Genomic DNA, 72,089 nt, shown 5'->3' with positions numbered 1-72,089 from the left:
CAGTGGAAAAGGAGAAGTCAGCCGAGGAGGAGACGGAGGATGGAGGAGGAGGAGAAGAAGAGGCAGGCCTGCATGCAATCCGTGGCGGTAACACGGATATGTACCTTCCCTGCCCGTGTTTGATAGACTACGTGTCTGTGGTCAGATGTATCTTGGCACCGACACTGTGTGCCAGAGATATATTCACTTGCCGCTGAACGTGGCCATATAGCTCTGGGATGCCCTTCTGGGAGAAATATTTCCTTCCAGGGACTTTCCATTGCGGTGTGCCAATGACCACAAATTTTCTAAAGTCCTCTGAATCCACCAGTTTATATGGCAGTAGTTGGCGGGCTAGCAGTTCCGCCAAGCCAGCGGTCAACCGTTGGGCAAGAGGGTTATCCGGCGTCATCAACTTTTTACGCTCAAACATTTGGGCCACGGAAGTCTGCCTTCTGCCAGATGAGCGCGATGACGGCGCGGTGGAAGGTGGAGTGAAGGACAAATGGGAGGAGAGAGGAGAAGGAGAAAAGGCAGGACGTGAAGAGCAGGGATTGTGGCTTAGTGGGTTCTGACAGCGTTGCTACTGCTAGGCTCGGTGATGGGAGGCCAGGTGCCTTCCTAAGGCGGTTGTCCCTAAGTGAGTGTTGGGCTTACCGCGACTTATGCGTTGACAGCACAGGCTGCAGATGGCAACACTATTGTCAGCAGCTGACACATTAAAAAAAGTCCACACTGCGGAGCCATGTGCCAGCGTCCTGGGAGCACAAGACCGTGCATGGTGGATGGCTCGCTCCAGATAATTTGCAGTATGCTTTTTGCCTCCGGTGCACTGCAAGTTCTGCCTGCTTCTCCTCCTTCTCCTCCCTATCTGCTGTTCAGTCTCTCCCTCTGAACTCCCCTCCTCTTGCTCTCTTGTGAGCACCCACGTGACGTCCATCAACACGTCATCATCGTCACCTTCACCACCACTGACATTAGAGATCTCGGAGTAGGCAGCAACAGCAGAGACCACCCTCCTTGGACTGATCTGGGTACTGTCTTCAGACCGCTGGGTGGCGGCCGTTGCGATCTCCTCTTCCTCATCCGATGACAAGAATTGCTGCACATCGGTAAGGTCTGGGAATAGATGTGAAAATAATTCCTCTGACTCGAGTGGAGGGGCTATGGTGGTGGTGGTGGTGTCTTTGGGGGTGCACACAGCAGAGAGTGAGGAGAGTGCAGACACAGAGAATGAGGAGGGTGCAGAAGCGGAAGGCTGAGTGAGCCACTCAACCAACTCTGGTACGTCCTTTGTAATCGCACGCACCTTCTCCAACTTCCCACTTAGGCTTCGGCCTGGTGCACCTGCCCAACCCCTACCACCCCTGCGGAACGGGCTGCCTCTTCCTCTGCCTGTCATTTTCAAAATGACCCTGTGCCAAAGTCCCTAGAGAAGAGCAGTATTTGTGGAAGCAGGTATATCGCAGGCCTCAATCAGTATTTGGTGGAAGCTGGTATATCAAACCCCTTAATCAGTATTTTGTGAAAGGAGGTGTATCGCTGGCCTCAATCAATATTTGGTAGAAACAGGGATATCAATCCCCTTAATCAGTATTTTGTGGAAGCAGGTGTATCGCAGGCCTCAATCAATATTTGGTGGAATCAGTTATATCAATCCCCTTAATCAGTATTTTATGGAAGCAGATGTATCACAGGCCTCAATCAATATTTGGTGGAAGCAGGTATATCAATCCCCTTAATCAGTATTTTGTGGAAGCAGGTATATTACACCCCTAAATCAGTATTTTGTGGAAGCAGGTATATAGAACCCCTTAAAGGGAGTCTGTCACCTCCATATGGCCATATACAGTGCTTACCTGGCTCTGTAGCACACCTATACAGGATGTAACGGTACCTTTGTTCTTTTCTTTAGACTTGCACCAGCAGGAAAAATGAAGTTTAATTCATATGCAAATGAGCACTCGCAAGTGCCCAGGGGCGGCGTTCAGTGTGTAAGTGCCCAGGCTGCTCTGCCTTCTTTTCACTTTACTCCTCCCCAGCCTCTTCCTTTGCCCGCCCTCCAAGTCCGGACCTATCGATGAGGCAAAAGACTTGGAGGGCGGGCAAAGGCAGAGACTGGGGAGGAGTAAAGTGAACGAAAGGCAGAGCAGCCTGGGCACCTACACACTGAACGCCGCTCCTGGGCACTTGCGAGTGCTCATTTGCATATGAATTAAACATAGTTTTTCCTGCTGGTGCAAGTCTAAAGAAAAGAACAAAGGTACCGTTACAATCCTGTATAGGTGTGCTACAGAGCCAGGTAAGCACTGTATATGGCCATATGGAGGTGACAGACTCCCTTTAATCAATATTTGGTGGAAGCAGATATATCCCACCCCTTATTCAGTATTTTGTGGAAGCAGGTATATAGAACCCCATAATCAATATATGGTGGAAGCAGGTATATCGCACCCCTCAATCTTTATTTTGTGGAAGCAGGTATGTCAAACCCCTTAATCAGTATTTTGCAGAAGCAGGTATCTCGCACTCCTCAATCAATATTTTGTGGAAGCAGGTGTATCGCAGGCCTCAATCAGTATTTGGTGGAAGTAGGTATATCACAACCCTCAGTCAGTATTTTGTGGAAACAGGTATATAGAACCCCTTAATCAATATTTGGTGGAAGCAGGTGTATCGCACCTCTCAATCTGTATTTTGTGGAAGCAGGTATATAGAACCCCTTAATCAATATTTGGTGGAAGCAGGTATATCGCACCCCTCAATCAGTATTTTGTGGAAGCAGGTATATAGAACCCCTTAATCAATATTTGGTGGAAGCAGGTATATCGCACCCCTCAATCAGTATTTTGTGGAAACAGGTGTATCGCAGGCCTCAATCAGTATTTTGTGGAAGCAGGTGTATTGCAGGCCTCAATCAGTATTTTGTGGAAACAGGTGTATTGAAGGCCTCAATCAATATTTGGTGGAAGCAGGTATATCGCAACCCTCAATCAGTATTTTGTGGAAACAGGTTTATCAAACCCCTTAATCAGTATTTTGTGGAAGCAGGTGTATCACAGGCCTCAATCAATATTTGGTGGAAGCAGGTATATCAATCCCCTTAATCAGTATTATGTGGAAGCAGGTATATAGCACCCCTCAATCTGTATTTTGTGGAAGCAGGTATATCGCAGGCCTCAATCAATATTTGGTGGAAGCAGGTATATCGCACCCCTCAATCAGTATTTTGTGGAAGCAGGTATATCAAACCCCTTAATCAGTATTTTGTGGAAGCAGCTATATTGCACACCTCAATCATTTTTTTGGGGGGCAACAGGTATATCACACCTGTTGCAAATAGTTGTTTCAATAGCGCTTGTCTCTCTATATACCTGCGGTATTGCAGCAGAACCGCACACGACTGCTGCACAATACAAATGCACTATATACTTTCTATGTTAGAAAGTATATAATAGGTATATCACACCCCTCAATCAGTTTTTTTGGGGCAACAGGTATATCACACCGGTTGCAATTAGTTATTTCAATAGCGTTTGTCTCTCTATATAGCTGCGGCATCGCAGCAGAACCGCACATGACTGCTGCACAATACAAATGCACTATAATATACTTTCTATGTTAGAAAGTATATTATAAGTATATCACACCACTCAGTATGTCACACCTATCAATAGCACACCTATACCAGTCCTTAAAAGGACTTTTGTGGCCCTATTAGCTAGCATTTAGTGTCCCTAACAGTCTGTCTCTCCTCCACAAAGCAACCTCTCCCTACACTGGCAAGACACAGAATGTAAAATGGCTGCCAGATCGGGTTCTGGTATAGGGTGGGAGTATGTCCATGTGCTGACACGTCTCAATTGGTTATCCTGTCGCACCTGATTGATGTGTTATGGGTCAAAGTTTGGCGCAATGCAAAAGAATATAGCGCATGCGAACATCGCCATATGTTCTCATATTCTGCAAATCACGAACAAGCAAACTTCGCCGCGAAACAACCGCCGGGCGAAACCACAAGGGCATCTCTAGACCTGTACTGTGAATTTACCTTACAATATTAATATCTCCATTATATGCTGACCAGAAATGCAACTACATAATGTTATACACTGCTATTAAACTGTGAATTTACCTTACGATATTAATATTTTCTAGCAATATTTCCATAATATGGAAATGTTCATAGGAATAGTCTGTTTTAGTAACTACTTGCACATGAAATAACAATCCCGGACAGTCATTTCTTATAACTTTGTTGTGTCATTCTTCTGTTATTCCTCTTAAAACATTTTTATATATATATATATATATATATATATATATATATATATATATATATAAATTGTCAACTAGGTGTTACTATTCATATTACAATGTGGTATAATTGAAATGTTAACTTTATTTTGTAGGTCAGTATTATTATGGTGATGCCAATTTTATTTCCTTTTTAAAAATCTTTCACTACTTTTGTGCAATAAAAACACTTTAAAAAATATTTGTTTTTGTGTTGCCATATTCTGAGCATTGGCACCACTTTTGGGTACATATGTATCGCAGTTTATTCCATTATTTTTATTTTTTTATACTTTTTTTTTCAGTTTACTAGTTTACTTCAATAATACTCTGCAGTACTTCTGTATAGTGGTATATTAACAGGCAGCCTATTGGACCCTGCCAATGGCAGATCTGTGGGCCACTGTTAGTTGCTATGGCAGCTGGGAGGCCTATCATTACCCTGCGATTGTAATGGCATAACAGAGACAGTCGCCTCCCTGTGTCATGACACTTAGATGCTGTGATCGCTATTGACAGCATCTAAGATGTTAATCTGTCAGGATCTGAGTTATCTCATGTCCCGGTAGTTGCAGCAGGTGAAGTGGCAGTCAATTAAAGAAAGAGACATTTTCCCTAATAAAATATACAAAGTTGAGCCAATCACCGACCAGGCACCCACCGGTAGTAAAATCCATTTCTGTGGAGATGAACAGGGACTGCAGCAGTAGCTGAACAGCAGTTAGGTGATGGTTTGTTATTTAAACCCATTCCAAACACGTTTTTAATTAACATTATTCCCCAGACAAGTACATCATGCCTAGCTGTGAGGATCTATGGAGCATTTTGCTGAACAGAGATATTAAAGGGGTTGTCACATCTCAGACAATAGGGGCATATCGCTAGGATATGCCCCCACTGTCTTGTAGGTTCGGGTCCCACCGCAAAGACCTGAAAATTGGTGGCTGGAGGACCAATCGCTCCACAGAAGTGTAACGCACCCCGATGGGAGCGCACCACGCATGACCGACCGCTGCTCCCATTCACTTCTAAAGGCCGACAGAAATAGCCGAGCCAGCATTCGGCTATCTTCAGCGGCCCCATGGAAAATGAATGGAGGGCAGTTGCACATGCGCAGTGCATCCACCACTTTCGGGGCTCTGTTCTCGATATAGCCTAGCAATATGCCCCCATTGTCTCAGATAGGAATACCCTCTAAAGGTAGGAATCAGTCCATCTAGTTTTCATGTTGCTGTCTGAATAAAATTGTCCACAGAAGTACATTCTAAGATGAAGAAAACAGACACAAAAGAGAATATTTTGGCTTATGATATGTTATTTTTATTTGGTACATACAGTAGATCTGGTTACGTTAATGTTTAATATTTGGAAAATCGATTAGCAATCTATTTGCATATTTCCTATTTATTTTAGACAGTGTGATTTTTTTAAGCGATGGTTTATACACTTGGTACATGTAATTATCTTGTTGACTTGGTTGGTATATTGACTTTCGTCTGTAGTACTAACGCCAAAGAAAAGATGAAAACGCAGAACTGTATTTTAACATCTATCTTAAGACCCTGTTTTCCAGCCATATCCAGGGTCCATTTACAAGGGAAAATATGCAATCCTAGAATGCCAGCAAGTTAGTGCACCATACAAAACACATCTGGGAAATCTTCCCTCTTCTTTTATTGAAAAGACAAATTAAGATAGATCTCGAACATTAAAATAAGCTACACTCAAAGAATTGCCTGTGTTTCACTGACAAGTAAGACATTATAAAGCAGAAAATGACCATAAAACAACATTCAGATATACTGCCTGCCTTGTACACCTCTTATGTTTTTCAAATGGTTCTACATAGAATACCAAGGAATGACATCCCAAAGAGAGACAAATGAGGCGTTCTGACAGCACTTGACAGCACGTCTTTGTTCAGGATTCTTAGGGTCATATGACAAAGACACATTGTGAAATAAACAAAGTTAGGTGCACACTTTAAAGGAAATCGGCCCCCCTTTTATGTAAAAGAATCCTCTGGAACTGTTGGACCGAGGTTTCTGTATACACGCCCCACAAGTTCTGAAGCTTTATGTGTGTCTGTGGAAATCAGTACGAGAAGCTGGCCATTGATAAGAGATCCCCCTTCTATACAAAGTCAAAATAAGTACACAAACTACAAAAACAACACCTTTTACACAACATTGATCACTGGCATGTGTTACAGCTACCACAAAAAAAAACGCAAAATGGGATTTACGGCAAAGCCTGGATTTGTCTTTAGGGGGGTTAGAAAAAACAATGCAAAAACATTTTTACAATTGTAAAATAATTCTCTATACTCAAGTCTTTATTAAAGGGTCACTAACATTTTAAAAACGTATGATATGTCACAAAGGTGTATCAAAAGTTTAGATCGGTGGGGTTCTGAGCGCTGAGACCCGCAATGATCTCTTGAATGAGAAGAGAGAAGCATGGACATATCGCGCTCCCTCTCCTCACTGCACAAGGTGGGCTCCATAGAAGTCTAGGGATCCCATCTCAATTTCATCCTCTGCACAGATAGTGTGATATTCCTCCTCTTATGTCCCCTCATTCTACATATAAGTGGGGGTCTCAGTGCTCAGTCTTCCACCGATCTAAACTTTTGATGTCTCCATGACATATCAAAAGATTTTTCTCACGTGAATGTACCCCAAATATCACTCATATCAGCTCATCTTCAGCTAAGGCTTCATGTGCACGGCCGTGTCCATATTTCATTCCGCAAACAACAGACCCGCAAAATACTAATCCGTGTGCATTCTGCATTTTTCTCACTCCCATCAACAGAAAGGGCTATTCTTTTGGGTAATACGGATCAGAATAGGACATGTTCTATAATTTGTGGAATGGTCACATGAATCTGCAAAAAAAATAAAATTATGTGAGCATGGCCCCATAGGGCATTGAGCACGAGGCTGGGTTACATCTATTGTTATATACACATTAATTACAGAGTTAATATTCAGATCATCAAAATAATATCAATGAACCAACAAAAATTCTACACATTTCATTACTGTTGTTTAAAGACCTTCACTCCATGTTTACGACTGCTTGGCTTCTTATTTTTGACCCATTTTATCCTGCAAATAGCCAATGATATAAATAATAGTGTTTTGTGTAAATGGTAAAATAGCATGCGATTCATTTTAGGAATATAATTTATAGGACATGATCCGTAGAATTAATAAAGAGGAATGGTCATAGGGATTATTAACCCACTAACCATGTTTGAAACACAAGATTGCACAGAAGTGACATTCTTTATCTACTATAGTGCTTTGGGTGGAGTTTGGCAAAAAAAATTCACTACCTTGGAGAGGTAAGAAACAGAATCAGGCCTCTTTCACACATACATGGATTTTCACGGACTACAGAAAAAATTATTTGTCAACAAAAAATTACCACAAAGTCTTAAAAATGTTTTTCTGTTTCCATGACAAATTTTACTGCATTTACAGACTGTTCGAATAAAGGGCCCCAAAGTTCTCCCCCACTCTGGCCAATTTATATGTGGGAGGAGACCTTCATATACTCATTAGATGTGGTTTGCACACAAATTGGGAAACTCCTCGGCCACATGAACTGTGGTGTGATCTCCCATTGACAACAATGGGAGATGGTTTCAGTGCAGATTTGGCACAGTTTTCAGCACCAAATCTGTGTTAAAACCCGCGCCAAAAAAACATTATGTGAACCTACACTAATACATGCTTGATACTACTATAACATCTATATCTATATATGTATTGTAGAAAGGCACAAGGGACCATCATAGATGGAAGATATGTGTCACCGAGGTTCCTGGCCTCGGTGAAGTAGGAGCCAGTAGTGCATATGTCCGCAGCAGTTGCTGATGGACACTTTGACAGTTAGCATAGCTGTGAAAAGCTAATCCGGGCCGGCTCTTACTGGGAGCAGCAAAAGTGCAGGGTGGGTGGCTGTTCCCCATAGTCCAGGCCGGGTTTTGACGGGCTTACAAAAATTCAGCCAGCAGGGTCAGGGGTGTGATTACCTGGCTGATGGTGGAGCTTTGTGTAGCTGTGTGTTTTTGAAGCCGAGTGAAAACCGGAGGGTCTCTGCCGAGAGACAAAGGACAAAGCAAGGTCCCGTGGGGAGTACAGTACTGTGCCCTAAAACTTCCTATGTGATTGTTCAGATTCAAGACTGAATTGTTTTTCTTTAAGTGTCGGCTGAAGTAAGCTGATCACTACCGCCTGTTGAATTGTGGTGTGCCAACAATAAAAGACATTTATTACTTTGATTTCCACCACTAAAAGGCTACTATGTATTTATCTGAAGGCTACCATTTGGGAAATCCCTACAGTATATATAATAGAAATATTGTTATGGGGGAATGTGGGGTTGTCTCTCACTCCAGATATAAGCATTTTGAATGCAGGCAATATGAAAGTATGTAAAAGCTATACCACGTTCCATTCTAATTTTGTAATCGCAGAGTAAATGTATAAAAAAAAATGCATAAGTGAACTGACCAGTAATGCAGGATATAGGCCTGAATGGTACATGGTTATAGTTGGTTTGTTCATTGCACAATCGATATTGTTCTTCTGATGCCTGTGACTGAGAGAACAGGGTTTACTTGCTGAAAAGTGATGACACCAAGCAGACGGGATGGGCATATCATTAGGACAGCAATTAGTGTGCCTGCATTCTTTAAACACTTTCAAAGCCTCAGAGCATTTAAGTGTCTATTGAATTTTGCATTGTGTCCAAACTTGGATTTCTGCACCTCATTTCTATACCCTTCCGAGACTTGAAGTTCATAAAGCTTTAAATGAAAGGATTAGAGTTTTGGTAACACTAGGAAAGACAATACTATGTGATATTTAAACATTTTTTTATATGGTAACTGTCTTTATTCATTTTTACACACTGATTTTGGGGTAGGTTTATCAATATATTTATGATAGTATTTTGGAGCAAAGACATTAAAAATAGGGTGTTATGATGGCCTGAACAGCATACATTAACAGGGCATATGGTTTGCAGACGATTCTGGCATTTACTGCACTGGGGAGAGATGCTAAACTGATGCTGATTGCCGCTTCTAAGTGGGGAGGGGACTCTCTTTCTTACTTTATCGTGCCCCATTCGATGCGGTTGTGGGGTGCCGAGGGGTTGCCATTGCAGTCAGGGACCTAACAATGGTCACCAGACCTACCATGTACAGATGTCTGAAGGTAGGGTCTATTTGGCACTATGTCAGGTTTACTGTAACTGATATACTACTCTACAATACAGAAGTATTGAAGTGTATTATATAGGTGATAAGAGAATTGCATGTTTACGTCCCCCTATCAGAATTGAGAAAAATGTTTAAAAAAAAAATTTAATAAAGATCTTTTTTCGATAAAAATATATGTTTCAAGTAAAAAGACAAAGATCACCTTTTTCACTTAGGGCCTGTTCACATTTTGTTTTTGCTGGTCATCAAGCGAATACATTTAGACATACAGTATAAAAAGTTATTCAAACATACGCAATTTTATGGGTATCTATCCTTTTTTTAATATATATGTTTGACGGATATGCATACGTTTCAATACGTTTGCGTCAGTTTTTTTTGTGAAATCCTTCTTTTTTTAACTAAAGGGTATCAAAGGAAGTAGGAAGTATGGTAAAAATAGACACTAGTGTTGAGGGAAGCGAGCTTCAGATGATTCATCTAAGGCCGCTTCGTTTAAAACTTTGGAATAATATTGTACGGAGATCCGTCTCCGTACAGTATTAGAATGTATGGGCTCTGATGAGCCAAAGTAAGTTATTCGCGAAGTCGTGTGTGACTTTGTTGAATAACTTCGGTAGTTGACTTTTAAAGTGGAAAACCATTTTAAAACTTGAAACCAAATTCGGCTTTGGTTTTGACTGGTACCTCCACTTTAAAAATCAACTACCAAAGTTAATCAATGAAGTCACGCGTGACTTTGCGAATAACTAACTTCGGTTCATCAGAGCCCATACATTCTAATACTGCACGGAGACGGATCTACGTACAGTATTATTCCGAAGTTTTGAACGAAGTGACTTTGGATAAAGCATCCGAAGCTCGCTTTGCTCAACACTAATGGATACGTTTGATGGATGGAAACATATTGTCTTACGTTTCTATTTGTCTCCTATTCACTGCAATGTTAAAAAAAGTATATGTTTTGTATAAGTTTTTTTCTGCAGGACAGAAAAGCGCGGTATGCTACGTTATTCTATCCTGCAAAAAAAAAAAAAGTCAAGCCATATGTTTGTATATGATTTTTTTTTATTATTTTTTTACAAACGAATCTGCTTGATGTACAGCAAAAACGAGGTGCAAACAGACCCTTAGAAATGGCTTTATTTAAAAAAAAAAAAAAAAAAAAACACTATACATGTCTGTAACGACAGACCAATACAGCAAAAAGATAACATTAATTATCCTGTATGGTGAACATGTACAAACAAAATGACAAATGTATGCTTTTTGTTCATCTCTCCTGTTAAAAAAATACAATAAAAAGCGATCAAAAAGTTGTATATACTCCAGTGAGGCCCAATGAAAACCACAATTTATTCCACAAAATACATGCCCTCACACAGCCTTGTCAATACAAAAATAAATTATTAAAAAAATAAAGGGGTCATTATCAAACTGGTGTAAAGTAGAACTGGCTTAATTGCCTATAGCAACCAATCAAATTCCACCTTTCATTTTTCACAGCTCCTTTGGAAAATGAAGGGTAGAATCTGATTGGTTGCTATGGGCAACAAAGCCAGTTCTACTTTACACTAGTTTGATAAATCTCCCCCTAAGTGTTTTTATTGTACAAAAGTAGAAAACATAAAAAAATATATATATACATTTGGTGGTATTGCCATAATCATACTGACCCACATAATAGTAATGAAGTTACTCCTACGTCTTTCCCCCACAATAAGTAAGCCCTCAGAAGGCTATGTTGATGGAAAAAAAATAAAAAATGATGGCTTTTGAAATGCGGAGATGAAAAAAAAAAAATCATCGCTAAGTACTGAAGTAAATAGGCAGTGTCAACTTCAATGTGTTTTTTTTTTCATACCCTCCACCCAGCGGGACCTGTAATGAGGAGCATACTTACATGCTTCCCAACACTGGTTTCTGGCTTCAAGAGCCCACTACTGTCTTCACTGCTCTTCAGTAACCAGCATAGACAGCTAATTATTGGGGACAAGTGTTTGGGGGAATGTTCATCTCCGATAATTGTCTTGATTCTCGACCAGTGTTAAAGGGTTATTTGACAAACCATGATAATCTGAAACTACCACTCTCATCCCAGGGCTTTATGTACTTTTAATCATACTTCAATAAAGACTGGTTTTATTAGATCAAGGGTGAGTTCCAGTAATCTTTTTGGTTTGTTCTACTATTCATTACACATCTGAAAGACCTCATGCACACGAACATATTTTTATTCTGTGTCCGTTCTATTTTTTTTTGGGACCGTATACGGAACCATTCATTTCAGTGGGTGCGCAAAAAAACAGAAGGTACTCCGTGTGCATTCCATTTTCGTATGTCTGTATTTCCGTTCTGCAGAAAAATAGAACATGTCCTATTATTGTGGGCATTATGGACAAGGATAGGACTGTTCTATTAAGGGCCAGTTGTTCCGTTCCGCAAAATACAGAATGCACACGGATGTCATCCGTATTTTTTGCGGACCGCAAAATACTTATGGTCGTGTTCATGAGGCCTTACTCGTCTGGGAGCTGGACCCAGTGGTGTGAAATGTGTGGACCCTGCTGCTGATCCCAATTCCCCCATTAAGACAAGAAGACAACATTTACGCCAATTAAACACTTCCACTCATTTCCTGGGAACATTTGGAGTCTACTCCCATTTATTTTAGTAATCTTGAAAACATTTTCATCTCATAATCTTTATTGTTTTAGTAAAACTTTTTAGGGGCTCTATATTTCTCTTAATATAGCAAACTGTTTTTGTTTAAGATATTTTTAACTGTTCAATGAAGATATTACCTAGGGCAAGACAAAGGCTGACAAAAGATTTTAAGTGACACTAACGTAAGGATAATAAGCAGTAAGCATGACATTGACATATTAGGCTACAGTATTTTAGTCACAACAGCAACAGCATTGTTTGACAATTTGTTTGGACAAAATATTAATATGTAGCAGTAACATTAAGCCCTTCTACTCCGGGCCTTTTTTTTTGCAAATCTAACGTGTCACTTTATGTGGTAATAACTTTAGAACACTTTTACTTATCCAAGCCATTCTTAACATTCCCCATATGTCTACTTTATGTTGGCATCATTTTGAAAATGTCATTTTATTTTTAGGACTTTAGAAAGCTTAAAAAAGAAAGCAATTCTTCAAATTTTTAAGAAAATTTCCAAAACACACTTTTTAAGGACCAGTTCAGTTATGAAGTCACTTTGTGGGGCTTACATAGTAGAAACCACTCATAAATGAACTCATTTTAGAAACTACACCAGTGATTCAAAATTGATTTTGCTAACTTTGTTAACCCTTTTAGGTATTCCACAAGAATTAAAGGAAAAAGTGAATCAAATTTTTAAGTGTCACTTTTTTGGGCAGATTTTCCATTTTTCTCTGTAACAGATCAAGGGTTAACAGCCAAACAAAACTCAATATCTACTACCCTGATTCTGCAGTTTACAAAAACAATCCCAGATGTGGTGGTAAACTGCTGTAAGGGCACAGGACAAGGCGCAGAAGGAAAGAAACGCTGTATGGTTTTTGGAAGGCAGATTTTGCTGGACTGGTTTTTAAACATCATGTCCCATTTCCCATTTTAAGCCCCCTGATGCACCCTACAGTAGAAACTCCCAAAAAGTGACCACATTTTGGAAACTATGGGATAAGGTGACAGTTTTATTGATACTATTTTGGGGTACATATGAAAATGGCTGTTCTGGCACAGTTGTTATGTTTTGTTTATTACAATGTTTACCTGACAGGTTAGATCATGTGCTATTTTTATAGGGCAAGTTTTTATAGATGTGAAAATATCAAATATGCCTACTTTTTTGTTTCAGTTTTACATAATAAAGCGTTTTTGTGTCTCCATTTTCTGTAAGCCATATTTTTTTTAGGTACATATGTTTTTTTAATAATGTAATATTACACAAAATTGGTTGTTTTGGCACGATTTTTATTTTAATTTTTTTACGGCGTTCCCCTCAGGGGTAGTTCATATGATATTTTTATAGAGCAGGTCGTTATGGATTTGGCAATAACTGATATGTATGCTCTCCATTTTCTGAAAGCCATATTTTTTTAATTTTTTGTCCGATTGTCTTATGTAGGGGCTCATTTTTTTGCAGGATTAGTTAATGGTGTGATTGGTACTATTTTAGGGTACGTATGACTTTTTGATCGCTTGGTATTACACTTTTTGTGATGTAAGGTGACAAAAAATTGCTTTTTTTGCAGAGTTTTTATTTTTTTACGGTGATCACCTGATTAGGTCATGTGATATTTTTATAGAACAGGCCGTTAAGGACGTGACAATACCTAATATCACAGCAAAATTACTTTTTTCGCACAGTTTTTATTTTTAATGTTTTACAGTGTTCAGCGGATTATGTGATGTCTTTATAGAACCGGTCATTACGGATGCGGCTGTCACGACCTTTGCTGTGTGTGCCGTGACACTTGTGCCATGCTTGCGGTTGCCGGTGGCAACATGTTGCTGTTAAGGCATGTGGTGGCAATGTCTCGGCTTTGGCTGTGTGCGCCGTGACATGGTTGCCACGCATGCTGTTGCCAGTGGCAACGTGTTCCGTGTTGGCTGGTGTATGCACTTCCCCTTTAAGTTGTAGCCTTCCCCTTTGTGGTGCTGTAAGGGTTAACTCCCTGACTGGGTGTGGTCACTTGGGTTTTATCTCCTGTGGCTTCTTGTCTGGAGTCAGTTGTGCTTCAGCTGTTCTTGGTGCTGGAGCTCTGCTCCAGTCCAGGGTGATCTATCTGCCCAGTCCTTGAGGGCCACCTTGTAGGACATCGATGTCATCTGCGATGTCATTCCTTTGTCTCCCTTATCCTCTATGTACCCAACCTCACTTGTTGTATGTTTGGTGTGGGTTTATGTTCAGGGTTTGTTGTACGTCTTGTTTGTTGTTACATGTCTGGGCTGTTGTTGGTGTTGGTCCCTGCATGTGTGCAAGACGTTTTCCCTGTGTGTTTTGTACCTCCGAAAGGGGGCTGGTTTCCTGGAGGGGTGAACCATAAGCCTGTATGCAGCGCTGCTTGGGGCTGCCATGCACTGTGTGAGCATGGGGGATTCTGGCAGAGTTGGTATGCTGGATTCCTGTGTCGGTTGTTTGTGCTGTGACCTGCTGTGTGTTCTGGCTCCTGTACTTATGCACGGGTTCTAGTTGTGGAGGCTTTGGCAGGTAAGTGAGGTGTCTAGTTGTTCTTACCTGCCAATCCTCTTGCTGCATATGGTCTTTCCCTTTCCCTGCTGCTAGGCCATTTGAGACTCCTGTTCATCCGTGTCTGGGAAGAACAGGTCGTCTCTCCCCTGCTCATATGTGAGGGATTATCAGGGCGACTCAGGGCCATAGGTATCCTGGTATGAGCCGTCCTACCATCCAGGTCCACTCATACGGTGAGGAGTTAGGGTGAGGATTAGGGACGCTTTAAGAGGTGACCTGCTCCCTGATTCCGGCGTCCTGGCCTAGCTGCTTCCCCTTTATCCCTTTACATTGTATGGTGGGGGTTTTTCCCCACTCCCCACCGTGACAGTATGTCCTACAAGGGCTCCTCTGTCGGAGCCTTCGGAAGAGGGCCCAGCATGTGTCACCTGCCATTTTCTGGCGCGCATGCTTATCCTCGGAGGGTATATGGTGTGAGATGCTGTTAACAGTGCGGTTCTCTGTGACAGGTGTTGCAGTTGGTGTGAACCAGCATTTGTGTTTGTGTCTCCCCTTGTCCATGTCTCAGTGGTTCGTTGCTTGTGTTGTGTTGCTGGCTGCATTCCTTTGGTGTTCTGGCTGTATGCTGGTTGGGGAATGCTTGCTGGCAGCGACCTTGTGTGAACTGGGTCTGAGGTGGATGCAGCGTTCAGTGCGGTCTCTCCAAGCTGTTTGGTGGCTGCGCCCTGGTTACTGTGTGTTGCTCCAGGGGCTGGCAGCAGATCTGTGGAGACTCCCTTGCACTGACGCTGAATCTGCAACTTAATTTTTTTCCCCTCCCCCTGTTGTTGATTGGGGGTTCCGTTTAGTTTCCCCTTTTTCAGTTGGGGGGCTTTGAGGGGTGGGAGTGTCACGACCTTTGCTGTGTGCGCCGTGACACTTTTGCCATGCTTGCGGTTGCCGGTGGCAACGTGTTGCTGTTAAGGCATGTGGTGGCAGTGTCTCAGCTTTGGCTGTGTGCGCCGTGACATGGTTGCCACGCATACTGTTGTTGGCTGGTTTGTGCAATTCCCCTTTAAGTTGTAGCCTTCCCCTTTCTGGTGCTGTAAGGGTTAACTCCCTGACTGGGTGTGATCACTTGGGTTTTATCTCCTGTGGCTTCCTGGCTGGAGTCAGTTGTACTTCAGCTGTTGTTGGTGCTCTGCCCCAGTCCAGGGTGATCTATCTGCCCAGTCCTTGAGGGCCACCTTGTAGGACATCGATGTCATCTGCAATGCCATTCCTTTGTCTCCCTTATCCTCTATGTACCAAACCCCACTTATTGTATGTTTGGTGTGGGTTTATGTTCAGGGTTTGTTGTACGTCTTGTTTGTTGTTCCATGTCTTCGCTGTTGTTGGTGTTGGTCCCTGCATGTGTGCAAGACGTTTTCCCTGTGTTTGTTGTACCTCCGAAAGGGGGCTGGTTTCCAGGAGGGGTGAACCATAAGCCTGTATGTAGCGCTGCTTGGGGCTGACATGCACTGTGTGAGCATGGGGACTCTGGCAGAGTTGGTATGCTGGATTCCTGTGTCGGTTGTTTGTGCTGCTTCCCCTTTATACCTTTACATTGTATGGTGGGGGGTTTTCCCCACTCCCCACTGTGACAGCGGCAATACCTAATATGTCTACCTTTTTTTTTATTTATTTCACTTTAACACGATAAAAGCATTTTTGAAACAAAAAAAATCATGTTTTAGTTTCTCAATTTCTGAAAGCCATATTTTTGGGGTACATATGACTGGTATTGCACTTTTTGTGTTGTAAGGTGACAAAAAATTGCTTTTTTTGCCATAGGTTCTATTTATTTTGTTTTTTCTTTTGTTTTCTATTTTTTTTTATAACTTTAGGGGAAAGGGGAGTTTTCTTTTACTTGAAACAATTTTTTTTATTATAAAAAACACATTTTTTTTACTTTATTTCTATTCCACTTTGGGACTTCAATTTTGGGAGTCTGATCCCCTCTGCAATGCATTACAATACATCTGTATTGTAATGTATTGCCTGTGTAATACACTAACAGTTGCCTAGGAGACCCAGCTATGGGCTGGATCTCCTAGGCTTCTGTAGAAGGCAGGTCCCAATGCCTCTGCAAGGCATCCGGCTGCCTTCTCACCCATCGAGTCCCCATCAACACAGAGCGGGGACCTGTTGGGAACCCTCACTGACCGCAAACACCTTTTATGCCGCCCTCAGAGCTGGGTTAAGAAAGGGTTAATCCACCGGCATCGACTTTTAAATCGATGCCGGCGGATACAGCAGGGGACCGGCTATCAGTGACTGCCGGGCCCCTGCACTGATTGGGCGCACACTGCTCTGATGCCCGCCCGATCAGCATAAAGAAGTCGTACGTCAAATTGCGGTAAGTCACTGCCCGCTATGACGTACTATTACGTCATATGTCGGGAAGGGTTAAAAATTACAAATCATCATGGAAAATGTTAAAAGATGGGGAAAGTGAAGTAAAGTACACAAATGCAAATTAAAAAAAGACTTGAATCACACATGCAGTTTTCAGTACAGTTTTTAATGCAGTTTTTTTTTAACCAATCAAAAGAGTGGATAAAAAGAGATAAGAAATATCAGACTTAGTATACTTTCACACTTGCGGCAGAGGATTCCGGCAATCCGGATGCAAACTGATGGCATTTGTCAGACGGATCTGGATGCGGATCCGTCTGACAAATGCATTGCAATACCGGATCCATCTCTCTGGTGTCATCCGGAAAAACTGATCCGGTATTAATTTTTATTTGCATTTTTAAAGGTCTGAGCATGCCGTATCCGAACACTTAATTCCAGCATTCCGGCAAGTGTTCAGTATTTTTAGCCAGAGATAAAAATGCAGCATGCTGCAGTATTTTCTCTGTCCAAAAAAACGTAAAAGGGACTGAACTGATGCATCCTGAACAGAATGCATCAGGATGCGGATCAAGTGAATGGGTCCGCGATCTGCATGCGGCTACCCCATGGTCGATGCCCGTGCATTGCGAACTGCAATTTGCGGTCCACAGCATGGGCACGGACCCCTTACGTTCGTGGGCATGAGGCCTTACCTTTATATGTTTCTTTTCTATTGGATCCGCATCTGCATTATATAAAAAAAAACTACATTAAAAACTACACACTTAGGGCTCTTTCAGACAAGCGTGTCCTCTGTGTGTGAGCCTTATTTCAGTATGATTCTGTAGCAGTAAGGTCATGCAGAGACACACAGCTTTATAAATCAGTATAAGGGCTCATGCACATGGCCGTTGCCCGCCGTGGCCGTATTGCGGCGGATCCGCAATAAGCGGGGCACCGAATGGGTCCGCAAACCCGGAGATGCGGTGCGGAAGCACGGATTTGAACCCGACGGAATCACTACGGAGTGTTTCTGTGGTGTTTTTGGCCGTGCCTCTGCACCGCAAAAAAGTAGTGCATGCACTACTTTTTTTGCGGTGCGGACCATCGGATGAGGATTGCAGACCCCATTCAAGTGAATGAGTCCGTGTTCTGCAGGCGGCTGCCCCATGGTCGGTACCCGTGCATTGCGGTCGTGTGCTGTGGGCTCCTGGAAAAACGACCAGTGTCCATAATGGGGAATCACACACTCACATGGAGCGTGATTTCTGTACAGGACACGCTTGTCTGAAAGAGCCCTTATTTGCACAGCATTTTAAAATGACTGTAAAAAACACCATGCAGTGCAAGCAAAAATGGTGCCTGCTCATGGGCACAGACAGAGCAGAAACCTGGAGCTAATGTTTTTGACTGACAATAATAATGCAGAGCACAGAGAATTAAACCCCAATACTATGGTCAATTGTGACCACAGCATGTGAGACAGCTTTTACCCGTTTTTGTCGCTTCACCTCTAAAAAAAAACTGATCAAATACTCACACAGCTTTTTAGACATAATTACAAAAAGTTATGTGGGTCAGAATATGGTGCTGAAGTTTTTATTTTTTTATTTTTTATTTTTTACATTTTTATTTAAGTATTAAAGCACAAGAAAAACTATACACTATATATTGCTGCAATCGTACTGACCCAGAGAATGAAGGGCACAGGTCAGTTTTACCATATTGGGAACAAAATAAAAGCAAAAATGAAGGAATTGAGTTTTATTCCCATTTACACTCCATTTGGAATCTTTTTCACAGCTACTGCAACATATGTAATGTAAATGATGCAATTAGAAAGTACAACTTCTCCCACAAAAAAAGTCCTCATGGCATATGTGAATGAAAAAATAAAATAAAATATGGCTCCATTTAGGCAGGAACACAACACTTTTTCATGTCAACTTGAACAATTTCATTGTAGATTGTAAGCCCTCGTCGGCAGGACCCTCTCTCCTTCTGTACCAGTCTTTAACTCGTCTTGTTACTGCTTAGGCTACTTTCACATTAGCGTTTTCAATACCGCTATTGAGATCCGTCATAGGATCTCAATAGCGGAAGAAAATGCTTCCGTTATGTTCCCATTCATTGTCAATTGGGACAAAACTGAACTGAACAAAACGGAATGGTCCAAAATGCATTCTGTTCCGTTTGGTTGCATCCCTATTGCGGACAGAATAACGCAAGACGGATCTGTCCTGGCACACAATGTAATTCAATGGGGACGGATCAGTTTTCTCTGACACAATAGAAAACAGATCCGTCCCCCATCGACTTTCAATGGTGTTCATGACAGTCATGGCCATAGAAGACATAATACAACCGGATCCGTTCATGACGGATGCATGCGGTTGTATTATGGTAATGGAAAAGTTTTTGCAGATCCATGGCGGATCCGCAAAAAACGCTAATGTGAAAGTAGCCTTATAGTCTGTATTATGTATGTTTACCCCTTTTCATATGTACAGTGCCATGGAATGAATGGCGCTTTAATAATAAACAATAATAAATAAAAATTAGAACGGAGCTTAGATGATTATTCAGGAGAACACAGCTGGAGAACATGCTATCAAAGAGTCTACAAAGTGCTTTGAGCCCATACCACATTCTTATAATAGTGTCCCCTGATGTATAGTAATGTACACATCCACCTACTGAGGTAGACGCATGTGCTTAGTTCCATCCTTCAACTGCCACCGCCCATATCTACTGATAGAAGCTGTGGGAGGAATCTGCAGCAGAATGGACGTGCTGCCTGAGCTGTGATAGGGAGAACTGCAGCAGAAAGGACACAGCAATTGGCCCAACGAATGGGGAATTTCAAATACATGTATATTAAAAAAAAAAAAAAAAAAGCAAATAAATCGAATCAGATTAGTTACGAATTTCACAATAATTTGTCTGCCAAACATATCCAAAGTTCACATTTTACTGTGAAATTTAGCAGAGAAAACAGGAGAGATGAAGAAGATGAAGGATCACATGACACTGGGAGGAAGTGGAGGGAAGGAGCTTGCCCTGATTGGCTCAGAGGCTGACAAACAGCCTGATCAACCAATCAGGGGGCAAAATGCAGGCAGGTCCTTCTGCTCAGAAGGCTGAAATACCATTATGTTCCCAACTTTTTCTATGTGCACAACCAACATTTTTTTTTGTAAACAAGTTTCTACATTTAAAGAGAAATGTGGTGGCTTACCTATCTGACAGTATGGAGCAAGTGCACAATGTCTAAACTGACTCACCCAGTCAAAAGGGAAGTAGTGGAAGAGAAATGGTATAGACAGGCACTCTATATTTACAATCACGCAGATCTGTTTTGATAAGATAGACTTTAGAATTAGAATTTAATGATAATTTAATACATATAATAAAAGTAGACAATTTAATAGTATGTCAATATCAATATAAAAAATTGGAAAAAGTAAAAAAAGATAAAAAGGAGGGGGGGTTCCTAGTCTGTAACAGTAAGTTCATCCAAGTATTCAAATGGTTAAAAAGGAGGATAGCAAGAGTATTACTATTACACATCAAAGTCTAGCCGAGTCTGGTATGTTGTATTCCTAGTAGATGTCACGGAACCATGAACCAGACGTACAACAAGAGATAAGTGAAAATAAGAAGGCTTTATTGAAAATAAAGCTGTAAAGCAAAAGTCCAAACGGATGGTGAAACCGAGCAGAGTCTTTGCGAAGCCAGAGGTCAGGAACCAGAAGGGTAGTCAGACGAAGCCAGGATCAGGAACCAGCAGGGTAGTCAGACGAAGCCAGGATCAGGAACCAGCAGGGTAGTCAGACGAAGCCAGGATCAGGAACCAGCAGGGTAGTCAGACGAAGCCAGGATCAGGAACCAGAAGCAGCAGCAGTCTAGAAGCATGTGAACACAGGAGGACCAAGCAAGGAACTGAAGCCACAGACCTCCTATATATATGAGCTAGGCATCCAGCTCCTCCCAGGGGAAGGAGGAGCCGCAGGGTGGAAGGCTACAAGAAACCCAGAACCCAAGATGGCCGCCAGCACATGTCAAACGAAGGAGAGCAGCAAGCAGGTAAGACCATGACAGTACCTCCCCCTCAAGGGCCCCTCCTCCGCGGAGCACAAAACGGTTTCTGAGGGAAGCGTGCGTGGAAGGCTCGGAGCAAGGCAGGAGCATGGACATCTGCGGAGGGAACCCAGGAACGCTCCTCTGGACCATAACCACGCCAATGGACCAAAAACTGCAACCGACCGCGGACCAGGCGTGAGTCCAGGATATTGCTCACCTCATATTCCTCACGATTGCCCACTTGGACCGGACGAGGCCGAGGAACCGAGGAAGTGAAACGATTACACACCAGTGGCTTCAACAGGGAGACATGAAACACGTTGGAGATCCGCATGCCAGGAGGAAGCGCAAGGGCATAGGCTACCGGGTTTACCCTGCGAAGCACTCGGAAGGGACCAACAAAGCGAGGCGCCAGCTTGGGAGTGGGCACTCGAAGGTTGAGGTTGCGGGTGGACAACCATACACGGTCTCCGACCTGGTAGGAAGGAGCAGGCGCTCGTCTGCGATCAGCCTGGAGTCTCTGGCGCTGCGCAGAGACCTCAAGGGACTTCTGGATCTGTACCCAAGAAGCACGTAGGACGGAAAGGTGATCCTCCACAGCCGGAATATCCTGGGGAGAGAATACCTCCGGTAACACGGCAGGTTGGAACCCATAATTGGCCATGAAGGGAGACGTCCCAGAGGAAGAGTTCACCGCCGTGTTCCTGGCAAACTCAGCCCAAGGCAGGAGGTCAACCCAATTGTCTTGGTGATCGGAGACATAGCAACGAAGGAATTGCTCCAAGGCCTGATTGGATCGTTCTGCGGCCCCATTGGACTGAGGGTGGTAGGCCGAGGAGAAGGAGAGATGAATCCCCAACTGGGAGCAAAAGGCGCGCCAGAACCTGGACACAAACTGACTCCCCCGATCCGACACAATCTCCTTAGGCAAACCGTGCAACCGGAAGACCTCCCTGGCAAAAATCGTGGCCAACTCTTGTGCAGAGGGTAACTTCTTGAGAGGAACACAGTGGCACATTTTGGAAAACCGATCCACAATCATGAGAATGACCGTATGGCCTCGGGATGCAGGGAGGTCCACAATGAAATCCATCCCCAGGTGTGACCATGGGCGCTCCCCGGTGGCTATGGGTTGCAGAAGGCCCAACGGAAGGTGCCGAGGGGACTTACTCTGGGCACAAACGGAGCATGCCGCTACATATGCGGCGATGTCGGAACGTAGGGAAGGCCACCAGAACAGACGTGAAACAGCCCAGGACAGCTGATTCTTTCCAGGATGCCCCGCGGTCTTGGAGTTATGGTAGGTTCGCAACAACCGAGTGCGCAACTCCTCAGGCACAAAACATCTGCCGTTGGGTCTCCCAGAGGGAGCACCAGATTGAGCCGCCAAAATCTGCTCACCCAGGGGAGAGGTCAGGCTGGTGCGAATGGCGGCCAGGATCTGATTCGGAGGTATGACCGAAGTCGGAATCGACTCCTCCCTGGACAGCTCGGAGTACTGCCGTGATAAGGCATCCGCCCTGATGTTCTTGGAACCGGGTAGGTAGGAGACCACGTAATTAAAACGTGACAAGAACAGAGCCCATCTGGCCTGACGTGGTGTCAATCTCTTGGCCTCAGAAAGGTAGGTCAGATTCTTGTGGTCCGTCAGGATGAGAACCGGAACCACCGAACCCTCGAGCAAGTGCCTCCATTCTTTAAGGGCCTGCACGATGGCCAATAACTCCCTGTCACCAATCTGATAGTTGCACTCCGCGGAAGACAGTTTCCGAGAGTAAAACCCACAAGGAAGCAGAGGACCCTCTGGTGTTCTACGCTGAGACAGAAGGGCGCCTACTCCCGTCTCAGACGCGTCCACCTCGAGGACAAAGGGCAACCCAGGGTTGGGATGCGACAGAATCGGAGCCGACACAAAGGCGGACTTTAGGGCCTCAAAAGCTCGGATGGCCTCGAGCGGCCAGACCTGGGAATTACTGCCCTTCCTGGTCAGATCCGTGAGAGGCTTGGCCAGCATGGAAAAGTCCCTGATGAACTTCCGATAATAATTGGCGAAGCCCAAAAAGCGCTGCAGGGAACGAAGACCACTGGGCTGGGGCCACTGTAAGACAGCCGAAACCTTCTCAGGATCCATGGAGAACCCCTCAGCGGAAATGATGTAACCTAAGAAGGTTACCTGGGATCGGTGAAATTCGCATTTCTCAAGCTTACCGAACAGCTTGTTCTCTCGTAACCGTTGCAACACTCGTCTGACATCCAGAATGTGGGCCTCCATGGATTCAGAATATACCAAGATGTCATCCAAATAGACTACCACACACTGCTGCAACAGGTCACGGAAAACATCGTTGATGAATTCCTGAAAGACTGCGGGCGCATTGCACAACCCAAAGGGCATAACCAAGGATTCGTAATGACCGGTCCTGGTGTTAAACGCGGTCTTCCACTCATCGCCCGCCTTGATCCTTACCAGGTTATATGCCGCCCTCAGGTCGAGTTTGGTAAAGACCGTGGCCCCTTTAAGGCGATCGAACAGCTCGGAAATCAAGGGTATCGGGTAAGCGTTCTTGATCGTGATGCGATTGAGACCCCTGTAATCGATGCAAGGCCTCAACTCACCGCCCTTCTTTTTCACAAAGAAAAATCCAGCCCCTGCCGGGGACGAAGACTTGCGAATGTGTCCGCGTGAAAGCGCCTCCCTCACGTACTCCTCCATGGCCTCATTCTCCGCTACCGACAGTGGATAGACTTTGCCACGAGGAGGAACGGCACCAGATTGTAACTCTATGGCACAATCGTATGGGCGGTGCGGAGGTAGGGCAACCGCGCGCACCTTATCGAATACATCCCGGTACTCCTCGTATTCAGGAGGCAACAGAGAGTCCGAGGAAGTACACAGCAACTTGACAGACCCATGGATGCAACTAGCCCCACACTGCGGTGACCACGAGAGGATCTCGACCGATCTCCAATCGAAAGTCGGATTATGCTTCTGGAGCCAGGGGTACCCCAAGACCACCGAGTAGTGTGGAGACGAAATAACCTGGAGGCAGACCGACTCTCTGTGAACGGCACCAATGGCTATCCCCACTGGAAGGGTCTCATGAGTCACGTGTGGCGGCAGAAGGGGTCTGCCGTCTATCGCCTCAAGAGCCAGTGGGGAACCTCGAGCCTGCAGAGGAATGGAATTGGCGGCAGCGAACACACTATCAATGAACAAACCACCAGCACCAGAGTCCACCAACGCCTGGGTCGTCACCGAGCCCCCGACCCAGGAGAGGACAACATTGATCAGTGGTTTGTCAACACGGGAAACCGGGGACGAGGAGACTCCACCCAAGATCTGCCCCCGACAGGATCTCAGGGTACGAGCGTTCCCCGGACGGTTCGGACATGCCAACCGAAAATGCCCACCGAGACCACAGTACATGCATCGGCCCTCGCGTCTCCGGAGTGCCCTCTCCCCCTCGGACAGGCGAGCAAACCCCAGCTGCATGGGTTCACCCCCAGACAAGTCATCCCCAGGAGGCGTGGGAGGAGAGGGAGGCACGGGTGGGACAGCAAACGTAGGCACCAATCTGTTAGAAGACCTCCGCAGGTTCTCCTTAAAGGAAGGTCTCTCCCTGAGTCTGGTGTCAATCAAAATCAGGAAAGAAATAAGAGACTCGAGCTCAACTGGTAGGTCCTTAGCTGCAACCTCATCCTTCAAGGCATCCGAGAGACCATGAGAGAAAGCAGCGACCAGAGCCTCATTATTCCAGCCCACCTCTGCTGCCAGGGTACGAAACTCAATGGCGTATTCAGCTACGGATCGTGAACCCTGTCTGATGGACATAAGGAGCTTCGCAGCAGAGGCAGCACGAGCCGGCACATCGAATACCTTCCGAAGAGAAGCAACAAAACCGGAAAACTCGGCAACCACCGGATTGTTGTTCTCCCATAAAGGGCTGGCCCAGGCCAAGGCCTTGTCCGAGAGCAGCGAGATCAAGAAGCCCACCTTTGATCTCTCAGTAGGAAAGGCATGTGGCATCAACTCGAAATAAATGCCCACCTGGTTAAGGAAACCTCGGCACTGAGTTGGCTCTCCCCCAAAGCGCTGTGGAAGAGGGGCAGAACCGGTCATACCCCGAAACACCGCAGGTGCAACAACAGGTGTCGGGGTAGACTCTGGCGCAACAACCGGAGCGGCAGTAGGAGCGAGCCCAGGAGCGACAACCGACCCATCGGCAACGGGAGCGAAATGAGCCGTGCGTTCAAGCAGGGTTTGCAACGCCACAGCGAACCGACCCAACAGGTGATCCTGCTGATCAAGTCTGGCAACCAGCGTGGGTAGCGAGGATGGCCCTGTACCGTCAGAATTCATGGCTTGGTCCTAATGTCACGGAACCATGAACCAGACGTACAACAAGAGATAAGTGAAAATAAGAAGGCTTTATTGAAAATAAAGCTGTAAAGCAAAAGTCCAAACGGATGGTGAAACCGAGCAGAGTCTTTGCGAAGCCAGAGGTCAGGAACCAGAAGGGTAGTCAGACGAAGCCAGGATCAGGAACCAGCAGGGTAGTCAGACGAAGCCAGGATCAGGAACCAGCAGGGTAGTCAGACGAAGCCAGGATCAGGAACCAGCAGGGTAGTCAGACGAAGCCAGGATCAGGAACCAGAAGCAGCAGCAGTCTAGAAGCATGTGAACACAGGAGGACCAAGCAAGGAACTGAAGCCACAGACCTCCTATATATATGAGCTAGGCATCCAGCTCCTCCCAGGGGAAGGAGGAGCCGCAGGGTGGAAGGCTACAAGAAACCCAGAACCCAAGATGGCCGCCAGCACATGTCAAACGAAGGAGAGCAGCAAGCAGGTAAGACCATGACAGTAGAGATATACAGAATGTATATATATAGTAGTCTGGTATGCCGTATTTGTAACGGAGATAGATATGTAGCAGTCAGGTAGACTCGGTTGAGCCACAAGGTAGACCGCTATATTCGTGCCAGAACCTGTTCACTTTGAAAGTTGTAAAGTCTGGTATTTCAAATGGTGTATATAGCAGCTGTTTTAGGTTTGCTGCTTTAATGTTCCAAATGGAACATAGTGGAGCAGGCCAATCTATTTCCCCAAGAATCACATTAATGTAACAATGTTTCAATCTTATTGTAGCAATCAGGAAGCGGACTAGTGTATTTATGTGTTTCTGGTGGCGTCCCACCGTATGCACATACACTAGCCGCTGGTACCTGTCTTGGCATTCTCACAGGCTCCTCACTGCTGTTGTATGTGCGGAGTCGTATGCTCGGCGTCCCACGTGGCTCCGCTTTAGGACACGCGCTGGGGTGTCCGGGTGAACTTACGTGTGTGCCGGCTGGTATTCTCAGAGATGGTTTCAGAGATAGTTTTGTATCTTCTATGTGTGGCGTACCACATGGGGCTCTCAGGTTATCAGGCACGTATTCCAGTAGTTGGATCCGAGGAAGCGCTTCCAAATATATAATCAAATAAAGTCCATATAAGTATGAGATATGCGGGTACTATGTAGTGTTACACCAAACGCGTTTCGAAGTCTGGCTGACTTCTTCATCAGTGGTAGCCCGCATTACTCCAATCCACACTTTTAAGCTCTGTCAGGATGGACTGAAAATCTGGAGTGGATCTTGATCTTTTTCTTTTTGTTATGTAAATTGAATACATAATCTAGTCTTTTTTCTTTCTCACTTTTTCTTAGAATAGGTTTAGTATAGGCACAAGTATAGAGGGTATTTGTATGCAAATTTTGCTTAGTGCTGTCTGGTGCGGTAATGTTTGCGTTTTGTTTTTAGTATCCATCTTTTATTTATTTCATCAGTGTTTATTCCCAATGGTCATAAGTGCTTGATAACGGGGGACAAATATGCTTTTTATGTAGGATAAATATGCTTTTTATGTTGAATAATTACATGGAAGTACACTAATGCAAAAACATTGAAAAAATGTAAAAGAATCCAGAAAGAAAATAATTTAAAAAGTCCAGAAAGAAAATAATTAGGGAACCTTTATATCAATTTGTCTGTCCATGTTTAAATGTGTCATACTAATATCATGTAGCGATGTAAAGGGAATAATTGATAGATCAAGAGGGGATAGGGGCCAAGCTCCAAGCGGGGGATCGAGGTGCTGGTAGAACAGCCTGACACTCGATCCACCGTCGGCTCAGTGCACCCACCCCAGGAGCTATAGAAAACAAAAGAGTTCGAGTTCAGCATTTAAGCCTTCAGGTATCAGTGTATTGAATTCAAATATGTATTTGGACTCCAGGTGGGACATTCTCTTAATGTGGTTGCCTCCCCTCCAATGTTCTGCAATTTTTTCTATTGCCATAAAAGTTAGTCCCTTTGGGTCTTGGTTATGATATATTTTAAAGTGTTTTGAGAGTGAATGTTTTTCATATCCGATTCTGATATTGTTGATGTGCTCTGATATCCTTTTCTTTAATGTTCTTTTCGTTCTGCCTACGTATTGTTTTTTACACGGACATTGTATCATGTAGATGATGTTGGTGCTACTGCAGGTTAGGAACTCCTTAATTTCATGTGAATATGAGTTGGTGGTTGAGTGGATGGTTTCTGTTTTCTTTTGAAAGGAGGTGATTCTGCAGTTGCAGCATTTGTTGCATCTGTCGAAGCCTTTTAGATTTAGCCATCCACTTATTCTGTTGTCGTGTTTCTCACATGATTTCACCGTGGGCTCAATTTTGAGCCCTAAATTTGGGGCTTTGCTGTATACTATGTTCGGGTTCATAGGGATCAGCATATTTAACAGTTTGTCTTTTAAGATAAAGTGCCAGTGCTTTTTTTATAATGCGTTTAATTGTTTTGTACTGTGCATTGAAAGGTAAGATGATGCAGGCTCGTTCTGTTTATCTGTAGTGATTTTGGTGTAATCAGTGTGAAAGAAAGAATTCCTATCTAGATTTTTTACTTTGTGAAATGCCTTGTCTTTTTCTATTGGGCGATAATTTTTTGCTGTGAAGTGTCCCTTCATTATTTGAACTTCATCTTCAAATTAGCAAGGAGAAAAAGCTTGGTGTACAGTCACAAATAAGCAGCGGAACCCTTATCCAGGAGTAGGTTCAGTCTCCTTAAAACAGTCAAATCCCCAAGCAATTTCAGGAACAGCGCTGATATCAGCAGTTTAAGACAAAGTGCAGACTCAACACTCGATCCAACAGATGGTTGTTCACATTCCACTCCTATGGACCTCTCCTGCAGCGTCTTGCACCAACCGAAACTTTCAATACATAGCACCAATACCTTCACAAAGAAAAGAAGCACATGGCGCAATACCCAAGTGGTAAAGTAAGTATACAATTTATTGTACTTACAAAATTCAAGGAGTAAAAAGCATTTCATAAAAACGCGCCCGACCCGGGTTTCGCCTTAGGCTTCGTCAGGGGCTGAGGGAATGTACTCCCTCAGAACAGGTGTTATATATCCCTCCATGATTGCTCCGGGACAGCACCCCACCCCCGTAACACCCGGAGGGAGGTAGCATATGTTAAATCAGGAATACTTTAAAAAAAACACTTTTACAAAAATGACGAAGCCTAAGGCGAAACCCGGGTCGGGCGCGTTTTTATGAAATGCTTTTTACTCCTTGAATTTTGTAAGTACAATAAATTGTATACTTACTTTACCACTTGGGTATTGCGCCATGTGCTTCTTTTCTTTGTGAAGGCATTGGTGCTATGTATTGAAAGTTTCAGTTGGTGGCAAGACGCTACTAATCTGTAAGTCCAATAATTCAATTTGGGTTTTGCTTGTATTTGAAGAAAAACGTAGATTCATGGCGTTCAAATTGATCTCGTCTAAAAATTTTGGAAGTTCCTCATCCTTCCCTCTCCAAATGAAGATGATATCATCAATGTAATGATACTATAGCACCAGGTCCGTCCCCAGCCTCGGTGAGATGTGGTAGTCCTCCCATTCTGACATGAAGAGGTTTTCATTACTGGGGGTGAACCTGGTGCCCATGGCCGTACCTCTAATTGGAGGAAGAATTCAGATTAAAAACAGAAGTAGTTATGAGTCAGAATGTAATTGACACCCATAGTTATATATTTAATTTGTTCTGTTTGTATAGATTAGTTTTTTCTAATAGTTTTTTCAAGGCATGAATCCCTTGCTCTTGGTTAATTATTGTGTATAGGGAGTGTACATCTAACGTGCCCATGGTCCAGTTTGATTCAAAGGTTGTGTTCTCAATGATTTTTATAATTTGTGTCATATCTTTGATATAGGATCTTGTTTTCCTTACTACAGGTTGAAGCAATCTGTCAATATATTGTGACAAGTTTGATGTCACCGAACCTATGCCTGAAATAATCGGGCGTCCAGATGGGTTATCTAGAGTTTTTTTGTATTTTAGGCAAACTATAAAAGATTGGGAGTCTTTGTTGTGTGTTTAAAATATAGCTAGCTTCTTGTTCTGATAAAATCTTTCTATCTGTGCCCTCATGGCAAGGTCTTGTAAGTAACTGATAAAATTCCTTGGTGGGGTATTTTATTAATTTCTTGTAGGTAGTTTGATCTGATAATTGTCTGATGCATTCATGATTATATTTCTCAGTTTCTAATATTACAATAGCCCCCCCTTCCCCCTTGTCTGCTGGTCTGATCGTTATATTGTTTTGTGTTTGTAGTTGTCTAATGGCCTGAATTTCTTGGTTTGAAAGATTATTTCTCATATCTTTGTTCTTTATTCATCTTTTGTCTGTTTTGGCGCATATTCGGAAGGTGGCGATTTCGTGGCTTATTTCTTGTCTTGGGAATTTAGTTGAACTTGGTTTTAAATCTGTGTGTAAATATGTGTCATCGTCATTCTTTGTAGTATATGTGACCGGATTTTTTTAAAAATATTTCTTTAGACATAAGTTTTTAATAAATTTTCCTACCCCTATAAAAGTATCAAACATTCATTTTAACCGTGGGTGCGAATTTTAAACCCTTATTTAGGAGTTTAACCCCTTAGTGACCACCCATACGCCTTTTTACGGCGGTCACTAAGGGGCCTTAGGCTGGGCCGCCGCGTTTTTACGGCGGCCCAGTCTAAGCGCTAGACGACTCCCCCGTGCAGCGGGGAGCGCGGACCCGGCTCTCACATTAGAGCCGGGGCCCTGCTCTAACAGCCCGGACCGGCAGGAGTGCCGATCCGGGCTGTTTAACCCTTTACATGCCGGGCGCAATGGCGCCCGCTGCATGTAAAGTGGTGACAGAGGGAGCGGACTCCCTCTGTCTCCCATCAGCACCCCGAAAATGCGATCGCGGGGTGCTGATGTGTTGGGAATCTTACCTTGCTTCCGATCAGGGCCCCGAGCCTGTCTTCAGTTATCTCCAGCAGGCTGTGCCTCTCTGGCGCAGCCTGCTGGTCAATGTTTGAATAGCATTGCTATTGAAATGTAATGCATTATAGAGATAATGCATTACATTTTAAAAGCAATTAAAATACTGTATATTATAGTCCCCTTGTGGAACTATTAAGTAGTAAAAAAAATCCATAAAATAAAAAAATATGCTTTATTTTCCATTGAAAAAAAAAAATTGCAAAAAGAAAATATCCCCCATATGTTTGGTATTGCCGCGTCCGTAACGACCCGGACTACATAAATATTACATAAATTATCCCCTATGGAGAACGCCGTAAAAATAAAATAAAATAAAAAGACTAAATTTCTAATTTATTCTTACTTTCCACTGAAAAAAACTTAATAACAAGCGATCAAAAACCGGCATTTACTCCAAAATGATACCAATGAAAAATACAAGTCGTCCCTCAAAAATCAAGCCCTCACACAACTCCATGTAAAAAAAATCTTGGCAATGCAAAATTATTTTTTGGGTTAATAAAAGTTTTTTTTTTTCAAAACAAGTAGTAAAACGTAAAAAAAATTATAAGTATTTAGTATCACTGTAATCGTACTGACCCAGAGAATAAAGATATTATGTTATTTGTACCGAAAAATGAACGCCGTAAAATTTATAATGTAAAAACACAGTGTCAGTATTGCTATTTTCCCCATCTCCCTCCCAGAAAGAGTTAATAAAAGTTAATCAGAAAGTTATGTGTACCCCAAAATGGCGCCATTAAAAACTACAACTTGTCCCGTAAAAAACAAGCCCTTTTAAAGCTATATAGATGAAAAAATAAAAAAGTTATAGCTCTTGGAACGAGACCATGAAAAAAGGAAGAAAAACGCTTGGTCATAAAGGCCCAAACAGGCTTGGTCACTAAGGAGTTAATTTGAGGTTCTATTAGTTTAGTCGTACTGAGGTTGATTATTGGGTCTTGTATATATTCTGTATTTATCTTCTGTTGTAACTTCTTTGATTTCTCTCCGGATCTTTCTCTTCCTGTGTCCTGAGTGTGTTGTCTCTGCCGTGATCTTTGTGGGGTCTCTTGTGTGCGATATGGTCTGTATTGCGGGTGTGGATTCCGTGTGGGTGACTCGTGATAATGGTGATTTTTGTGCTCCCAATTCTGTTGTGTGTATCTGTTCCTCAAATTGTATTGGTGTGATGTTGATGGGGGTGAATGTTGTATTCGTTTTGGTGATTGGCGTATTGGTTGTCGTATACGTGGTTTGTGGTGTGGTGGTGTTCTGTCTAAAAAATGTTCTCCTGTTAAAGCTTCAAACTTATTTGTGACAGGAACATTATACCTTGTTTGGATATTGCTATTATCCCTATTATTGTTCTCTGTTTGTGTAGTGTCTATAGGGGCATCTTGTTTTTGTGTATTTTGGTGTTTGTTTAGTTGCATATTTTCTGAGTTGTTTTTATATTTTTTTATTTTTTAATCCATGATTTCTCTCTCAAGTCTATCTAGACTTTCGCACAGGCGGTCTTGCCAAGTGTTGTATTCCTTGTTTTTTGTGAATCTATCTATCTATCTATCTTTCATTTGTTTAATTTTATCTGTTGTCTTGGGTGAACCTTCTGATGATCAACTGTGTTAGTGACATAGACTGTGTCATCAGAAGAGATTCCCATTCCCTGTTAAAATCAGAAGATAAATACAGAATATATACAAGACCCAATAATCAACCTCAGTACGACTAAACTAACAGAACCTCAAATTAAACTCCTAAATAAGGGTTTAAAATTTGCACCAACGTTTAAAATGAATAAGTTTGATACTTTTATAGCGGTAGAAAACTACAAACCCAAATAATATCACAATCAGACCAGCAGACAAGGGGGAAGGGGGGGGGGCTATTGTAATATTACAAACTGAGAAATATAATCATGAATGCATCAGACAATTATCAGATCAAACTACCTACAAGAAATTAATAAAATACCCCACCAAGGAATTTTATCAGTTACTTACAAGACCTTGCCATGAGGGCACAGATAGAAAGATTTTATCAGAACAAGAAGCTAGCTATATTTTAAACACACAACAAAGACTCCCAATCTTTTATAGTTTGCCTAAAATACAAAAAAACTCTAGATAACCCACCTGGACGCCCGATTATTTCAGGCATAGGTTCGGTGACATCAAACTTGTCACAATATATTGACAGATTGCTTGAACCTGTAGTAAGGAAAACAAGATCCTATATCAAAGATATGACACAAATTATAAAAATCATTGAGAACACAACCTTTGAATCAAACTGGACCATGGGCACGTTAGATGTACACTCCCTATACACAATAATTAACCAAGAGCAAGGGATTCATGCCTTGAAAAAATAATTTGAAAAAAGTAATCTATACCCAACAGAACAAATTGAATATATAACTATGGGTGTAAATTACATTCTGACTCATAACTACTTCTGTTTTGAATCTGAATTCTTCCTCCAGACTAGCGGTACGGCCATGGGCACCAGGTTCGCCCCCCAGTTACGCAAACCTCTTCATGTCAGAATGGGAGGACTGCCACATCTCACCGAGGCTGGGGATGGACCTGCTGCTATGGTATCATTACATTGATGATATCATCTTCATTTGGAGAGGGAAGGATGAGGAACTTCGAAAATTTTTAGACGAGATCAATTTGAACGCCATGAATCTACGTTTTTCTTCAAATACAAGCAAAACCCAAATTGAATTATTGGACTTACAGATTAGTAGCGTCTTGCCACCAACTGAAACTTTCAATACATAGCACCAATGCCTTCACAAAGAAAAGAAGCACATGGCGCAATACCCAAGTGGTAAAGTAAGTATACAATTTATTGTACTTACAAAATTCAAGGAGTAAAAAGCATTTCATAAAAACGCGCCCGACCCGGGTTTCGCCTTAGGCTTCGTCATTTTTGTAAAAGTGTTTTTTTAAAGTATTCCTGATTTAACATATGCTACCTCCCTCCGGGTGTTACGGGGGTGGGGTGCTGTCCCGGAGCAATCATGGAGGGATATATAACACCTGTTCTGAGGGAGTACATTCCCTCAGCCCCTGACGAAGCCTAAGGCGAAACCCGGGTCGGGCGCGTTTTTATGAAATGCTTTTTACTCCTTGAATTTTGTAAGTACAATAAATTGTATACTTACTTTACCACTTGGGTATTGCGCCATGTGCTTCTTTTCTTTGTGAAAGTATTGGTGCTATGTATTGAAAGTTTCGGTTGGTGCAAGACGCTGCAGGAGAGGTCCATAGGAGTGGAATGTGAACAACCATCTGTTGGATCGAGTGTTGAGTCTGCACTTTGTCTTAAACTGCTGATATCAGCGCTGTTCCTGAAATTGCTTGTGGATTTGACTGTTTTAAGGAGACAGAACCTACTCCTGGATAAGGGTTCCGCTGCTTATTTGTGACTGTACACCAAGCTTTTTCTCCTTGCTAATTTGAAGATGAAGCTCAAATAATGAAGCAAAACCCAAATTGAATTATTGGACTTACAGAATAAAGCAGTTCATGACAAATTATTCTGCAGCACTTACCAAAAGCCCACATCAAGAAATAGCTATATTTTCTTCTCGAGCTGCCACTTACCCAGATGGCTTCTAAATACACCGGAACTGCACAGACGACAAATAATTTGAAGATGAAGCTCAAATAATGAAGGGACACTTCACAGCAAAAAATTATCCCCCAATAGAAATAGACAAGGCATTTAACAAAGTGAAAAACCAAATTAGGAATTCTTTCTTTCACACTGATTACACCAAAACCACTACAGATAAACAGAACGAGCCTGCATCATCTTACCTTTCAATGCACAGTACAAAACAATTGAACGCATTATAAAAAAGCACTGGCACTTTATCTTAAAAGACAAACTGTTAAATATGCTGATCCCCATGAACCCACACATAGTGTACACCAAAGCCTCAAATTTAGGGCTCAAAATTGCACCCACAGTGAAATCATGTAAGAAACACGACAACACTATAAGTGGATGGCTACATCTAAAAGGCTTCTACAGATGCAACAAATGCTGACACTGCAGAACCACCTCCTTTCAAAAGAAAACAGAAACCATCCACTCAACCACCAACTCATATTCACATGAAATTAAGGAGTTCCTAACCTGCAGTAGCACCAACATCATCTACATAATACAATGTCTGTGTAAAAAAACAATACGTAGGCAGAACGAAAAGAACATTAAAGAAAAGGATATCAGAGCACATCAACAATATCAGAATCGGATATGAAAAACATTCACTCTCAAAACACTTTAAAAAATATCATAACCAAGACCCAAAGGGACTAACTTTTACGGCAATAGAAAAAATTGCAGAACATTGGAGGGGAGGCAACCACATTAAGAGAATGTCCCACCTGGAGTTCAAATACATATTTGAATTCAATACACTGATACCTGAAGGCTTAAATGCCAAACTCAAACTCTTTGGTTTTCTATAGCTCCTGTTGGGTGCACTGAGCCAACAGTGGATCGAGTGTCAGGCTGTTCTACCAGCACCTCGATCCCCCCTTGGAGCAGGGCCCCCATCCTCTATTCATCTATTAATTATTCCCTTTACATCGCTACATGATATTAGTATAACACATTTAAACTTTATTTTCTTTCTGGACTTTTTAAATTATTTTCTTTCTGGATTCTTATAAATTTTTTCAATTTTTTGCATTATTTGCACTCTCTTGGCATTAGTGTACTTCCATGTAATTATTCAACATAAAAAGAAATATTAACCTACAAACCGGATTCCAAAAAAGTTGGGACACTATACAAATCGTGAATAAAAACTGAATGCAATGATGTGGAGGTGCCAACTTCTAATATTTTATTCAGAATAGAACATAAATCACGGAACAAAAGTTTAAACTGAGAAAATGTACCATTTTAAGGGAAAATATGTTGAATCAAAATTTCATGGTGTCAACAAATCCCCAAAAAGTTGGGACAAGGCCTTTTTCACCACTCTGTGGCATCTCCCCTTCTTCTTACAACACTCAACAGACGTCTGGGGACCGAGGAGACCAGTTTCTCAAGTTTAGAAATAGGAATGCTCTCCCATTCTTGTCTAATACAGGCCTCTAACTGTTCAATTGTCTTGTGCCTTCTTTGTTGCACCTTCCACTTTATGATGCGCCAAATGTTCTCTATAGGTGAAAGATCTGGACTGCAGACTGGCCATTTCAGTACCCGGATCCTTCTCCTACGCAGCCATGATGTTGTGATTGATGCAGAATGTGGTCTGGCATTATCTTGTTGAAAAATGCAGGGTCTTCCCTGAAAGAGATGATGTCTGGATGGGAGCATATGTTGTTCTAGAACCTGAATATATTTTTCTGCATTGATGGTGCCTTTCCAGACATGCAAGCTGCCCATGCCACACGCACTCATGCAACCCCATACCATCAGAGATGCAGGCTTCTGAACTGAGCGTTGATAACAACTTGGGTTGTCCTTGTCCTCTTTGGTCCGGATGACATGGCGTCCCAGATTTCCAAAAAGAACTTTGAATCGTGACTCGTCTGACCACAGAACAGTCTTCCATTTTGCCGCACTCCATTTTAAATGATCCCTGGCCCAGTGAAAACGCCTGAGCTTGTGGATCTTTCTTAGAAATGGCTTCTTCTTTGCACTGTAGAGTTTCAGCTGGCAACGGTGGATGGCACGGTGGATTGTGTTCACTGACAATGGTTTCTGGAAGTATTCCTGAGCCCATTCTGTGATTTCCTTTACAGTAGCATTCCTGTTTGTAGTGCAGTGTCGTTTAAGGGCCCGGAGATCCCGGGCATCCAGTATGGTTTTACGGCCTTGACCCTTACGCACAGAGATTGTTCCAGATTCTCTGAATCTTCAGATGATGTTATGCACAGTTGATGATGATAGATGCAAAGTCTTTGCAATTTTTCGCTGGGTAACACCTTTCTGATATTGCTCCACTATCTTTCTGCGCAACATTGTGGGAATTGGTGATCCTCTACCCATCTTGGCTTCTGAGAGACACTGCCACTCTAAGAAGCTCTTTTTATACCCAATCATGTTGCCAATTGACCTAATAAGTGTTAATTGGTCTTCCAGCTCTTCGTTATGCTCAAATTTACTTTTTCCAGCCTCCTATTGCTACTTGTCCCAACTTTTTGGGGATTTGTTGACACCGTGAAAATCGGAATCAACATATTTTTCCTTTAAAATTATACATTTACTCGGATTAAACGTTTGATCTGTCATCTACGTTCTATTACAAATAAAATATTGACATTTGCCATCTCCACATCATTGCATTCAGTTTTTATTCACAATTTGTTTAGTGTCCCAACTTTTTTGGAATCCGGTTTGTACATAAAAAGCATATTTGTCCCCCGTTACCAAGCACTTATGACCATTGGGAATAAACACCGATGAAATATTTAAAAGATGGATACTAATAACAAAACGCAACATTACCGCACCAGACCGCACTAAGCAAAATTTGCATACAAATACCCTCTATACTTGTGCCTATACTAAACCTATTCTAAGAAAAAGTGAGAAAGAAAAAAGAAAAAAGACTAGATTATGTATTCAATTTACTTACCAAAAAGAAAAAGATCAAGATCCACTCCAGATTTTCAGTCCATCCTGACAGAGCTTAAAAGTGTGGCTTGGAGTAATGCGGGCTACCACTGATGAAGAAGTCAGCCAGACTTTGAAACGCGTTTGGTGTAATACTACATAGTACCCGCATATCTCATACTTATATGGACTTTATTTGTTTATATATTTTGAAGCGCTTCCTCAGATCCAACTATTGGAATATGTGCCTGATAACCTGCGAGCCCCATGTGGTACGCCACACATAGAAGATAAAAAAACTATCTCTGAAACCATCTCTGAGACTACCAACCGGCACACACGCAAGTTCACCCGGACACCCCAGCGGGCGTTCCAAAGTGGAGCTACGTGGGACGCCGAGCATACGACTGCACGCATACAACAGCGGTGAGGAGCCTTTGAGAACGACAAGACAGGTACCAGCGGCTAGTGTATGTGCATACGGTGGGACGCCACCAGAAACACATAAATGCACTAGTCCGCTTCCTGATTGCTACAATAAGATTGAAAAATTGTTACATTAAGGTGTCTCTTGGGGAAATAGATTGGCCTGCTCCACTATGTTCCATTTGGAACATTGAAGCAGCAAACCTAAAACAGCTGATATATACACCATTTGAAATACCAGACTTTACAACTTTCAAAGCGAACAGGTTCTGGCACAAATATAGCGGTCTACCTTGTGGCGGTCTACCTTGTGGCTCAACCAAGTCTACCTGACTGCTACATATCTATCTCTGTTAAAAATACAGCATACTAGACTACTATATATATACATTCTGTATATCTCTACTGGGAATATAACATACCAGACTCGGCTACACTTTGATGTGTAATAGTAATACTCTTGCTATCCACCTTAGGAGAAGCTCTCTATCTCCACTGACTGTATCTGTTACAGAACTTTTTAACCATTTGAATACTTGGATGAACTTACTGTTACAAACTTTTTATGTTTTTTGTACTTTTTACACTTTTTTATCTTGATATTGACATACTATTAAATTGTCTACTTTTATTATATTTATTAAATTATCATTAAATTAGTCTATCTTATCAAAACAGATCTGCGTGATTGTAAATATAGAGTGCCTGTCTATACCATTTCTCTTCCACAAGTTTCTACATTTCATAGACTATTGCCAGCCAGGACCTCAATACCATACATTCTGCTGCAAACATTGAGGAATTGCCCCTTTTTTCTTGCTAAAAACATTTTCTATTTACTGTTTGTAATTGAGTATTTAGTGCATTATACCAATATTATTGAATACATTGTATAATACTGCAAGTTACAGTTCTTGTAAACGTTATAGCAAAAGCAATACTGCAGAGATACTATTATTATACCCATGTTACAGAACCCCTTGTATATAACTGCAACATACCGTTAAGGCAAACACATTTTCCTGCAAATATCCCATTGTTACCACTATAAATTGTCATTACCAGTGTGCAGTGTATTTGTAGAAGTGATGAAACATTTAAATGCTCCTCTGTCTTTAGATGTCATTAAAAAAAACTTGCAATTTTGCTAGTAATAATCTGTGTACCAAAGCCTTGACTTTTCATTTATTCATTTGTAAACAGAAGAGTGAAAAAAAGGTCTAAGGGCTCTTTCACACCTGCGTTCTTGTGTTCCGGCATAGAGTTCCGTCGTCGGGGCTCTATGCCGGAAGAATCCTGATCAGGATTATCCCCATGCCTTCTAAATGGAGTGAAATCCGTTCAGGATGCATCAGGATGTCTTCAGTTCCGGAACGGAACGTTTTTTGGCCGGAGAAAATACCGCAGCATGCTGTGCTTTTTGCTCCGGCCAAAAATCCGGAACACTTGCCGCAATGCCGGATCCGGAATTAATGCCCATTGAAAGGCATTGATCCGGATCCGGCCTTAAGCTAAACGTCGTTTCGGCGGATTGCCGGAGCCGACATTTAGCTTTTTCTGAATGGTTACCATGGCTGCCGGGACGCTAAAGTCCTGGCAGCCATGGTAAAGTGTAGCGGGGAGCGGGGGAGCAGTATACTTACCGTCCGTGCGGCTCCCCAGGCGCTCCAGAGTGACGTCAGGGCGCCCCAAGCGCATGGATCATGTGATCGCATTGGACACGTCATCCATGGGCATGGGGCGCTCTGACGTCATTCTGGAGCGCCCCGGGAGCCGCACGGACTGTAAGTATACCGCTCCCCCGCTCCCCACTACTACTATGGCAGCCAGGACTTTAATAGCGTCCTGGGTGCCATAGTAACACTGAAAGCATTTTGAAGACGGTTCCGTCTTCAAATGCTTTCAGTACACTTGCGTTTTTCCGGATCCGGAGTGTAATTCCGGCAAGTGGAGTACATGCCGGATCCGGACAACGCAAGTGTGAAAGAGCCCTTATCATCCAAAAAGGTCAGAATGTAGATAGTAGTATAAATAGCAGAAGCACAAGCTGTCCGGACAGTAGTAGATTTAGTACTGGACTAAGGTTCTCCCTGGCTTCTAATCAGTACCACATTACTGTTGAGAACAAATAGGGTGAGACTGTGGACTGGATGACTCACTCCTACTCTCAGTCACCGCAATATGATGTAGATATAACCTTCGAGTCTGACAGGGGTCAGAGCATTCCTCCTGCTTCTCTTCCTCGCAACCCTAGAGAAGCCTTTCAGTTGTATCATCTCTGTCTTCACTGCCCTCTCCTAGTGGGGTGCCTTCTTTTTTCCTAAGAAGAGGCAACAAAACCCAACCACAGGTTATGGAAGACACTCAAGAGACTCTCCCTGTTGAGTCAGCGTTTTGACTGTCATGAGAAGGTAGTTCAAGGGAAGTTGGGGGACCCTATGCCTAGCTGTAGTAGTGGCCCTTGTAGCCACGACGGTAGCAGTAGGGAAAGTGGTAGCGATAGAGCAGGGAATCTGGAGGAAGGCCAATGTGCCCACGATGACATATCACAGTTTGAGAAAAGTGGCAAGAAGGGTGAGTGACGATGATTGTGTTGGACAGGACCTGGTAGCTGCATCAGGGTGCTGATGAGGAGAAGGGGACATGAGAGGAAGAGGAGGAGGGTGTCGGATGCAGGGCAGCAATAAATTACATAGGGAATTTATGGCCAGAACCTCCTAAAAATGGCCCCTTCTTTTACAACCCATTTAAAAAGGAAAAAACTGCCAAAAATGACCTTTCTTTAGTCATATTTTTGCATATTTTTCAAAGAAGCACAATGTAGGTCACTTTGAAGAACTAGTCTTGTAAATTCCAGAAAAGAAACAACTTGGCCTAATATTTCCATGGTTGACATAATATGGAATCAATTTACCTGTCAACACAAATTGAATATACTTTCGGGTTACAGGATGCGCACAAAAAATGTTTATAAACTGGCTTCTGTCTTGGCATCTCTGATATGTCTGAACAGGTGTATTCCTGATATGGCCGATATTTCACCTTTCAGCTTGGCTTGCTGTGCTCTGTGTCTACGAATCTTATCTGCATAGTTTACCGCTGACACTATTTCTAGTAATGATCAGGACATCTATGTAACTATTACATGAATGCTGTACCCTAGTCAAAATAATTCACGTACGTGTTAAACATACTGTATTTGAAATTGAAAATTAGTTTTACTTTTCCATTAGAATTTTTTTTGCCCTGAAAATTGAATTAGAAGGCTATCTGACTTCCTGAAATCTTTGGTAGCCTCAATATAATTCAAGATTGTACGCCTGACATCAAGGATATGGAAAACGGATTATTTGCTGTTAGAAGGATGATTACCAAAGAATGGCAAGATGATCTCCTATTCACAATAAAAATTTGACACTACCTTTGGGAGGAACCCCAGGTCTAGCTTAAGAACAATTCTATCCTTTATGACTCGCAGGTAAGGTTCTCTAATGGAAATGGCCTGTATCTAGCGACAGATGTTGCAGCGATATTTGATTTAAGGTTAAACATCGCTGCCTCCCATGATTTGCGTAACAGACTGTCAGCTTTTCTGTCCATGGGATCCCGTAACTGGGATGCGTCTTCAAAGGGTATCTGATCTGAATTCTGATGAGCAATAGGGGTCTAATCTGAGGTTCGATGAAAAAAAAGTTTTTTTCTTATTTTCCTCCTCTAAATCCTAGGTGCAGGATTATGGTCAGGTGCATCTTATGGTGCGAGAAATATGGTAATTTGATAACACCTGACTAGAGACAAGCAAATTTCTTAAAATATGTTTTGTTTTCGATTTGGTGACTTTTTCAAAACATTAGTCATTTAGTCTGGAATCAATGCTACCTGAATCAAATATGCTTCAATTGCCCTGAAAATTTGTACATAACACTCGAGAGAAAGAGAGAGACCCAATTTGTATATCTTTAGGTTTTGGGGAAAGATATTCAAATTAGGGATCTTTCACACGAGCGGATCCCGTGCGTGGAATCCACTGTGTGAAAGAGTGCCAAGCCCTGCTCCGGACAGCAGAGACACGGAGCATTAACATGATTGATAATGCTTTGTGCCTCTCTGTGACATTTTTACTACAAACCGGATTCCAAAAAAGTTGGGACACTATACAAATCGTGAATAAAAACTGAATGCAATTATCTTGTTGAAAAATGCAGGGTCTTCCCTGAAAGAGATGACGTCTGGATGGGAGCATATGTTGTTCTAGAACCTGAATATATTTTTCTGCATTGATGGTGCCTTTCCAGACATGCAAGCTGCCCATGCCACAAGCACTCATGCAACCCCATACCATCAGAGATGCAGGCTTCTGAACTGAGCGTTGATAACAACTTGGGTTGTCCTTGTCCTCTTTGGTCCGGATGACATGGTGTCCCAGATTTCCAAAAAGAACTTCGAATCGTGACTCGTCTGACCACAGAACAGTCTTCCATTTTGCCACACTCCATTTTAAATGATCCCTGGCCCAGTGAAAATGCCTGAGCTTGTGGATCTTGCTTAGATATGGCTTCTTCTTTGCACTGTAGAGTTTCAGCTGGCAACGGCGGATGGCACGGTGGATTGTGTTCACTGATAATGGTTTCTGGAAGTATTCCTGAGCCCATTCTGTGATTTCCTTTACAGTAGCATTCCTGTTTGTGGTGCAGTGTCGTTTAAGGGCCCGGAGATCACGGGCATCCAGTATGGTTTTACGGCCTTGACCCTTACGCACAGAGATTGTTCCAGATTCTCTGAATCTTCGGATGATGTTATGCACAGTTGATGATGATAGATGCAAAGTCTTTGCAATTTTTCGCTGGGTAACACCTTTCTGATATTGCTCCACTATCTTTCTGCGCAACATTGTGGGAATTGGTGATCCTCTACCCATCTTGGCTTCTGAGAGACACTGCCACTCTGAGAAGCTCTTTTTATACCCAATCATGTTGCCAATTGACCTAATTAGTGTTAATTGGTCTTCCAGCTCTTCGCTATGCTCAAATTTACTTTTTCCAGCCTCTTATTGCTACTTGTCCCAACTTTTTTGGGATTTGTTGACACCGTGAAAATTGGAATCAACGTATTTTTCCTTTAAAATGATACATTTACTCGGATTAAACGTTTGATCTGTCATCTACGTTCTATTACAAATAAAATATTGACATTTGCCATCTCCACATCATTGCATTCAGTTTTTATTCACAATTTGTTTAGTGTCCCAACTTTTTTGGAATCCGGTTTGTACAAAATCACAGTGACAACTTTATCTCACTGTGATTTTGTAGTAAAAAGATCACAGAGAGGCATGGAGCATTATTAATCATGTTAATGCTCCGTGTCTCTGCTGTCCGGAACGGGGCTTGGCTCTCTTTCACGTAGCAGATTACAAGCACGGCATCCGTGTAATTTTTTCTCATGCCAGCTAATGTTAGACATGCTAATTTGCTTATATTTTGTCCTGAAAGCAGTCGGGTGTCGGCTCTCAGGGGGGTGCCAGGAGCAATGAGCTCTTCCATCAGTACAGATGGAAGCGCTCAGTACGGCGGGGCACGGAAGCGCATAGTTCCTTGCCCCACCGCCGATCACCACCATAGGCTTCAGGCCTTGTAAGCCTGAGGCATATGCGGTAGTGAAATCCCGGCGCAGGCGTGCGTGATGACGCCTGTGTGCTGGGACGCAGCAGCACAGTGAAGTGTGCGCACCTTCCTCTGCGAGCAAGTGCAGGTGAGTATTTAGCTATTAGTGAGTATTAGTTTTTGGGGGACAGGACACACAGGAGGACATGTGGGGGAAAAATATTATGGTGGGATACTGTGTGGGGGCAAATTATTATGGGAGGGATTACTATGTGGGGGCAAATTATTATGGGAGGGATTACTATGTGGTGGCAAACAATTATGGTAGGGATTACTATGTGGGGGGGGGGGGGGAAATTACTATATGGGGGCTGTGTGGGGAAAATTACTGTGTGGGGGAAATTACTGTGGGGGGCAGTGTGGGGGAAACTGCTGTGTGGGGGAAACTACTGTGTGGGGGCAGTGTGGGGGAAATTACTGTGTGGGGGCAGTGTGGGGGAAAATAGTGTGTGGGGGGCAGTGTGTGGGAAACTACTGTGTGGGGGCAGTGTGGGGGAAACTACTGTGTGGGGACAGTGTGGGGGAAACTACTGTGTGGGGACAGTGTGGGGGAAACTACTGTGTGGGGGAACTGACTGTTTGGGAAACTACTGTGTGGAGGCAGTATGGGGGAAAGTAAAGTATGGGGGTAGTGTGGAGGAAATCACTGTGTGGGGGCAGTGTGGGGAAAATTACTGTATGGGGCAGTGTGGGGGAAATTACTGTGTGGGGGGCAAATTAATATGGGGTGATTACTATGGGAGGCAGTGTGGGGGAAATTACTATATGGGGTCAGTGTGGGGGGCGTTGCTATTGGAGAGGCACTTTAGGGGCAATTTTATTATTTCTGGGGACACTATACAGGGATTATTACCTGGAGCACAATATAGGGTGTTATTATTACTGGGGGCACTCTAAGGGACATTATAACTGCTGTAGACACTATAGGGACATTTGGGGTCATTTATCAAACTGGTGTAAAGTAGAACTGGCTTTTGGAAATCCAGTTCTACTTTACACCAGTTTAATAAATGACCCCAATTATGTCTACTGGGGTCACTAATTTTTCAGCAGTATAGTACCTGGGGCATTGGGGAGCACAACGGGCACAGTATTGGGGGTAGTAGCAGGATGACATTGTCGGGACACCAGGATGGGGAGGTTGATGGAAAAACTGAGAAATCTAACGTGTCTGTATTACAAACTCTGTAGAGACAAGATGCGGCTGAAAGAATTTGTCAAGGCGATCTAACGGAGAAGAGGAAAGAGAAGGTCTACATGACAGGAGATGTCCCTGGATATAAGAGGTATGTGGTCAAGTATTGGGAGGGGGGGTGCCAGCGAAAGGACCCAACCCGGGTGCCAAACACCCTAGGCACGCCACTGCCTGAAAAAGTTATTTGCAGATGGGAGGCTTGTTTAGCTATTATCCTAGTTATGCCAGAAAGCTTGCTTAAAATGCTGAGCAATGACTGGATGGGTATGCTGTATCTGCAGGTGTAAGGCACCCAACTTTTTTAATCCTTTTGTCAAAAAGCTCAATTGCACATGTTTTTCACATGCAGATCTCTCTCACTGGATTTTCCTAAAATGAATCATGAAAAAATCACGTTTGTTAGAAGCTAAATATTTTGGAAAACTCAAGTCAAATTTCAAATTGATAGAATCAAGTAGCTTATCTCTAGTATGTATATTTATACATGCCTCCTTGCACTTCATAGGTTCAATTTTCTTAATTTATTTTTTTTATCCACTAAGGGGCACATTTAATAAGACTGGCGTTTTAGACGCCGGTCTTAATAAGCACTTGCGCTGGATTGCCAAAATTATGTAGAGGCGGCGGCCTCTACATAACTTCCGCATATCCATTGCCAATTCTAAATGTAAGAAAGCATCCTTGCTGTCTTACATTTAGACCATTTTCTACGCTAAAACCAGGTTACTTACCCGTGCCATTCCCCGCCCACCCCATGCCCCCTTTTTTAGACCTGGCGTGAGCAGGGAAGAAGTCGCAGACCCCTTATGTTTTTGCTCGTAGCCTCGAACTGTACAATCAGTGCTTTTTCATAATATGATTTTACATTGGTGGTAGACTCAAACTTTGCAATCAGTGCCTTTTTATTATAAGATTTTTTATCTATTGCTGTGCTTGTGTACCCCCATTATGCTTCTCTGGAAAAGAGTAAAACAAACCAGTCTCCTTTCCAAAAGAAAAGGAAAACTGAGTGTCTCATAAAAGGAACTCTACACAGTGGAGCAAAGAATATTTTCTTGGCTGTGTGAGAGACCTTTGTTGGGGAATTATTTCTCCTTATGGAGACCGCTGAGTAGACATGGGGAGTTTCTGGGAAAACTATATGAAAATTAGCACATCTTACATCAGCTGGCATCAGATAGATTTATCTAATTTGAAAGCCAATTTTAAACCCAGAAAATTATTACTCCACACACATACTATGCATACTAGGTGTTCTCCATAATGATAAATAGTACCCCCTCCGACTATATATATATATATATATATATATATATATATATATATATATATATATATATATAGTGAGGGGTAGCTCTCTTTTACTGGGGTCACGCTCACAGATATCTTCACAGACAATGGATTTTCATGTTCAAACTGTGCTTTATTGTGGCAACAGCACAAACATAAACAGTACAAAATAAAACCCTGCCAATCTGGGCAGTAACTAAAACATAAGATGTGTCTCTCTGAAAAATAATAAAAACATAACTCACCTCATGCACTTGATCGCGCAGCCGGGATCCTCTTCTATGTTCTTCTTTATCTCCGGAACTCCAACCGCAGAACTTGAAGCACTCTTGCCGCTCCATATCTGCCAAAAGAACGGAAAGTCCTTGCCCAGTATGAACTATACCCTCAGGGTCTCGCATTTTTAGGAGCTCCCACTGTAAGGAGCCATAGTCCGTCACAAAGGTCAGTGACACCGTAGTTTTTGTCTCTGGCCCCCCTCGTTACAAAGTCCAGAATTTCAGACAGGACCCAAGACACTTGCTGGCGGGAGTCTAGAATGACCCCCAGCGGGATTCCCCCGATCACTAAATTGCAGGATTTCTCCCACAGGCTATACTATTTTGCAGCCATTTCCACCAGTCAGTCTCTCGTACTGGGCTTCTGGCCCTTTAAGCTCCACACAGCAATTTTTTTCTGTGTTGTCCTTTCAGCACGGACTTTGCCCGCATCCTCCGCCAATTTCACTGGGGTCACGCTCAGATATCTTTACAGATAATGGATTTTCATGTTCAAACTGTACTTTATTGTGGCAAAAGCACAAACATAAACAGTACAAAATAAAAACCTGCCTGTCTGGGCACTAACTAAAACATAAGACGTGTCTCTCTGACTCACCTACAGTATACATCACAGTTCACACACTGTTTCAGGTGTGTCTTTCTCAGCCCAATAGTTCACCAATCCCCAGGCTGCAGCACGGTCAGAATATCTCCCAGCCTCGTGGTCTCTCAGCCTTGCCTCACCTGTGGTGGAATAGGGGTGTGGGCCTCACTATCCACCCCTTCCTTGATTCTAACCTGTGTGAGATCTGTCAATATATATATATATATATTGCCCAGAAACCCAGAATAGAATACTAGTCTTTGTATCTCTTTTCTCTCTAAGAAACTTGGGTTTGTTAGAATCCAAATTTGGGGGGAAATTTCAGGCCGAATTCCAAATTGCTAGAATTGATTCACTCATCTCTACTCCTAAACCAAAATGAAAGAGGTAGCCTGAAGACTGGTTTCCAAATTACAGGTATGTAGTCAGACAGCAAAACATGCTTCAGACACAAGAGCAAGGAAGACAAAATATCACATTGTTTTACTATTCCAAGTTGAAAATGTGTAAACAAATCAGAAATGCCATCAAACTGAATGATAAGATCGGGTTAAAAGGTTTGACGAGAGAATGCATCATTATAGTGTCTAAAACTTCCTGCAACTCCTAGCAACCATACATTACAGTTATGAATAAGCCAGACTGAAATATGTCTAAACAACAACAGGCAAAGTACTGGTATGCAAAAACAAGCTGAGCTGACTTGCAAATGTATTCGCTCCCTTGGTGTTTTTCCAGTTTTGTTGCATTACAACTGGGAATTAAAATATAAAAAATGTTTTTTATTTAATTATTTTTTTATCATTTGATTTACACAACATGCTTACCAAGGAAGGTGCAAAGTATGCACCTCCTGAAAACCAATACTTTGTGGAGCCACCTTTTGCTGCAATAACAGATGCAAGTCTCTTGAGGTATGTCTCTATTAGCTTAGCACATATTCTAATACTGGGATTTCTGCCCATTTTACCAAGCAGGAGGTTGTACAACAGTCTTCAAATCATGCCACAAATTAGACTGAGGTTTGGCCACTAACTGGGCCATTCCAAAACATGTAAATGTTTCCTCTTAAAACAGTCTAGTATAGCTTTAGTATGTTTAGGATCACTATCCTGCAGTAAGGTCTGTCCTAGTCTCAAATCTCTAGCCTACTGAAACAGCTTTTCCTCAAGAATTGCCCTGTATGTACAGCAAGCCATCTTTCCTTTAGTCCTGACCAATTTTCCAGTTCCTGCCGATGAAATGCATCCCAACAGCATAATGCTACCACCACCTTGCTTCAGTATGGAAATTATGTTCTTGGGGTGATGGGAAGTGTTGGGTTTGTGCAACACATAGGTCCAGATTTACTAATGTGTCTGCGGCTAAAATGCATCTAAAAAGCTGAGCAAATTGGTGCAATTGAGACGCATCTAAGGTTTCTACACTTTTTTCCAACATTTTTGACAAGGGGCTGGGGCTTAGCAGGAAGGGGCATAGCTTCATGGGAAAGGAGGGGCTAAGATGCGCCATTTTGCACCAAAGTGCAGGAAAAAGATAGGGAGGAATAATTTCACAGCATCTTAGTGCAGGGAGAGACGTCAGAAGATGCTAGGGACAGTGATAGGAAAAACCTCATTGTGAAAAAAAAAGCGATTTATAAGTGCAGGGAAAGATTATTTGGGGATCCAAATTGACATCATACAGCTCTGTCATTACAGCAATTTGTTATTGGGGTGCAAGTGCTATGTTAAAAAGCCTTTAGTGGCTTATATCTGTGGAAAAAATATATATTCTCAGTTCACTTCTGCAGCTATATGTGGTGAAAGCATTTAGTGGCGTATTTCAGTAGAAAAAGAAAAATATACGCAGTTCACTTCTGCAGCTATATGTGGTGAAAGTGTTTAGTGGCGTATTTCAGTACAAAAATAAAAATATATACGCAGTTCATTGTTGCAGTTATTTGCGGTAAAAGCTTTTAATGGTGTATTTCAGTACTAAAAGAAAAATATATACGCATTTCACTGTTGCAGCTATTTGTGTTGAAAGCGTTTAGTGGCCTATTTCAGTACAAAAAGAAAAATATATTCTCAGTTCACTTCTGCAGTTATATATGTTGAAAGTGTTTAGTGGCCTATTTCAGTACAGAAAAAAATATATATACGTACTTCACTGTTGCAGTTATTTGTGGCGAAAGCATTTAGTGGCCTAATTCAGTACCAAAAGAAAAATATATTCTCAGTTCACTTCTGCAGTTATATATGTTGAAAGTGTTTAGTAGCTTATTTCAGTACAGAAAAATATATATATATATGTACTTCACTGTTGCAGTTATTTGTGGCGAAAGCATTTAGTGGCCTAATTCAGTACCAAAAGAAAAATATATTCTCAGTTCACTTCTGCAGTTATATATGTTGAAAGTGTTTAGTAGCTTATTTCAGTACAGAAAAATATATATATATGTACTTCACTGTTGCATTTATTTGTGGTGAAAGCGTTTAGTGGCCTATTTCAGTACAGAAAGAAAAATATATATACGCACTTCACTGTTGCAGTTATTTGTGGTGAAAGCATTTAGTGGCCTATTTCAGTACAAAAAGAAAAATATATTCTCAGTTCACTTCTGCAGTTATATACAGTACAGACCAAAAGTTTGGACACACCTTCTCATTCAAAGAGTTTTCTTTATTTTCATGACTATGAAAATTGTAGATTCACACTGAAGGCATCAAAACTATGAATTAACACATGTGGAATTATATACATAACAAACAAGTTTGAAACAACTGAAAATATGTCATATTCTAGGTTCTTCAAAGTAGCCACCTTTTGCTTTGATTACTACTTTGCACACTCTTGGCATTCTCTTGATAAGCTTCAAGAGGTAATCCCCTGAAATGGTTTTCACTTCACAGGTGTGCCCTGCCAGGTTCAATAAGTGGGATTTCTTGCCTTATAAATGGGGTTGGGACCATCAGTCGCGTTGAGGAGAAGTCAGGTGGATACACAGCTGATAGTCCTACTGAATAGACTGTTAGAATTTTTATTATGGCAAGAAAAAAGCAGCTAAGTAAAGAAAAACGAGTGGCCATCATTACTTTAAGAAATGAAGGTCAGTCAGTCAGCCGAAAAATTGGGAAAACTTTGAAAGTAAGGGCTATTTGATCATGAAGGAGAGTGATGGGGTGCTGCGCCAGATGACCTGGCCTCCACAGTCACCGGACCTGAACCTAATCGAGATGGTTTGGGGTGAGCTGGACCGCAGAGTGAAGGCAAAAGGGCCAACAAGTGCTAAGCATCTCTGGGAACTCCTTCAAGACTGTTGGAAGACCATTTCAGGGGACTACCTCTTGAAGCTCATCAAGAGAACGCCAAGAGTATGCAAAGCAGTAATCAAAGCAAAAGGTGGCTACTTTGAAGAACCTAGAATATTACATATTTTCAGTTGTTTCACACTTGTTTGTTATGTATTTAATTCCACATGTGTTAATTCATAGTTTTGATACCTTCATAGTCATGAAAATAAAGAAAACTCTTTGAATGAGAAGGTGTGTCCAAACTTTTGGTCTGTACTGTATGTTAAAAGTGTTTAGTGGCCTATTTCAGTACAGAAAAAAATATATACGCACTTCACTGTTGCAGTTATTTGTGGCGAAAGCGTTTAGTGGCCTAATTCAGTACAGAAAGAAAAATATATACGCACTTCACCGTTGCAGTTATTTGTGGTGAAAGCATTTAGTGGCCTATTTCAATACAAAAAGAAAAATATATTTGTCACTTTTAGGGGTGGTTTAATTTATTTAGTTCAGCAAAAAGTATGTCAGAGAAGTGCCAGGCCATGCACAGAGGAGTGGCAGAGGCCTAAATGTTTCTGGTGCAGGCAGAGGTCGCAGCAGAGTAAAGGGGCGTGGCAGCAGGAGTCGCAGTGAGAGGCCTGAGCTCCCGTTGTCATCAAGCAGTCGTGTCTTGACCAGCAACCCAGCGGTTCTTGATTGGTTAACTCGGTCATCCACTTCATCCAAAGTGACATCAGACACCCCCAGCCAACAGTCGGTGGGTTTGTCAGACACAACGCTTAGTTGGCATGGCCCGGGAGCAGGCCCTGTGCCCTCATCTGTCCTCAACCTGCCTCTGTCCTTTGCTGTTCTCTCAGCCACAGCAGTATTGTATGTTGTGGGCTCAGTTCCACTATACAGCGAGGATGACCTACTAGAGGACAGTCAGCAGCTACTGCCCAGCCAAGATCTGGAGGGGACATCCACGGCTTCCTCCGCTAGGCGGGCAAGTAGTGATGAGAAGAGAAGCGTGGTAGGTGGTGTTGCGAGCTGTCAGGCTCCTGACCAAGAGACCATTGAGGAGGACATCAGTGACGTGCAGACACTACTCGATGATGATGAAGCCAATCGCACTTGGGAGCTAGGTAAAGAAGGGGCTTCGTCATCAGGAGAAGAGGGTGGCAGCTTGCCCGTCAGGCAGCGGCTGAGCCAGCAAGTCGCTAGCGTGGCCGGGAGTCAGCAGGGTGGCAGCAGTGGGAGGTCGGGAGCCAAACGGGCATGGTGTAGACCACCCGCTTTGCAGCAGTCTACCTGCCCGGAAAGGAGTGGTGCGCAGGCTCAGGGAAGCAGCTGCGGTAGCAGTCAGCTAGTGAGTAGTGTTGGGGGGGAAATCAACATGGCCATATGTAGAATATGTGGGCAGAAGGTGAAGCATGGCCAGGGTGCCAATGTTGGTACCACTGCCCTGCGTCAACATATGCAGCGTCACCATAAAGTGGCCTGGGAGAACCGTGGCTCCGATGTGGTGGTCCAGCCTGCCACAGCAATCGCTGCATCACCCAGTGGCACGCACCCGGTTTCAGGCAGTCAAGGCTCCACCACCTCAGCCGAAGAGAGCTGTCTGTCATTCCCATCTTCTGCTGGTCCAGATTCTCCTGCTCTTACTCCTCCTACTCCTCGTCAGACATTCTGTCAGCAATTGATCATCGAAGCGATTGCCAAGAGACAGCAGTATGTGTGCACTCATCCATCGGCGCAGAAGCTGAATGTGCTCCTGGCTAAGTTGCTGGTGCTGCAGTCCCTCCCTTTCCAAGTGGTGGACTCTGCACCTTTCAGAGAACTGATGGCTTCTGGCGAGCCGGGGTGGAGAGTCCCAAGCCATAATTTCTTTGCGAAAAAGACAGCACCAGCCCTGCACAAATATGTCGAACAGAAGGTCGGCCAGTCCTTGAGACTGTCGGTGTCTGCCAAAGTGCATGGCAGCGCCGACGTGTTGAGCTGTAACTACGGTCAGGGACAATACATGTCCTTTACGGCCCACTGGGTGAATGTGGTTCCTGCACAGCCACACCAGCAACTTGGCCAGGTCACGCCGCTTCCGCCTCCACGTTGTCACGCCGTTGATCCTGCGACAATGTCCGCCTCTGCCTCCTCATCCTCCACCATGTCCTCAGCCCACACTGCAGGGACAAGTCACAGTGCCCTTCCAGCATACCACATGAGCATGGCACAGCGGTGTCATGCTGTTCTTGACCTTGTTTGCCTTGGCGAACTGAGTCACACAGGAGAGGAACTGCTCCATGTCCTTCAGCAAGAAATCAAATCCTGGCTTTCTCCCCAACTCAAAATCGGAACCATGGTGACCGACAACGGGAAGAACATGTTGTCGGCGCTGCATCAGGGAGGGCTGAGCCATGCACCCTGCATGGCACACATGTTCAATCTGGTTGTCAAGTGATTCCTAAAGTCTTCCACCCATCTGCAAGACATTTTAAAAATGGTCAGGAAACTTTGCATGCACTTCAGCCACTCGTACACTGCAAAGCACACTCTCCTTGAGCTCAGACGGCAGAACGGCATCCCCCAACATAGGCTGATATGCGACGTTTCCACCCGTTGGAATTCCACCCTCCATATGTTAGACCGACTAAATGAACAAGCCATCAATGATTTCTTGATGATCCAAGCGGATAGGAGTACTCCCCTGTGTAACTTCGATGTCAGCCAGTGGCAGCTCAAGTGTGACATCTGCCGTTTGCTCAGGCCCTTTGAGAACGCTACTTTAGTTGTCAGTCTCCAGGACTACGGGATGAACAACATCATTCCACTGTTTCATGTCCTGGAACAGATGGTGGTAACAATGGCTGGTCAGGGGATAGGAGACGTGGAGCCTAGATCTCATGGCCACATGAGCCCTGAGGTGCTGAACTGGAAGAGGAGGAGGAGGGGGAGAAGGACATTGGAGCACAGGCAATGTGTAGTGAAATGGGTTGTTTTTCTACTCAGCTGAGGGGCCCTCTGCGCTCACTTTCCACTGCCATGGCTACTGGGGAGGGGTGGGGTGGCAGGAGCAGTATCAGCTCCATCAGCTGCAGCCTGAGTATACAGTCGCTGATGAGTAGCTTTCTTCACCCGCATAGTGAAGAAACTACTCACCAGCAGCAGCAGGTAGACCTGGAGCAGGACCTGAACCAGCAGGTGGTGGCATACTTGGACAGCACCCTGCCAACCCACATGGAAGATCTGCTGGACTAGTGCGCAGCCAAACTGGATTTGTGGATGAAACTAGCAGAGTTTTCCCTGGAAAAGCTGTCCTGCCCGGCCAGTAGTGTGGCATCAGAGCAGGTGTTTAGTGTGGCATAGTTACCCCAAGGAGAACTTGCCTCTCCACCCAAAATGTGGAGAGTCTGACCTTTTTCAAGATGAATGAGGCGTGGTTCAGCCAGGATTTCCACCCACCAATGCCTGATGCATCTGATTAGATCATCCATGCCACCTCACCCAAACATTGAAAAAAGAGACCGGTTTCTTCTGGCTACCTGCCTCAGCTGCTACTCTGATGCTGCCACCCGCCTGATGCCACACATCTGATGCCAAGTGCTCCTTCTTTCACCCACCTTCGGCAGCGGGTACTGGTATTGCCACCTACAGCCCCAGTCTGTCACCGGGTCACTTTGTGGTCTCCTGATGCTGCTGCTGCCATCTCCACTCTATGTCACCTTTACACTCTGTGGTCTCCTGATGCTGCTGCTGCCGTCGCCACACTATGTCACCTTGCCACTCTGTGGTATCCTGCTGCTAATGCCATCTCCACACTACGTCACCTTGCCACTCTGTGGTATCCTAATGCTGCTTCTGCCATCTCCACATTATGTCACCTTGCCACTTGGTGGCCTTCCCCTGATGCTGCCAACTCCAGACTCTGTCATTGTGCCATTCGGCGGACTTCTCCTGATGCTGATGCTGCCTCCACCTCCAGACTTTGTCATTGTGCCACTCGGTGGCCTTTTCCTGATGCTTAAACTAGAAAAGACGGCTGGCACTCGCTACGTGGTTGCACATCAAACAACAGTTTATTAATAATTACCCGCTAGTTCAATCATATACATTAGCAGAAATATATACACTTTAACGTTAAAATACCTATGTTAAAAGAACCCCTAAAAAATAAATAATAAAAATTCAATGGCACTGGACTGATAGTGTCATGAACCGCACCAAAATGAAGTTGTTTGAGACAGTATAATGTTTCTTTGCCAATTGGCAATAAGTGTCCAATCCGGTGTACTGTCTCTTTAATTGAGGAAATATAGCCAAGTCCGCAAGTTGTTTTAGTTGTTGGGGGATATCAACTCCCTCTCTAGATTTATCATCAATAATTCTTGTATTGCTGGATATTGCAGCCTTCAGTAGTTGGATATATGGTAAATTCACATAGAAATAATATCTTACCAACATACACGCCACTCTGGCCGTCTGATTCAGCCGCGTTGTTCTACTGCTCGCTCTCGGCGTCTCCGCTCTCTGGCGTCTGTCACGTGGTACCCCAGAGATATCGCGGGACTTGGGAGTTTGAGTATGATAGTCTTAGTCCGATACTCCTGTGAGAGCTGTAGGTCGGATGAAGAAATGGAGCGCTCCACTTTGTAAAAAATACTTCAACTTTCATCCATCGTCTCCAGAAACTTGATTTTGACAGGGATATAACGCTAAACGCGTTTCGAGGACTTCAGTCCTCTTCCTCAGTAGCTATATCCCTGTTCTTGAGTCCCCTCCTTTTATACCCTCATGGGTAATCTATAAAAACTGGGCTGGAATCACTTCTTCTTAGCATGCGATTTTTGGTGCGTTTTAGGTGCGGTTTAAAAAACGCATCTGCGTTTATTATGGCATTGAGACCGCCACCTCTCAATTAGTATTAGTATGTCCAGACCATGATCCAAATCATATGTGTCATGTCATAAAATCAATAAACAACAATATATAAAATTTAATATAAAATACCATAAGATAAGCCAGGAGATCAGAAATATTAATAAATAGATAAGAACCAAATAATGCTATAATTAATAAAAACTACTATATATCCAAGGGCCTCATCCTCTACATATTATATTGATATCTGTCCTCCAATCGTGGTGTTTGTACTGGAGGAAGTTGTAGGTAGCGGCGTGCCTGTCGGCAAGGGGGGACCCCAGCACCGATAAACGGCCAAGCATGGGATCCCCAGTTGACAGAGAGGCACACCGCCTAATCTATAGGAAGCCAAAGATTTCCAGTTCGGCATTTAAGCCAACTGGCATCAGGCTCCCAAAGTTGTAGATTTGCTTGGTTTCTGCCCTAGACATCCGCTCGATATGGTTTCCACCTCTCCAGTGTCTATCGATTTTTTCTAAAGCTACAAAGGACAGACCTGTAGGGTCTTGTCCATGAGCCTCTTTAAAGTGCCTTGAGAGTGAGTGTTTCTCATAACCTTTTTTGATATTGGAAATATGTTCCGATATCCTCACTCTCAAGGTCCTTTTAGTCCGTCCAATGTATTGTCTTGAGCACGGGCATTGTACTAAATAAATAACACTCACAGAATTGCATGTGAGAAATTGCTCAATCTCCCACACAAAAGCATTTTGTGTGGAAGACACCCTCTTAGTATTCCTTGGAATTTTTGTGATTTTGCAGCAAATACAATGTCCACATTTAAAAAAGCCTTTCAAATTAGTGAGTCTACCAGTATTTGATGTCACTATCTTTTTAGTTTTAATCGATGGGGCTACTTTTATCCCTAAATTGGCCGCCCTTGTATATATGATTTGTGGTCTGGCTGGTATTAGCCTGCCCATTATTTTATCCTGTAGCAAATGGTGCCAATGCCGTTTAATTATTTCTTCCACCTTCCTTCTCTGTGTCGTATAAGGAAGGATAATCCTGAACTGGGAGTCTGTGTCACTTTGTTCCGCTGTTTTTACAGTTAATAATGAATTCCTCGGTAATTTTCTCACTTTTTCCAGTGATCCTTCTAATATATTAGTCGGGTACTGTTTGGCCAGGAATTTATCTCTCAGGTGCATTGCTTCTAATTCAAACTGCGCCTCTTCCGTACAGTTCCGTTTTAGTCTGCGGAACTGTCCGAAGGGTACATTCAATAACCAATTTGGCAAATGGCAACTCGAATGCAAAATAAATGCATTCCGGGCTGAAGGCTTTTGATATGTCTTACATATATATTTATTTGCTGCTCTCATAATCGACAAATCTAAAAATTCTATTTCTGTCGTATTGGTGCTCTGAGTAAAAACCAAATTCAAGTTATTTGCATTAAGATCTATTATAAAATTATTAAGACTGTCTTGATCTCCTTTCCAAATTACGAGAACGTCGTCGATATAACGACGCCAGAGCACCAGGTTCCCCCCTCTATGTTGATCAATAGTTACCCGTTCCCATTGTGCTAGGAACAGGTTTGCATAGCTGGGGGCAAACCTGGTGCCCATGGCTGTTCCTCTAATCTGTAAGTAAAAACATCCCTCAAAATAAAAATAATTGTGTTGCAAGATGTGTTTAATACCTTCTAAAATGAAATCTGATTGTTGTTTCTTCATTGTCTTGTCGCTTTCCAGATGGGCTCTAATGGCTCTTATTCCAGCTTCATGGTCTATTACCGTGTAGAGGGACTTGATATCGAGTGTAGTCATAATCCAGTCCTCTCCCACGTTTAATCCTTCTAATACCTGGATAATTTGTGTGGTATCTCTCAGGTATGATATAGTTGTTTTTAAAAACAACTATATCATACCTGAGAGATACCACACAAATTATCCAGGTATTAGAAGGATTAAACGTGGGAGAGGACTGGATTATGACTACACTCGATATCAAGTCCCTCTACACGGTAATAGACCATGAAGCTGGAATAAGAGCCATTAGAGCCCATCTGGAAAGCGACAAGACAATGAAGAAACAACAATCAGATTTCATTTTAGAAGGTATTAAACACATCTTGCAACACAATTATTTTTATTTTGAGGGATGTTTTTACTTACAGATTAGAGGAACAGCCATGGGCACCAGGTTTGCCCCCAGCTATGCAAACCTGTTCCTAGCACAATGGGAACGGGTAACTATTGATCAACATAGAGGGGGCAACCTGGTGCTCTGGCGTCGTTATATCGACGACGTTCTCGTAATTTGGAAAGGAGATCAAGACAGTCTTAATAATTTTATAATAGATCTTAATGCAAATAACTTGAATTTGGTTTTTACTCAGAGCACCAATACGACAGAAATAGAATTTTTAGATTTGTCGATTATGAGAGCAGCAAATAAATATATATGTAAGACATATCAAAAGCCTTCAGCCCGGAATGCATTTATTTTGCATTCGAGTTGCCATTTGCCAAATTGGTTATTGAATGTACCCTTCGGACAGTTCCGCAGACTAAAACGGAACTGTACGGAAGAGGCGCAGTTTGAATTAGAAGCAATGCACCTGAGAGATAAATTCCTGGCCAAACAGTACCCGACTAATATATTAGAAGGATCACTGGAAAAAGTGAGAAAATTACCGAGGAATTCATTATTAACTGTAAAAACAGCGGAACAAAGTGACACAGACTCCCAGTTCAGGATTATCCTTCCTTATACGACACAGAGAAGGAAGGTGGAAGAAATAATTAAACGGCATTGGCACCATTTGCTACAGGATAAAATAATGGGCAGGCTAATACCAGCCAGACCACAAATCATATATACAAGGGCGGCCAATTTAGGGATAAAAGTAGCCCCATCGATTAAAACTAAAAAGATAGTGACATCAAATACTGGTAGACTCACTAATTTGAAAGGCTTTTTTAAATGTGGACATTGTATTTGCTGCAAAATCACAAAAATTCCAAGGAATACTAAGAGGGTGTCTTCCACACAAAATGCTTTTGTGTGGGAGATTGAGCAATTTCTCACATGCAATTCTGTGAGTGTTATTTATTTAGTACAATGCCCGTGCTCAAGACAATACATTGGACGGACTAAAAGGACCTTGAGAGTGAGGATATCGGAACATATTTCCAATATCAAAAAAGGTTATGAGAAACACTCACTCTCAAGGCACTTTAAAGAGGCTCATGGACAAGACCCTACAGGTCTGTCCTTTGTAGCTTTAGAAAAAATCGATAGACACTGGAGAGGTGGAAACCATATCGAGCGGATGTCTAGGGCAGAAACCAAGCAAATCTACAACTTTGGGAGCCTGATGCCAGTTGGCTTAAATGCCGAACTGGAAATCTTTGGCTTCCTATAGATTAGGCGGTGTGCCTCTCTGTCAACTGGGGATCCCATGCTTGGCCGTTTATCGGTGCTGGGGTCCCCCCTTGCCGACAGGCACGCCGCTACCTACAACTTCCTCCAGTACAAACACCACGATTGGAGGACAGATATCAATATAATATGTAGAGGATGAGGCCCTTGGATATATAGTAGTTTTTATTAATTATAGCATTATTTGGTTCTTATCTATTTATTAATATTTCTGATCTCCTGGCTTATCTTATGGTATTTTATATTAAATTTTATATATTGTTGTTTATTGATTTTATGACATGACACATATGATTTGGATCATGGTCTGGACATACTAATACTAATTGAGAGGTGGCGGTCTCAATGCCATAATAAACGCAGATGCGTTTTTTAAACCGCACCAAAAACGCACCAAAAATCGCATGCTAAGAAGAAGTGATTCCAGCCCAGTTTTTATAGATTACCCATGAGGGTATAAAAGGAGGGGACTCAAGAACAGGGATATAGCTACTGAGGAAGAGGACTGAAGTCCTCGAAACGCGTTTAGCGTTATATCCCTGTCAAAATCAAGTTTCTGGAGACGATGGATGAAAGTTGAAGTATTTTTTACAAAGTGGAGCGCTCCATTTCTTCATCCGACCTACAGCTCTCACAGGAGTATCGGACTAAGACTATCATACTCAAACTCCCAAGTCCCGCGATATCTCTGGGGTACCACGTGACAGACGCCAGAGAGCGGAGACGCCGAGAGCGAGCAGTAGAACAACGCGGCTGAATCAGACGGCCAGAGTGGCGTGTATGTTGGTAAGATATTATTTCTATGTGAATTTACCATATATCCAACTACTGAAGGCTGCAATATCCAGCAATACAAGAATTATTGATGATAAATCTAGAGAGGGAGTTGATATCCCCCAACAACTAAAACAACTTGCGGACTTGGCTATATTTCCTCAATTAAAGAGACAGTACACCGGATTGGACACTTATTGCCAATTGGCAAAGAAACATTATACTGTCTCAAACAACTTCATTTTGGTGCGGTTCATTACACTATTAGTCCAGTGCCATTGAATTTTTATTATTTATTTTTTAGGGGTTCTTTTAACATAGGTATTTTAACGTTAAAGTGTATATATTTCTGCTAATGTATATGATTGAACTAGCGGGTAATTATTAATAAACTGTTGTTTGATGTGCAACCACGTAGCGAGTGCCAGCCGTCTTTTCTAGTTTATGCATATTTCTTGTACTGACTGAGTGAGCAGTCCATCGGCTAGAGCACCCCTACCATACTGAGGAGGGTGGTGAGCTATCCACATATTTTCTATATTTCTACTTTTCCTGATGCTGCCAACTCCAGATTCTGTCATTGTGCCACTCGGGGGCCTTTTCCTGCTGCTACTGCAGCCGCCACCTCCAGTATCTGTCATTGTGCCACTCAGTGGCCTCCTCATACTGTGTCCACCTCTAGACTCTGTCATTGTGCTACTCGGTGGCCTCTTCATATTGCTGCCACCTCAAGACTCTGTCATTGTGCAACTTGGTGGTCTCCTCATACTGCTGCCAACTCCAGACTCTGTCATTGTGCCACTCGGTGGCCTTCTCCTGATGCTGCCAACTCCAGACTCTGTCATTGTGCCACTCGGTGGCCTCCTCATACTGTGTCCACCTCTAGACTCTGTCATTGTGCTACTCGGTGGCCTCTTCATATTGCTGCCACCTCAAGAATCTGTCATTGTGCAACTTGGTGGCCTCCTTATAATGCCGCCACCTCCAGACTATGTCATTGTGCAACTCGGTGGACTTCTCCTGATGCTGCCAACTCCAGACTTTGTCATTGTGCCACTCGGTGGCCTCCTCATACTGCCGCCAACTCCAGACTCTCTTATTGTCCCACTCGGTGGCCTCCTCATACTGCTGCCACCTCCAGACCCTGTCATTGGGCCACTCTGTGATCTCCTCATGCTGCTTCCACCTCACCACTATGTCTTAGGTCCACTTCTCATGCTGTTCCCACCCTCCCCACTTCATGACTGGTCCACTATTTTGGCTTTCGGCCTGGATGAAATCATCATTTATTTGACATTGAAGGAAAAATGAGACGCACAACGGATCCTGTCTGTGTAGCAGCTGTAAGGCCTGTATAGTCCCATTAGAATTGGCTTATGATTTGGTAGCCAAAAGCAGGAGTGGGAACAAAACACAGAAGACATGCAAAAATTTATTCACGTGTCATCTCTGTTTTAGATCCACTCCTGTTTTTTTTGGCATTAGCAATACTGATGGATTATTGAGCAAATGCTGACCGAGTGAAGGCGTATGCTCCACAGACAGGATCTGTTTTTTGTGGGTTATTGTTCTGATGGATCAGAGGAAGGGCAAATTAATCAGTGACGTCAACACAAACATACTGCTGACACCCTCTCCACTCTGTCAGAGGGGCTCTACTTGTATAAGTGTTTACTAGAACAGGTTCTGTAGACATCTATGTTGAATCAGCTGATGACGGTGTAAAAGGAGTGTGCTTCTTCTTGGCGCTAACATCGACTTGTAAGGCTGAGTTCATACTTGAGTTATTTGATCAGTTTTGGCCTCGTGACTTCCCAAATAAATGAAGTGTGCAGTGATTCCAAGAGCGACGCCATCTGCATGTCATACGGACTCACAGTATTATTTCACTACCAAAGCAGACTCCCTATGCGTGTTACTGCAAGGCATAGTGTTCTACACCATTCTAAAGGCTCTAAGCAGCCAGAAAATAGCAAATTTTTTATGTAATTCGCCACGTATAAATTCAGATCTAACCAAATTTTACCCCAAAAAATTTGGCGAACCGGCGAATCAAATTTTTTAAAAATTTGCTCATCTCCAAAGCCAACCAGTTGTTTGGTATAGAGTCAGAGAAAAGTGTCCATCCCTGCTCAACATTTATTATCGCTGTGATTAATCTGGTGCAGATCTAGACAACATGTCTAAGCTTACACCATCTTTAGGATTAGTAAATTTGATGTAGGAAAAGTCAAGTAGAGAAGATAACTTGTCTGACAAGGACTTATTGACTCTACAACACGTGTTCAGGAGTTACCTCTGGTCCCTGAGCACAGCAAAGCCAACTTGGCCCGCTGTGAGAATCTCCACCTTTCAAGATGGAATTTGTTTAAAGTGAGCCTAGCTGGTGTCATAGCCGACTGGTGACTTCTGTGTTTTACAGCAGTCACCTGTCGGCAGTGTTTGTGGTTGGATATAACCCTTAGGCCCCTTGCAGACCAGCGTGTCCGGATTAGGTCCGGATGAGTTGCGTCTGCGATCAGGGAAAATCGTGCAAGTAGGTACGCAATTGCAGTCAGTTTTGATAATAATTAACTTACCTGTTCCAATTGATCGCGCAGCCGGCATCCTCTTCTTGCTTCTTCTTTCAGGACCTGCAAAAAGACCTTTGGTGACGTAATCCTAAGGCGTGGTGAGAGCGATTACGTCACCAAAGATCCTTTTGCAGGTCCTGGAAGAAGAAGCAAAAAGAGGATGCTGGCTGCGCGATCAATTGGAACAGGTAAGTTAATTTTATAAAAAAAATTAAAACCTCAATCTACATTTTACTAAGCATTCTGTATTAAGAATGCTATTATTTTCCCTTATAACCATGTTATAAGGGAAAATATTAAAGTCTACAGAATACCTAACCCAAAATAGAACTTCAGTGAAGAAGTTCGTGTTCGGGTCTGTGTACCACAGTCAGTTTTTTTTTCACGCGCGATAAAAACTGAACATCGGAACGCAATCGCAGTCAAAACTGACTGCAATTGCGAACCTACTCGCACGATTTTCCCTGATAGCAGACGCAACTCATCCGGACCTAATCCGGACACGCTCATCTCCAAGGGGCCTTAGATGCTGTGGTTAATTGCAACCACAGAATCTGAGGGGTCATTTACCAGGAGTGGGCTGCTCCTGGCGAACGATAATGAGATCAAGAAGCCTTGTAAAGGTTCCCAGGCCTGCCGTAGCAAACACAGCGATTTTATCATAGACTGAAAAGGTAAACTACGGCAGTCTATGGTATAAGCACCCTTACGATCGCATGTTTAAGTCCACTAAAGGTTCCAAAAATAAAGTTGAAAGAGTGAAAAAAGTTTTTTAAATCATAAAAACCCCCAAAAGAATAAAAAATTCAAATCACCCACTTTCCCCACTTTACAAATAAAAATAAACAAAAAAATATATCACTGTGTGCAAAAATTCCCAGATATCAAAATATAAAAGTATTTATGCCATACACTGAACGCTGTAACAGAAAAAAGAATATCAAAATTCCAGATCGCCCTTTTTTTTTAGATTAGATTCAGTTTTATTGTCCTTGTACAAGTACCAAACAGTAGTAATGTAAAGCTATGTAAAGCAAGGTTTTAACTGGTCTTTCCTTGTAACATATTAGGTTAGTGATGTCTGATACCTGGCCCCATTCCTGCGGTATGAAGTAACTGTACATGAATACTGACCTTTAGGTAGGGCTAGGAGGGGCCAGGAGACTAGAAAGCCTCTCTAGATATATAACAAAGAGCTCAGCTCCATTGAAGACATCATCTGGGTCACCTGATCAGGGTAGATCAGGGGATATCAACCTCCAGCACTCCAGCTGTTGTGAAATTAGATTCCCAGAATGCTTCATTTACTACCATAGGAGTTCCAAGAACATCAGAGCAAGTGTGCACCCTGGGAGAAGTAGTTTCACAACAGCTGGAGTGCCAGAGGTTGCTGACCCATGGTTCAGATACATATGCTATATACATGGTTGCTCACTGCTCTTGTAGTCCCTGCTCTCTTAACCAGATTTCCTGACAACTTCCTGACAGATGTGGTCACATGCCCCACTGCAGCCAATGACTGACCTAAGCAGTGATGAATCCCCAAACAGCACGGGACCCAGTAGAGATGTGCTGCTTGAGGACATGTGACCGCTGAGGCCAGTCATTGGCTGCAGTGGAGCATGTGCTCCCATCCATGTGTTAAATTGGCAGGCGGGGGCAGAATAGTGAAGAGAAGCTATGGAGCCAGAAAGGAGCAGCAGGGAGCAGGTAAGTATAGATCCATGTTCACACACTCTGTTGGGCATTGTTATTACTGGGGGTACTGTGGGGACATCATTATTACTTGAGGTAAAATATGGGGCATTATTATTATTACTGAGGCACAATAGGGATCAGTATTATTACTGGAGGCACAATACAATACATTATTAATATAAACTATGATTATAAATATTAACATGATTAAGGGCACTGTGGAGACATTATTATTGCTTGAGACACTATTATTGGGGGCATTTGTATTACTGTGTATTACTGGCGGCACTAAAGTGGTATTTTAATACTGGGGCATCATTAATACTGGGGGCACTGTGGGGGCATAATTATTAATGGGGTAATTATAGGGGACATTGTAGGGGCATCATTTTTTCTGGGGGAATTATAGGGGGCACTGTAAGGGCAATACTATTACTGGAGGAACTGTTGGGGGCATTATTACTACTGGCAGCACAGCAGGGGAATTGTTATTGCTGGAGGCAGGGGCATTATTGTTACTGAGAGCACTATAGAGGAAATTATTATTACTGAGGGCACTATAGGGGCATTATTCATACTGGCAGCACAGCAGAGGGAGTGTTATTGCTGGGGGCAGGGGTCTTATTGTTACTGAGGGCACTATAGGGGTAATTATTATTACTGAGGGCACTATAGGGGGCATTATAATTACTGAGGGTCTTTTTCTACAATATATTATTTGTGGGCATTGGGGAGCACAGTGTCACGGCGGGGAGTGGGGGAAACCCCCCACCGTGCGGTGTCAGGGGGTAAAGGGGATCAGCCTGGCCAAAATGAGTAATAAGGGAGCAGGTCACCTCCTACCGCGTCCCTAATCCTCTCCCTGACTCCTCACTGTATGAGCGGACCCCGATGGTAGGACGACTCATACTCAGGATTCCTAGAAACCCTAAGTCGCCCTGGTAATCCCTCACTTAGGAGCAGGGGAGAGACAACCTGTTCATCCCAGTCATGGAGGAACAGGAGTCTTTATCTGAGGCCAGGCTGCAAGGAGAGGGGAACACATACAGCTATAGAGATGGCAGGTAAGCGAGACCAGTAACACACTTACCTGCCACAGACACACTAACTGGAACCTGTGCACAAGTGCTGGTGTCCACACCAACATTAAAAGGACACAGCACACACCACAAACCACACAGGAACCCAGGACATCCATAGCTGCAATAAACATGAGACACCATAAGAATATCTAACATCTATGACCACAAGGGTGGCCCTCACTGGACAGATGGAATAAGAAGACCAGGAGGATAGCTCCAGCATACACCATGGCTGGAGTACCCCCCAGCTTCAGGCATCCAGCAGAGGCAAAATAGCGCAAATTTAAGGACTCTAAGATGTCTGTGTGTCAAACCTTGCAGAGACAAGATGCCTGGTGGAGACATTTACTGGAGGGCTCCTGTCACCTGTTGATCATCTACAGACCATAAAAACCTAACTTATCGTCACAGTGTGCTAGGCATCTTAATCCCTGTCAAGCATGGTGGTCTATGTTCTTTGCTTGTTTCAGAGAACAATACTAAGGCAGATGCCCTCTCCTGCTCCTTCAACTCAGTGGCAGAGCCCCAACACATAACTGACCTAGCCTGGATCATCTCGCATCTTGATGAAGGATATTTCTCTTGGTAAGACATATGTTCCAGTAGCTAGAAGAAGGCAGATCCTAGCATTTTTCGGCAGTTATTTTTGGAAGTGGATGCATCCTCCATGGGAGTAAGAGCTCTGCCAACCCTTAAGACCTGGTAAGATGGACATGTGTGATTTCTTTTGTTGGTCTTGGAAAAGTGGAGACATCTTTCAGAAGGCGCTTGCCACAGATCACAAATGTTAAGAACAGTCGTCGTGGAGCAACTGTGCCAACTAACTGGTTTGGCTTAGGGTTAAACCTAGAGTGTTTCCTGTGGTTCCCTGGTATTTACTTTTTAACCCCTGTACAGAGATCTGCAGGTTACCAACCAGGCCACTACCTCCTGGAACAGTCCCGGTGTAGTTGGCAGCTGACCCACGTCGAAGCACTAGGGGATCAGGCAACATGCATAGTCAGAGGCAGGCTGAAGTCAAAGCAGGCTGAGTTTGTGTGCATCTATGAAACTGGTCTGTGTTGTCGGGGCAGGCAGTAAAGGTTCAATATGGTAAACATAGAAACATAGAATGTGTCGGCAGATAAGAACCATTTGGCCCATCTAGTCTGCCCAATATATCTGAATCCTATGAATAGTCCCTGGCCCTATCTTATATGAAGGATAGCCTTATGCCTATCCCATGCATGCTTAAACCCCTTCACTGTATTTGCAGCTACCCCTTCTGCAGGAAGGCTATTCCATGCATCCACTACTCTCTCAGTAAAGTAATACTTCCTTATATTACTTTTAAACCTTTGCCCCTCTAATTTAAAACTGTGTCCTCTTGTGGTAGTTTTTCTTCTTTTAAATATGCTCTCCTCCTTTACCGAGTTGATTCCCTTTATGTATTTAAAAGTTTCTATTATATCCCCTCTGTCTCTTCTTTCTTCCAAGCTATACATATTAAGGTCCTTTAACCTTTCCTGGTAAGTTTTATCCTGCAATCCATGTACTAGTTTAGTAGCTCTTCTCTGAACTCTCTCTAGAGTATCTATATCCTTCTGGAGATATGGCCTCCAGTACTGCGCACAATACTCCAAGTGAGGTCTCACCAGTGTTCTGTACAGCGGCATAAGCACTTCACTCTTTCTACTGCTTATACCTTTCCCTATACATCCAAGCATTCTGCTGGCATTTCGTGCTGCTCTATTACATTGTCTTCCCACCTTTAAGTCTTCTGAAATAATTACTCCTAAATCCCTTTCCTCAGATACTGAGGTCAGGACTGTGTCAAATATTCTATATTCTGCCCTTGGGTTTTTACGCCCCAGGTGCATTATCTTGCACTTATCCACATTAAATTTCAGTTGCCAGAGTTCTGACCATTCTTCTAGTTTTCCTAAATCCTTTTCCATTTGGCGTTTCCCTCCAGGAACATCAACCCTGTTACATATCTTTGTGTCATCAGCAAAAAGACAAACCTTACCATCGAGGCCTTTTGCAATATCACTTATGAAGATATTAAACAAAATTGGTCCCAGTACAGATCCCTGTGGAACCCCACTGGTAACATGACCTTGTTTTGAATGTTCTCCATTGACTACAACCCTCTGTTGTCTGTCACTCAGCCACTGCCTAATCCACTCAACAATATGGGAGTCCATGCTCAATGACTGCAGTTTATTGATAAGTCTTCTATGTGGGACAGTGTCAAAAGCCTTACTAAAATCTAGATACGCGATGTCTACTGCACCTCCACCGTCTATTATTTTAGTCACCCAGTCAAAAAAATCTATAAGATTTGTTTGACATGATCTCCCTGAAGTAAACCCATGTTGTTTTTCATCTTGCAATCCATGGGATTTTAGATGTTCCACAATCCTATCCTTTAATAGGGTTTCCATTAATTTGCCTACTATTGATGTCAGACTCACTGGTCTATAGTTGCTCGATTCCTCCCTACTACCTTTCTTGTGAATGGGCACGACATTTGCCAATTTCCAATCTTCCAGGACGACTCCTGTTACTAATGATTGGTTAAATAAATCTGTTAACGGTTTTGCCAGCTCACCACTAAGCTCTTTTAATAATTTTGGGTGTATCTCATCAGGCCCCTGTGACTTATTTGTCTTCACCTTAGACAGCAAACTTAGAACATCTTCCTCTGTAAAGATACATGCATCAAACGATTTATTAGTCATCCTTTCTAGTGGAGGTCCTTCTCCTTTTTCTTTTGTAAAAACTGAACAGAAGTATTCATTAAGGCAGTCGGCTAGCCCTTTATTCTCTTCTACATACCTTCCGTCCTTTGTTTTAAATTTAGTTATTCCTTGTTTTAATTTCCTTTTTTCATTTATATATCTGAAGAATGTCTTATCCCCTTTTTTCATAGACTGAGATAGTTTTTCTTCTGCCTGCGCTTTAGAAGTTCTTATAACTTGCTTGGCCTCTCTCTGCCTAATCTTGTAGATTTCCTTATCTTCATTGCTCTGGGTTTTTTTATAATTACAAAATGCTAGCTTTTTACTTTTAATGATTTGGGCCACTTCTGCTGAGTACCACAGTGGTCTCTTCCTTTTTTTGCTTTTACTGACAAGTCTAATGCAATTTTCTGTTGCCTTCAATAATGCACCTTTTAAGTAGTCCCATTTCTCCTGGACTCCATGTAATCCGTTCCAGTCTGATAAGGACTCATTTATGACTAATTTCATTTTTGAAAAGTCTGTTTTTCTAAAATCTAAAACTTTTGTTTTTGTGTGGTGGGACTCTTTCACAGTTCTTATATTAAACCACACTGACTGGTGATCACTAGATCCCAAGGTTTCGCCTACAATGACATCATATACCGAATCCCCATTTGTGAATAACAAATCCAAAATGGCCTCCCTCCGGGTTGGCTCCTCAACCACTTGTTGTAGAGATAACCCCAGTAGGGAATTTAGAATATCTGTACTCCTGGTAGAACTTGCTATTTTGGTTTTCCAGTTTATATCTGGAAGATTGAAATCTCCCATAATGATAACTTCTCCTTTCATTGTCATTTTAGCTATTTCTTCAACTAGTAGATCATCTAGTTCTTTAACTTGACCAGGTGGTCTATATATCACACCTACACGAGTTACTGCATGGTTAGCAAACTGCAACGTAACCCAAACTGACTCTATGTTGGCCTCACCAACTTGTATTAGGTTAGATTTAATGCTACTGTATCTTTCACATACAGGGCCACTCCTCCTCCTTTCTTGCCTTCTCTGTCTCTTCTGTATAAAGAGTACCCTGGTATGGTTATGTCCCAGTCATTTCTTTCATTAAACCATGTCTCGGTAACAGCCACTAAATCTACATTCTCAGATGCCATTATTGACCCAAGTTCATTGATTTTTTTACCTAAACTGCGAGCATTTGTAGACAGGACTCTGAGCTTATCATTTCTTAACCTCTGTGCTTCTGACCTGTTCTGGCATTGTTTCGGGGGGCAATTGGACTCTTTTATTTTCACTCTTTTGCCCCCCCCCCCTTCCTAGTTTAAATACTCTTTCGCAAATTCTTGGAGTTGTTCACTAAGTACATTTGTTCCTTTGAGAGAAAGATGCAAACCATATTTTTTGTACAGTTCCTTTCTATTCCAAGTAGAGCTATCATGAGAAACAAAGCCAAATCCTTGCTCTTGACACCATTTACCAAGCCATATGTTGAACTCCTTTATGCGCCTCTGCCTATCATTCTGAACATTATGCACAGGCAGAACTTCAGAAAATAAAATGGTGGATGCAAAATCCTGTACGTCATTACCAAGTGTGATAAAAGATTTTTTTCACCTCTGACACTTCATTGCAAGCCAGGTCATTTGTCCCTAGATGGACAAGAACATCCACGTCCCCTTCCTGCTTTGCTTGCTTAACAATATTAATAATACGTCTTCTATCTCTTCTAGCAGTAGCCCCAGGTAGACATCTCACAAAACCATTTTCTTTAAGCTCCACACTTATGATTGAATCACCCAGCAACAGCTGCTTCCTTTGAGACTTCACTTTATCTTTTTTGTTGCATACATTAGACATAGGAGTCGATGGTTTCTCACCCTCTGTGCTTGAGTCCATATCCATGTTGTCCTTACATTCTGAGAGTGCTGCAAATGAATTATGGAGAACCACAGACTGTGGGACATGTCTTCTATCCACCACTCTAAGACTTCCCGAACCTACAGTAACCCATCTGCCATTTCTGGGGGTCCTCTGTGGCAGTGGCATTGCAGCAGTCCTAGCTGGAGTTTGTTTAACAGATAATTTAAATATTTCAGATTTCAAAAATGCAATTTCCTGCTGCAGTAAGGAGAACTGTCTACAGATCTGACAGCATCCGAATCTCCAAAGAGTGGAACATGAAATAAATGCACAACAATTCCTGCACTGAACCAAGTCTGCCATTTTAAAGAGGAGAGAAAAAAAAATAAAAATTGTAAATTTAAATCAAACAAATCTTACCTTTTTTTTTTGTATTGTTTCCACCTTCCAGCCTACCTCCTGACTATCTCCTGCAATATCTCTTTACTGTACTTAATGTAGTACTTGAAGGTAGTACTTGCAGCTAATGAATTAGGCCAGCTAATGAGTCTGTCTCTATATATACACACACTGCTTCCCAAGCTCCTCCCCCAGCAACAAATGTAACACCTTAGTGAGCTAGGCTCATTAGCAAACGCACAATAGCAAACACCTGACCAAATTCCTTACCTCTTTTCAAGAAATGGTCAGAAAAAAACAACACAGATAAGCCAGTTGCAGACTCCAAGCCAATCTCTTGCAGTATCTCTTCAATCTCTTCAGTCTCCTGCAATATCTCTTTACTGTACTTAATGTAGTACTTGAAGGTAGTACTTGCAGCTAATGAATAAACAGGCTATGGTTGTGGCAGGCAGCAGTTAATCAGAGTCAATGGACATCTTCAGTGGAACACTAGCACAATAGGAACCTAAAGCTCAGACAGCCTCCTACTGGGGAAGGTGCCTAAAATACACAAGGACAGCCAGCTATTGGCTAGGGAAGCATTTTGACGTGTGTGTGATGGCCTGCATACACTGCCAAGGACTGCCATAGCAGAAGATGCAAAGTCTGCAGCCTGCATACACTGCCAAGGACACCAATGGTTGGGAGCACTGCTGGCAGAAGAGCAAGGCCATATTGTGGCAAGGTGAGTAGCACGGCATCATTGGTGCCTGTGCAATAGGTTCCTAGCTTGTTAGATCCTGCAAAGGTATGCTGTATTTGTTTGTCTGCCCATGTACCAACCTCTGCCCGTTTCCTGGATATTGACCCTCCACTGCCTGACCTGTGCCTGACTTCCGTATTGACCCTTCTCTGTCTTCCCTGGCCTCAAATTATTTATTAGATTGCTCATACTTTGCCTGCCCTGACCTCAGCCTTTGCCTGACTACAATTTTAATTGTTCTGTGTAAAAGTGCCGCTGAACAACTAATGAACAAGCAAATGCTCATAGCAGGCAGTTTATTGTGAACGATCCATTTGTTCCTAATAATTGTCTCCTGGTCAGAGGAGGTGAGAGCTGCATTTATGTGCAGCAATCATCTACTCTTCTGCGATGAATGAGAGTTTGCTTGTTCATTGGGTGATTGGTGGCACTTTTACACAGGTCAATTATCAGAAACGAGCATTCTGAGGAACATTCCTTTCCAATAATTGTCCCTATAATTGCCCTGAGGCCATTAAATCAGCATTTCTGGGTAGCAGATTGTGCTGTCTAAACAGCGATCTTCTGCCCAGAAATAATGATCCTGTATGTACACAAGACATCACAGCAGTGATCCCTCATTCCCATACAGTGGAGCTGGCAATTATCTAGAATGAATTATTCCCAATAATTGTATGTTGTGTCAGCCCATGTAAAGATGCCTTTACATTACCAATTATATTAGCAGCAGTTGCGACAAAGCTGCTTTTTAATTTATTCACACCTACAGAAAAGCATTTTGTCACTACAATAGCATTGATTGTTATTCACGCTTCAGACTTTCTTGTCCATCATTTCCTTCGTACATTATCATAATCTGACAGATAATGGGGTAGTTTGGGGTTAAGTCACAACAGTGCTGTTGTTGGGTGCATATTAGTGATTTACTGTCAACACTCATAATTTCTTGTTTTTTCACAACTGAAAAGTAAAATCTATTTTCCTGAGCTAGGTTGCTATAAGGTTTAAAAATCTATGACATTTTATCAAAATACAGATGTTGAATATATTGTCAACCAAAATTGGTAAAATGCTGAGTAGCATTCGAGGGTGGAGTAGCGTCCTCTTCTAAAGTCACAGTGAAGTGCAGTAGGAAGGTTGATGAGACAGAGACAATAATCCATCTACTTCACAGTAGATGGATAACATAATTAACTGTAATTGTAAGTGACATAAAAGGTCCTTAATTTATAGCATAATTAATTATATGGTGTACTCTCCACACCAACGGACGTGCACATTTTAATATGGATTATGCACCAAAACTAACTAATGTGAATCTCAACACTGGGACAAAATAGAAAAATAGAGAGCTGCTGATTTAATAAGTGCAAAGCGCCACCTAGTGTCTCATTGTTAGCAAAGTTTCTAAATACAGTCAAGGGAAAATGACTTGTCCAAAACTACATCAAAATCATGTGGCTTTCTGCTTATTTTAAAGGTAAATATCACAGCATACCCCAAATTGATACTTTAAAAAAAAAATTGCAGACACAACAGGGCTCTTCATTGGACATAAGGGGTATTTATTATCAGATATATGCCAGTTTTCTGGCATATATCTGTTGAAGATTGCAGCGCAAAGGTTATTTGCGCCACAATCTGCAACTTTCCCTGCTCATGCCAGGTCTAAAAATGAGGGGGTCGTATGGGCCAGGCTGTTTTAGGTGTAGAAAATGGTCTAAATTTAAGCCAGCAAGGAAGTAGGTTTACATTTAGACCGGCGGTGGATGTGCCTCTTCATAACTTCGGCTAGTCCACCGCCTGTGCTGGGATTATGAAGACCCCATAGTGTTGAAAGGAATGTACACATATCACATATGGGGGTAAATGTTTGCGCTGACCTGGTGACACGACAGACACTGTATGTTTGTCAATTTAGTGGACAAGAATAGCCAGTTCTAGTGAAGGGAGCGGGAAAACTGCGGCATCCACACAGACAGTATCCATATATTTTGGATTTGTGGTTTGTGTACCACAAACAGATATCGTTGTGTGCATCAAGCCATTTCCTGCTGGAGATCTTATTTTCACAATCTATTTCAAAATACTTTTATCCATTTACATAAATTCTGTATAGTTCCATATATTTAATGGCTTTGTTGCTCAGT

Source organism: Bufo bufo, chromosome 5 (assembly GCF_905171765.1).
Source record: "Bufo bufo chromosome 5, aBufBuf1.1, whole genome shotgun sequence".
NCBI classification, from domain to species: Eukaryota; Metazoa; Chordata; class Amphibia; order Anura; family Bufonidae; genus Bufo; species Bufo bufo.
The sequence above is the reverse complement of the archived record's forward strand: the minus strand, read 5'-3'. Positions refer to the sequence as shown.